Source organism: Anolis sagrei, chromosome 2 (genome assembly GCF_037176765.1).
Source record: "Anolis sagrei isolate rAnoSag1 chromosome 2, rAnoSag1.mat, whole genome shotgun sequence".
Taxonomy (NCBI): domain Eukaryota; kingdom Metazoa; phylum Chordata; class Lepidosauria; order Squamata; family Dactyloidae; genus Anolis; species Anolis sagrei.
This window is the reverse complement of record NC_090022.1, coordinates 283385124-283457212: the sequence shown is the minus strand read 5'-3', so window position 1 is coordinate 283457212 and position 72089 is coordinate 283385124.

The window sequence follows — 72089 nt, the reverse complement described above, 5'->3', positions numbered from 1 at the left end:
TGGGATTTGTAGTTTGGAAAGGGAGCTAGAATTGTCTGCCTAAAGTTAAAATGCTGCAGTTCAAGAGAATGTGAAAGAATTCATCACTAAACTGCAACATCAAATGGGTGGTGCCATTTTTGCGGGATGAAAGCAGTACTTGCATCCGGACTCTGGAAATACGTATATAGGGAATGATGGATAACCTTAGCAGTTTCAAATGCTGAGATCCTCGTATAAAGCTTCCATTTGGTGATTTAAAAAATGACCTGCCAAATCCTTTCCATGTTGTTTTCTCTCAGGTTTTTTTTAAATGTCAAATATAAGAAGCACCCTGGAATGCATCAGATACTTCCTACTGAGTGAACTGATGTGTGACACTTCGCTGAGAAGAATCAGGTGCATGTCTGATATTTGGATGTGGCATTCTTGCTCCAAATATCCACTCAGCCCTAATTGTTATGAATGACTTAATTAGCTTATTTTCTCTTGGAAGCACAATATACATGGCCAGTTGGGGGATGCTATCCTGCTACATCTTCCATCACATTTTTGGATCCCCCACTAATACTAAGTAAAAGCAACATGGGGCTTACATCCCATTGGTCAGTCCCAAACAGAGCAAACAATACCATTAATTGTATTGTCGAAGGCTTTCATGGCTGGAATCACTTTCATGGCTGGAATCTTTCAACTGACCACCTTGATTAGCATACAATGGGCTGACTGTGCCTGGAAGAAGAAGAGTTTGCTCCAGGCACAGTCAGTCCATTGTATGCTAATCAAGGTGGTCAGTTGAAAGATTCACACCTAGCCCAACTTACAAAAGCCCTTTGTCTCACCCTGGTCATTCCACAGATATATAAACCCCTTTTTCCCCAGTTCCAGCAGACTTCACCTCTGAGGATGCTTGCCATAGATGCAGGCGAAACGTCAGGAGAAATGCCTCTAGAACATGGCCATATAGCCCGAAAAAAACCACAAGAACTGAATACCATTAATTGTTGAATGTTGAATCGACACGTAGGTACATCCAATTGATTTGGTGGGTCTACTCTTTTTGGAAGTGACTTAGCAAATAAGCTATAATGTGACAACCTTGTTCAGCATTTCTATGAAAATTCATTGCCAGTAAAGGTTGTCAGAAAGCACCAGGAAGGAAGCATACTTTGTGTTTTGTGACCCACTAAATAGCAAAGTTGCACAACTGAATATACAGCTTAATGCACAACAGAAAGTGTACTGTAGCTAATTTCATCAAACATATTCAAAGAAAGGATACAAGCCCATAACCCTATAAAGATGAATTTTAAAAATAGCATTGCACACTCTAAGGGCCCTTCTACATTATCCTAAAACTTGGAAGGAACTGGGTTATTTTAACCCAGTTTCTCCCGGGCTGCTGTCCTCACCCCAGTATAAACCCTGGGATTTCCCTTGGGGATGGCTAGATACCATCCCAGGTTGACCTGGAAGGCATCCATTCCCCACCCCCTTATCCAAGGGGCCTACCGAAAACTTACCCAAGGGGCTTGCTGAAAATGATGCATCAGGAGGTTGGGGGGGGGGGGGGGGAGGGAAATCCCTCCCACACTTAGCCTAATAAGGTCCTGATCTTTCCAGGTGTTTTATAAATCTGGAGCAAACTGGGAATTTTTTTCCAGACTGATTCAGTTTTACCTGAGGCATCATTTAGACACCTTGGGTAAAACTGAGGCAGGTCCCACATTTTGGGCCTGTCTGAAAGTGAAATATGCAAGTGAAATATGCAAGAAAGTGAAATATGCATTTTACAAATATTAACGGAGGATGCCATTTTGCTAGCATTGGAACATACTGGGTGTTTGATCTTGCAGGGCATTTTTCTGCTGCTATTTCTTCTTTTGGCATTCTTTGTATGTGCCACTTTTGCATTTTAGTTTTCTGGTGGTGCAAGTGTTGTTTCCTGTTAAGACTGTGTCTTGGAAACAATTTCAAGGCATTCCTGTGGGACAATAACATGGATGGTGAATTTCCACAACTGACATTATGAAATAAATGCTGCACACCCTGCAGGCTGATCTTCATTTTGTTTTGCAGTAACACTGCCTAGGAATCTGACTGCCTACAGAAAATGTAAACCGCTAGATAGGGCTTTTTATAATTAAAGTTTCTTTCATCATGCAGTTCTGTATTTTCCTCCGCATACATGCCTTTCTGTTTATCTTTCAGCACAATGTATATGCTAACAGCAACAGCTCCTTTGTTGCTGCCTTTATTTTTAAAGAAACATTCTGCAATTAATATATATTAATTAACACACTTCCAATTAATTAAATAATTGATTCTTGTACTCCTAAAGAATCCACCACATAATATTCTCTGGGTGGTAAAAACCAAAGGCAATAACAAAACCAATTTTAAAAAGTGGAATACAAAGGCAGGAGCTGTGAATAAAACATTTTGGCCTTCTTCTGTGCCTTCAAGTCATTTTTTGACTTATGCTGACCCTAAAATTAACCTATCACACAGTTTTCTTGGCAATATTTGTTCAGAGGGTGTTTATCTTTGACTCCCTCTGAGACTAAAAAAGTGTGACTCATCCAAAGTCACTCAGTGGGTTTCCATGCCTGAATGAGGGATTTGAATCCTAGTCTCCATTGCATTGTAGTCCAATGCTGAAACCAAACAATTAAAAGCACCAGTAGGATAAAACTACAGTTTTCAAAATGCTTCAGAGAGTAGAAAAGGGATCTAGTTGGATTTTTCCTACTTCCTGGATATAAAGACAAAACTTGGCTGTCCAATGATCTCAATTTCAAGGGATCTGTGGCTGCATCTGGCTACAAGTTGTCTGTTGATTTATGGTGACCCCATGAATTTAATGAATTGTCTTATTAAGGAATACCCAGAGGTGATTTTGCTAATTTCTTTCCCTCAAATATAACCTACAACAGCTGGTGGTCTCTCATCCAAGTACTAACCAGAGCTGAACCTACTTCACTTCCAAGATCAGATGAGATTGTGGTATTTAAACCCCAATTAATTGCTTGTTGTTGCTTTTCCTCAACTGCATTGAAAATGTCCCAGTTACTCTCTCCTCCTCCTACTTTCCCCTTTTGTCCTTGGCTTATTCAATTTCTGAAAACTGAGCTCAAAATACAAATATATTTTGCTGTCAATTAACCCGGGAGGAGGAAGAGGAGAGAAGGTGATGGAATCTTGTCCTTCCTAAAGTCAGTATATACCGTAAGTGCTATGTTTTGTTGCTTGAAGTAATTGTTTTATGTGTTCTTCTTCCTTTGTGGACTGACCACACCCTTTTGACCACACACTGAGATGCCTTGACCATGTCAGAGCAAATGCAAACTCCTAGCCCACAAGCTCAGGACTCATCAACTTGGTTTACTTTCAAGGTTGGTTCAGAATCAACTTCAGGAGAAGACCCAAGTGTTCTGGTGTTCTTGGAGAAACCTTGTGGCTTGAGGACATCACTAAAAACAAACCAAAGGGATCCAAACTACAGTGAGCTAATTTCCACATCTGGAGATCAGCTCTTTGTTGCCAAGAAGGTGTATTTTCCAGTGGTCACTGAGGAGTTTCATTGCATTCTCATAAAGGAACTAAAAACATCTCCAGCTTGAGTCTTTGACCAGAGAGGGTTGGTTTTTTACACCACCTTTGTCACTTTGATTGCACATCTTACATTTTCTCAAATGTTTTCAACATAAACCCATCCAATTTTTTTGGTAAAGCAACCGTGAATATTCTTCACTTTCGGTTTCCAGGGTTCTTGTGGGACAGAAATATTTCCTGAAAAACACTTCCTGTGAATAATAACCTTTTTGAATTCTGCAAGGTGCTGTCATTTTCCTTCTGCTGGTGGCTCCACACTGACACATTTTTTGAAAAAAAGAAACTTCCTTACACAGAGTCAGAGATGTAGATTCTGACCAGCTGCAGTCTCCCTCCAAGACCACAACTTCCCTACTTCACACTGGTAACTTAGTTTTGAAACTTCTGAATTCCAAGAATGTCTTTGTAAAGGGGTAGAATTCAAAGACATAGTACATTTTCCCACCAGCGTTATAGAATGGAGGTTTTCATATGCCAATTGTTCGAGTTGCTCCTGCAGAATTCTGGGAAATGTAATTCAGGGAAGAGCCTTTGGACTTCTCAGCTAGAGAGGTCCTCAGCTTCCTAAAACTATATTTACCAGAATACTGCAGGAGCAGATCAAACAATTGGCTTCCGCTCTATAATGTTAGTGGGAAAATGTCCCTTGCCGTGTTTTTTTGGAATGTCAGTGTGGAAAGGGATCTTAAAGCACATTTGAGACTAAAAGAAATAAGTTGTAGCACAAGCTTTTGTATACAAAGTATGAAAGGGGTTCTACAGCCTGGGAGCAGCCACAGAGAAAGCTCTCTCCTGAGCCATGAGCAACTTCACCTTCAAGGGTGGTGGCACTGAGAGAAAGCCCTACTTTGTGGATCTTAAAATTCACACTGGCTTGTACAAGAATTATTATTATTAATAATAATAATAATAATAATAATAATAATAATAATAATAATTAGACCACCCTCTCTCCCTGAGGGGACTACTCGGAGTGATTTACATACAAAAAAGGCAAACATTCAATGTCGAAGTTGAATATGCTATAAGATACGTTCTTTCAGATAGTCTGTATGTATGTCATCCAAATAATCAACCGTTTTATAAATACAGTACCTCATCCAAAGTACTGGAGATCAAGGCACTAGAAGATGACATCTTCAGCATTTGCCTGGTCACAGAGACCCCTCAGTTTCCTGTCACTGAAGAGACCCCTCAGTTTCCTGTCACAGCTGCTTCTCCCAAGGTACACAATCAACAGGGAGAGTGCTGGAGGTATAATTTCCCAGTGTCCTGATCTTCAGTACCAAAGAAACCCTTTGGCTGGGGTGCTTTCTGTCTGAAAAAAAAAAAGTGTCTTTAGGGACATGTTCGGTAATTAGCATCCATAAACATAATCCCAAACAATCAAAAACTTGTACAGTTACACATATACTAGTCACATATTATGAGGCCAGTTTGGAGTATTATGCTCCAGACTAGCTCCTGAGCAGCATGATGGCAGCCAGCTGCACCAGGACAAATGCATTGCAGCACCACAGTGGTGTGCAAATGGTTGAGAGGGTCCAAGCACCACTGGGACATCACCTTTCCCTCCCATAGAGTAACCCTCTCCCTCTTGCTGATCATGTGGGCACCCCATTCTGATATCAGCAGGTGCTCACAGCAAGGTGTGCATTTCACAGGAAGTGGCAATGGAAATATGCAGACATCCATCTCCTGTTGGCAGTGCCCATACAGACAGTGGATCAAGACAGATCAAACCCGATTCAGCTGCCCAAACTTCCATAATGCCCAGGGATACTCTGGTGTTTCCAGCAAACTCCAGAGTATCCCTTGACTTTGCTCAAAGAAAAGCAGAGCAGAGCAAAGTTGGATTAAGGGCAGAAAACCCGGGATACTCACCAGAAGTTGCTATTATCATGAAGACATGAAGTGCTGAATTCAAGGTGAGTCCATTTTTTGTCTGTGTAGATAAGCACTGAGTCTAGCTGATTGTCTCATAATTACCGAATAGAATATCAACCATAGTTTTTAGCCTTTCGTATTGGTAGGATTATCTTAATATAGTCTGGAAGCTTCAAATGGTCCAATGAATGGCAGCCAGATTGCTAACAGGAGCGGCTATCGGGGAGCGTACAACCCCTCTGTTGCGCCAGCTCCACTGGCTGCCAATCTGCTACCGGGCACAATGCAAAGTGCTGGCTTTAGTCTATAAAGCCCTAAATGATTCTGGCCCAACTTACATGTCCAAACGCATCTCCCCTTATGAACCATCTAGGACCTTAAGATCGTCTGGGGAGGCTCTGCTCTCATTACCACATTTGTCACAAGTACGTTTGGCGGAGACAAGAGACAGGGCCTTCTGAGTGGTGACCCCTCAGCTATGGAACACCCTCCCTATAGATATCAGATCGGCCACCTCCATTTTAACATTCTGGAAAAAAAGTCAAGATGTGGCTTTTTGAACAAGCGTTTGCAAATGCAGAGTAACTGACATAGGAAAATGGAACGACTAGGCAATGAGTCCGGACAACATTTGTAACAAGGATACACTATGAATGTATATTTTACTGATTTGTTTAGTTTTTATTATATGTTATGTTTTTAATTGTATTTATGACAATGTAAGCATTGAATTTTGCCCTGTTAACTGCCTTGAGTCGCTTACGGGCTGAGAAAGGCGGTATACAAATACAGTAAATAAATAAATAAATAAATAAATAAATAAATAACAACCATCATGCGGTTAACCTTCACATAATGAAAGGACAAAAGTGAGGGTGAATGCAACTTCATAATCTTTTAAAAATGCATTCATAGAATTGTTTCGGAAGTTGTACTGCACAAAAGAGGAAGACACTTCTACGAGGATTTCTGCTGCTGTCTGAATGTTCAGACTGCTGCAGTCTGGCATCAAACTGGCCCCAAATTGTCAGGGCAACTTTGCTCTCTGCTGAAATTGCCTCCCTCATCAAAGCGTGGTGCTTTAGAATTGCTGGAGAAAAAACCTGTTATCTCAGGAAAATGCTAGTACCTCAAATGGAGAGGTTCCTCTGTGCTTCACTATGTGCAGTCAGCTGAGATGAGAACAAGTCAAGGCCAGGCAAGAAGAAAGGCAAAATCACAGGAGAAGAAAGCCCACATTGTCAAACATATTCATGGGAAACAAACAGCCACTTCCATTTAGCTTTAGTTTCCAGCTGTCATGGTTGCAAACAGCTAATTAAAAATTGCGACTGCAGCCATGGCACAGTCTGTATTGGGATACAACCTTCAACAAAACACAAATAAAAGGACGTCTCTCTCTGTGTGTGAGAGAGTACGTGTGCCTTCAAGTCTGGCTCTCCATATTTTGAAGCATCCTGGGTTTTGATCAGTCACAGACTGGCAGGCCTGAGAAAGATGAGGTAGTTGATAACACAAACTGCAGTATACTATCAGAAGCTGTCGCTGTCTTTGCAGTGAGAAGAGATTGGGCTGTCTGTGCCGCAAATGAAGAAGGGAATTGCTTGGAAGTTTTGCTTTGTAGCTGAGATGGCAGTGTGCGCTCACACCCCGAACAAGGGAACGGAGTGTCTTGTCTCTCTTTTGTGCTGTGTGGGCTGAACAAGCCATGCTGTGGTTGGAAAGCTTGCTAGTCTTAGATACTCACATCTACTGCAAGGCTTGCAGTTAGATCAGGGAAGATGCAGAATTGAGGGGTTGCTGTTCCTGCCTACTGGTATTATATGTATTATAAGTACTGGTATCGTATTTTTTTGCAGGACAGAAGACTTATAATATTAATCTAGCAGCACTCTTCCATTGTGCAAAATGAGCAGAGGATCATTTGGGATAAAGAGGTGTTTGGCGTAGCAGGTTGATAGCCAGTGCTGATGATTAATGGGCTCTGATGGTTACTTGATATTCCGAGAATTTGAAATGTAGGTCACTTCCTGGTAGGAGGGTAGAATTCTAGCTCAGATGGCATGTCTCAAAAGAGTTTTTAAAGGAAGCACTTTTGAATCAGGATAACTAGAGAAAAAGAGTCAGAGATTTTGAAGCCAGATTGCAGCTTCTTCTGGGACTCGTGAGGAGGTGATACTGCTTTGGAAACAGATGCTACTAAAAGCACTGCGGGTTTCCCCCCTCTACCACTGGTGGGCAAGATAGAATCCTGGAGCCAAATCCAGCACACAGAGTTCAAATCTGACTCTTTGGAGTACCTTAGACTACCCCTTCTTAAACTGCGGGTCCCAACCTCAAATGAGGTCCACTGAACTCAGTGCTGGGGATCTGAAAAGTTTTGCAACATTTTCTGAATGTCAGCTAGTGACTGTTTGAGACATTTAACATGAATCTGTTGTGAAGTGTTTACAGCCAACTCTACAGAAGATGCTTCAACTGTACTTCACAAAAATGAAAATCAGCCTGTTTAGCAATGCTTACTCCCACAGCCAAGTCTTAAGTGTCTTGTGAAAAATCAGGAGGGAGGGAGCAGATCTAACCTCTTTAGTGAGGGAGTTCCACAGCCAAGGGGCCACCACGGAGAAGGCCCTGTCTCTCATCCCGACCAAACGTGACTACAATGGTAGTGGAACCAAGAGCAAGGCCTCCCCTGTCTAAATAACTGAAAGGCTCCAGATCTCATCTGATCTTAAAAGCTAAGGACCTGATCACACTAGAGCAGTGGTAGAGCAGATGACAAACCAATCCTGAATATTCCTTACCTATGAAAACCCTATAAAACCCTAGGGTTTTCATAGGTAAGGAATATTCAGAATTGGTTTGTCATTGTCTTCCTCTGAAATATAGTCTGCAGTATTTAGTATTCCTAAATGGTTCTCTAAACCAGTGTTTCTCAAACTGTGCTCCTCCAGGTGTTTTGGATTTCAGCTCTTACCAGTTGTTAGGAATTGTGGGAATCGAACATCTGGAGGAGCACCATTTGAGAAACTCTGCACTAGAGCATACATATACACTCACCAGGTTTACTTGCCAACTATAGTGATTTTAAGCTAAACTTTGATGGTATTTCAGGTGCCACCCTTTTGTGTTTGGGTCTGTCTACATTTGGTCACCAAGAATTTATTTGTGAGCTCTCCAAAAATTAAATTTGGTCTTCAGATGAAAGAAGCTCATATTTCACTATGCATTATTTGGATATTTGCAGGTGACAAAATAAAGATAAACAAATCAATCAGATTTATTTTCTCCAACCTTTAATCTTTGTCACACTTACATTACATCCCAGTTATGAAGAAATCTAAGAATTTTATGAAGTTTTTTAAAGAAGCAAAATAACATTCTCAACTAGCCCTAGAACAGATATTCTGAAGAAACACAAGTCTTTAGTACTCTTGTTTCACTAGGATGTGGATCCAGTTCAAATACTAAGTTTTTAAAAACCTCCTAAGAATCCTGACTTGAACTATCAAGTTATATGTGCTGGTCTTTGGCAAATGCTTCCAACAGATGCTTTGAACAACAATCTGGAAATGGCTACGGCTGCTGTTTTCTTCTCCTGCTCTCTGTCTATCTTGCTCTATCTCAGCTTCCCAATTCATATTTGAATGTTACATCTGCACTAGGGTTGCCAGATCTCTGGGCTTGGACCTGAGTCTCCAGTTTTCAAGGGTCATCTACAGATGTAAGATATGGATATGAATTCTCCCATTTTGGTGGATGCAGCTCCAGGCAAGAGGAAATTACCATGTCAAAATATCCATCTCAGTTTGTCAACTAACAGCTTCCTACAATTTGCAAGATTTAATTGATTTGTTGCTGCAACTTGTAAAGACTCTGTAAGGTCTTTACTTGGCTTTCTGCTTTCTTCCCATGACTCACGCTCTGCTCTGCATCCACTGGTAGGCAATTCTCCTTTATAAATCTGTAATGTGAAAAGGACTCAGGAAAAAAGAAACACTTCTAGCCAATGGGCATAAGTATGGCACTGATTTCTTGGACATTAAAAATGCATATGTTGTGGAGCAGACACCCTGAGAAGCACTGCTTCAGTGGACCAACCCCCAGGGTTTTGTTCTCATTTTTTGATGTGCGTTTTAGATAAAAATGGCATATATCATAGAGATGCCTCTAAGGGAAAAAAAACATATAATTTCAAGATAGGCACAGGAGTTAAGGAGTCATGCTAAATGAAAACTGATTTCAATTGCCTGTTCCTGGGTTTTGCTCAACTGACAGTACCAAAGTCATAGAAAAGTTAAAGCCTGATAAGGTTGCCAAATGAAAACTGAAGATTGCTTCTCTGCCACTCCGAGTTCCTTGTTCAGAAATGGGGTATAAAGTATGATTATTTGAAATACAACAAGATGAGTCCACAGCAAACAGCAAACAAGAGCACTCTGCTGGCTGTTGTATTGGATCACATGTTGGACACTTCCCAAGTGCCTAGGACTGTGTGATGTATTGGCGAATAATGCCTGCAGATCCCAGTAAGGTGGCCTTTTGCAGCTGAAGGTTGGTAATTTTGTCAACACTGACTGTGTTTAAGTGCAGGCCAAGGTCTTTAGGCACTGCACCCAGTGTGCCGATCACCACTGGGACCACCTTGACTGAGTTGTGACAGAGTCTGCAGTCGATCTGTAAATCCTTGTATCTTGTCAGCTTTTCCAGTTGTTTCTCTTCAATCCTGCTGTTGCCTGGGATTGCAACACTGATGACCCCTACTTTGTTTTTTAAAACGATCATGAGGCCAGGAGTATTGTGCTCCAAAACTCTGTCAGTCTGAATTCAGAAGTCCCCAAGTAGTTTGATATGTTCATTTTCTGTAACTTTCAGGCTTGTGATCCCACCAATTCTTTGTCACAGGCAGATTGTATCTGTGGCACAAGTTCCAATGAATCATCTGAGCAATGGTGTTAGGCCTCTGCTTGTAGTCTGTCTGTGCGATCTTCTTGCAGCAGCTGAGGATGTGATCTATTGTTTCATCTGCTTCCTTGCAGAGTCTACACTTGGGATCTGTCATCAACTTTTCAATTCTGGCTTTGATGTCATTTGTTCTAATGACTTGTTCTTGGGCTGACAGAATCTTATTATTATTATTTAGAAGGGAAAAATTCAACAGGCATTTTTGTGATGCAGGTGTGTGTGTGTGTGTGTGTGCGTGCCTTCAAATTGCCTGTTGACTTATGGTGATCCCATGGACTTCACAGAGTTTTCTAAGGCTGGAATACTCACGGGCTAGTTTGCCGGTGGTTTTCTCCTCTTTGTTTTCTCCTTTCACTTACTATTTGTGGGAATTCACATTTCCTAACCAGGTTTATTAGACAGCCCATTGTGGTATTTCCCCGGCAATTCATCCATTGCAAGAAATTGACATATTGAAACTATTAGTCCCAGAAAATTAACATCACTTTGCTAACTGTCTCTTGCACATGAGTCACATGCATTACCTTCTTCAATCCATGCACTTTCTCCTGATCATTGAAGCTTTCCATGTAACACAGCTCAATTGTGTGTTTGTCTTGTTGACTAAGCAATTCACCCATCTTGCTCTTCTCTTGTGGACCGGATAATGTGAACTAATTAAGGAAGGAGCCTGCAAGCATGGATAAAATCATTTAATTCTATGCTTAAAACATGCTGTAAGGATTTACAGAGAGAGTGAAGGATTTTTCTGCCTCAATAAAAACTCTACCAGAAAAGGGATAGATTATTTTAGCCACCTATACATGTTGAGCAGCTTGGTAGCTAGGAGTTGCCCAAAATAGGTGGAGGCAGGACTTTGCTACAAGTCTATAGTTGAAAATTAAAGATGTATAAAAGAAACATTGGCCAAGATCCTACATCAAGGAAACAGAGTGCAACTTTAAACCCATGGAGGCAAATGACAATTGTTTGCTGCACGCCTTCAGGTTGTTTACTATTAATGGCAACTATTTCATGGGGGTTTATTGGATATATTTCAAAGGCTTCCTCTGAGACCTAGGGCGCTTCCACACAGCCCTTTACCCCAGGAGCATCCACGTTTTAAAAATTGTGGATATTCCTGGGTCCCTATCCACACAGACTCCAGAAAGTGCATGCTTTCTGGGGTGGGTGTCTGGATTTTCTCCTGGAACTTTCCTGGAGAACACCCGGACACTCTAACCCCCCCCCCCCCAAATGCCCACAAAGCACTGTAAAAAACAAAAGACCTTACCCATTTTCCATTAGAGGATTGTTGGAGCTCTCCTGGTGTGTAGAAATGATGCACCAGGAGAAAGGGGGGCCAGGAGCGATTCCCCCCCCCTTTTCCTGGCGCATCATTTCTACATGCAAGGACAGCTCTGGGAGCCCTCTAATGGAGGCTGGGTAAGTTCTTTTGTTTTTTACAGTGCTTTTGGGGGCTTTTCAGAAGGGGATTGGTGTTCTCACAGTTTTCTGGGCTAATTTAGCCCAGAAAACTGTGGAACAATTGTCTGGACTGCAGTCCTGACCATGGAAGTAGTGGGTTTATTCTGCACCTTCCAAGAAGGCGCAGAATAAACCCACTAATAAATTAATTTGCCACAAACCAGAATCTTCTGCAGCAGAGCCTGTGATTACTTAATGAAATATAAGTCATGTGAACATTACTTTGACTATATTGTATTAGTTATGTATTGATTTAATGTTAACATAACAATAGGGGTGCAATAGCTTATCTATTTTATGTATGTTGTTGTTCTTTTCATACATGTAATTGTAGTGCCAGAGACTTGTCTCCTGTTGAAATATTAAGAAGAATTCATTACCTGAAACAAGGAACAGTACCCGGGATACTTTTTTGTAACCTGGTCGCCGTGTAGAACTCTTCTCTGGCACAACCTTGGATGCCACAAATAGTCCTTTGAAATACCTACAAGGGGCTCTTTAAATCATCAGACAGATTGGACTATTATCTACACCAATATGGACGTTTATCCATGATAACTTGATAATACTTTGTGTATTTTATCCTGCACCTACCAAGAAGGTGCAGAATAAAGCCACTAATAAATTAATTTGCCACAAACCAGGGTTTTTCTGGTTTGTGGTGAATTAATTCGGGTTTGTCCAGGATGCCACCTGGACAGTCCCCTTTTTATTGTGGTAACTCCTGCATTAAAGGGGCTGTCTGGATGCGCCCTGAGAGAGTTTAATTTGCCCAAGGTTGCCCAATGTGTTTCCATGGCCCAGTGAGGGATTTCAACCTTGGTCTCCAGAGTTGTAATTCAATCATCAATTATATCATACATTATTATATTATATAGCATAAATGAGTATATTATTGCACACTTGAATGTAAAAATAAATATGGAATGCATGACTGCAATGTGCAATGCAGATTGTGTTAGGGCATCGCATATTCAAAAGCATTGCACATACAACTTCTGCTTCAGTCCACATTAGAAAAAAAAAGTCAAACAAGGAAAATGTATATATATGTAAATCATTAAAAGAACACCAACTCCAATCTTTACCACTTCAGTTGTTGACACTAGGCTTGACATTGTGGTTTGATTTTATTTATTTTTTTGTATCAGCAGCACACATCTCCCTCTTGGTGCCTCATGATTCCCGTGTTTTTTGGGATAGGAGAGATTTCTCATGGAAAGGTTTTTAAAATATGCTATTTGACTAATTTTATGAAGAGCAAACCAACAGCAAAGGAAACAGCCCAACTGACAACTGCCTCAATATCTTTACAGAACAAGTAACTGAGAGGTAAACATACTATGCTCTGTTTACAGGAATTCGTCGCAGGGACATTCAATCTTTCTTCGTAAGATTTGCTTTCCAGCATTTGGACCATCTTTGCTACTTCTTTTAGAGCTCTTTCCACGCTTCTTAAATGCTCCTGCTAGAAACATGAGCTAGGAAATATTGCAAAAAAAAAAAAAAAGTAGCATTTGTGGGTGCATGTACTCTGTGGGTTAGGATACTCTTCATTTAGTACCCAGATCCCCAATTAGAGTGCTCCACAATTTATTGCAGGCTCCATGATGCTTCCACTCCCAAAACTATGGCCCTCAGCTATTGTAGTGTAGTCAGACATCATAGAGTCTTAGGATAGTAGCATGAGACCATCTAATCCAACCCTCTTGAAGTTCTAGAATGCACAATTAAAGCACTCTGGAAAGATGGTCATGTTTAAAGACCTCCAAAGAACAAGAGTATGCCACCCTTTGAGGAAGTCCATTCCTATGTCAAACAATACATTTTCCCCATGTTTAAGTGGGATTTCTTTTCATTAAACCCATGGTTCATGTTCTAGTCTCTGTACCAGCAGAAAACAACCCCACTTCATCTTTCCTATGATATGTCATCACTTCTTCAAAGATAGCTACTATGTCATCTCTCAGACTTCAATGTGATTCTTCACCTTCCTTGAAAAAACCCTCTTTATCCCCATTTCATCTTTGCCACTAGTGGCAGCCAATGTCTCCTATGTTAGTGCAGTGATCAATTTACTCTAGGTTTTAATCTAAACTTTAAAGTCAAAGGGAAGAACCAATCTGAAAATAGCAACCTCATTTAAAGTTCAGACTAAAACTCAGCTTGGATTCATTGACATGGAAGCCACCAGCCTCTACTACTTATCACATAGTGATGCCAGGACAGAAGTAGGTGTTAATAGTGAAAGCTAGAGAATATTTTCCTGCAGAGAACAAAGTCTGATCTGAAAAACCACAAGAACAATGAATTGGAACCTCTCCAAGGACGATCATGGTTCTGCCAGGGGGCAGAGATAAGACATGTGGCCAAATCTTCATCCTTCATCTTCTCATCTGCTCTTCCCCCTTCTCCCTCTGTCGCTCTCTTTCTCCATTTCTCCTCCAGCCTACTTCATGACTTTGTTCTCTGTCAAAAGGCACAGTGTCGAGGAGAAGCTGCCGCTCTTTTGTGCCCGAGATTTGAATTTGACCCCCTGCAACCTTAAAAAACAAATCAATACTCTCAGGGAGAAGCAGTGGGCGCTGCTTTCCAAGGCTCGCTCACAGCAGCAGAACAGGGCTTTTAGACAGATGTTATCTGGTTCGGAGACTTCTGAATACTTGAGTGAGGTTGGGTTTGTTCATTTGGGGCCGTCTGTTTCCCTTTTCTTCTTTCTTGAGTCTTTCTTTCTTCCCCAGCAAAGTGCTCTCAGTGTATACTGTCCCTGTTTTCTTTAGGCAGCTCTAGAGAATCACCGTACCTTTAAATAAATAGTCCTGCTTCAGAAAATACATCAAATAAATACAGTGGCCTCCAAAGCCAGGCAGAAGGCTGGCAGGAGGGTTGGTGGAAACAGACTGCATTTACATTTAGAGAAGCATTGGTGTGTGACAGAGGTCATCAGCTGATGGTACAGACCCTCAGTCAGAATGAAAAATATATGAAGCAGAGCCGCATGGCTTGGGGGTGGGAAGAGAAGTGGAAAGCAAGGAAAGCATTAATGATACCCCTTTGGATTTGGGCCTCTTTCCTCGCTTACTCCATTGAGACACAGCCACCAAGGGTCAGTCCTAAATAATCCTGTTATCTTGCTTTCTTCAGCTTCTTTTAAAATGTCCCAGTTTCTTTCTCCTTCTCCCACTTTCCTCTCTTTGTCCTCAGCTTTTTTCAGTGGCTGAACACCGAATTTGAAGTACAGAAATGGTTTACACTAAATTAACTCATCACACAAAGAGGAGAGGAGGGTGCACATGTTTACTCTTTCCAGAAGATCCAGGCAAAGCAAATGGCTGCAGTTGCTCCTAGCTTTTGTGTTCTTCTTCATCAATACCTTCTGTCATTTTGATCACACTCTGATGTTGTTTGTCTGCACAAGTTTTAATTTTCAGTTGTGAAATGCTAACAACTGCTTGTTTCTTTCCAGGGAAACATTCCTTATTTATGACCTTGGATTATTTCGCACCTCAGGCCTTCTTCTCAAAAGCAAAGAACTAGAGACAACTATGGGTGCATCTACACTGTAAAAGAAATACAATTTGGCATCACTTTAACTGCCATGGATCAATGCTATGAAATCCTGATAACTGTAATCTGGTCAGGCACCAGGAGTCTTTGGCAGAGAAGGTGAAAGACCTTGCAAAATTACAACTCCCAGGATGCCATAGCATTGAGCCATGGCAATTAAATTGCATTAATTGGAGGAAAAGATATTAGAGGCAAAGATGAAGTACTTTGGCCACATAATGAGAAGACAGGAAAGCTTGAAGAAGACAATGATGTTGGGGAAAATGGAAGGAAAAAAGGAAGAGGGGCCAACCAAGGGTAAGATGGATGGATGGTATCCTTCAAGTGGCTGGCTTGACTCTGAAGGAGCTGGGGGTGGTGACGGCTGACAGGGAGCTCTGGTGTGGGCTGGTCCATGAGGTTACGAAGAATTGGAAGCAACTGAATGAATAAACAACAACAATTTTTCATGCAAATAACAATAGAAATTCTTCATATAAAGAAAACCAAATTCCTATGTGAAAGATTGTGGTCTAGCCTAGTCCTGACCTGATAGCTTTCAATGTGTCAGGAATTTGGGGTGGATAGATGGTGGAAGGTAGGGCATACATTCCCTAAGGGCACCAGATCCTATCTGATATTTGAAGCTAAGCACAGTTTTTGGATGGATCCCAACAACAAATGCCAGGTTCTGTAGGCTGTATTTCAGATGAAGGAATTGGCAAGATGACCTCTGTATTCCTTGCGCAATGAACTCCATGGGGCCATATAGGTCAGCAGGTGGCTTGAGGGCACATACACACAGGTTGGTGGAAGAGCGTTGCTGCTCATGAGCTCCAATCTGCAGTCTGGAGTGGTCCAATCCAGTCCTAGATTTGCTATGTCACCTGCCATTTTCAAGAAGTAGCCTCAGACTCAATGCTTTAATTTTTAATGAGTGGTTTTCATTGCTGAAGAAAAGATCCATAACAATTTAGGTATTCTCAAGGCTCATCATACTGGTCTGCTGAACATTCAGTGGCCAGAAGCAGGTGCAAGCTTCAAAGCGATCCAATTGTAGCAAAAACCAGTGACTCCAAAATAGGTCAAGCAGAGGATTATCTCCTGGCCAGAGAATATGAATAAGTAATTCCAATTCCAAGCAGTATGTACCTTTGTTCCCCTTTGCTATTGTTGTGTGCCTTCAAGCCAACTCTGACTTCTGCTATTGAATGGTTTTCTTGGAAAGATTTATTGCCTTCCTCTTGGACTGAGAAACGGTGACTTCCTCAAGTGGCTTTCCATGGCTGAGTGGGATTTGAACCCATCCTTCAAACCACTACACTGGTTCCCAAAAGCACTTTGAAAACATGACAAAATATCAAGGGCCGTTGTTCCCTGAAATGTTGTTAATTTCAGATGTGATATGCTTACCTATGGCATCAATGATGAAAACTACCCAAACATACAAACACTGTAAATTTGGAGTTTGGAAAAGCTACATTTGTGGGCCTGATCCTTACAGATAAATAGAGTAGTAGACCTAGGGAATTAATTGTTTTGTGTTTGTGTGTGTGTGAGCAACTTGAGAAACTGCAAGTCACTTCTGGTGTGAGAGAATTGGCTGTCTGCAATGATGTTGCCCAGGGGACATCTGGATGTTTCATGTTTTACCATCCTTGTGGGAAGCTTCTCTCATGTCCCCGCATGGGGAGCTGGAGCTGACAGAGGGAGCTCAACCAGCTGTCCCCGGACTTGAACCACTGACCTGTCAGTCAGCAGTCCTGCCTACACATTGCACCACCGGGGGCTTTAACACATATATACAGTACGTCTAACTGATTGCATACATCTCTTCTATTTGGAATTCCCAAGAGCATTCAGGTCATACTAGATGGAGGAGTTCAGGAATTGCCAAACAGATGTAATTCTAAGCATGGCAGACTAAATATACATGGACTGGTGTATATTCAGTCTGTTCATGATCACTACTCACATGATTTCAGAAAAGGAACTCCTCCTAAACCTCAATTTATAAGTTTATTTGCATCATTTGGGCAATGCTGCATTACCAATGTCATCTAGGGTCTTTTGTATCTCATAGAACCCTGATGAGGATAAGATAGGAGTGAGAGAAAGGCTGACATGCTACACTGGAATCGTGTAGTTGAGCACCCTTCATCTAGAATTCCAATATCTAAAATAGTTGAAAAAGAATGACTGAGATATAGTAATACTTTTGTTTTCTGGTGGCTCAATATACAGAACATTCAAAAAATTTGTTTCATGTACAAAATCTTTTAAAATATCTATATATATAAAAAAATGCTCTGTGCATAATGAGTATCTTACAAACAAAAGAACCAATGAACGAAATCACACCAAATTTGGCAACAAAACATCTCACTACACAAGGAGTGACCATCACTCAAAAAATTATGATTTTGTCATTTAGGAGTTGTAGTTGCTGGGATTTATAGTTCACCTACAACAAAAAGCATTCTGAACTCCATCAACGATGTAATTGAACCAAACTTGGCACACAGAACTTCCATGACCAACAGAAAACATTGGAAGGGTTTGGTGGGCATTGACCTTGAATTTGAGAGTTGTAGTTCACCTACATCCAGAGAGCACTGTGGACTCAAACAATGATGGATCTGGACCAAACTTGGCACAAGCACTCAATATGCCCAAATATGAACAAAGATGGAGTTTGGGGGAAATAGACCTTGACATTTGGGATTTATAGTTCACCTAAAATCAAAGAGCATTCTGAACCCCACGAACGACAGAATCGGGGCAAACTTCCCACACAGAACCCCCATGACCAACAGAAAATACTTCAAGCCACCCAATCCAACTCCCTTCATCAGGGCAAGAAAACGTAATCAAAGTCCTCCTGACAAAGAGTCATCCAGCCATAGATATAGATAGATAGATAGATAGATATGATTCACACACAGAGAGATATAGTATCATAGATTTGAAAGGGACCCTTAAAGAAGGACAATGGTATGTTGCATGATCCAGGGTGAGCAAACCAGACACTCTCCATATCAACACTGACAAAGAAACAGCAAGAAATACTGTTTACCCACAAGCAGAAAGACATTACATATATTAGAAACCAACATTTTCTCATTACTTTATTTTCCAGATCAACAGACTGGGCCACAGCAGCACGTGGCAGGGGACAGCTAGTATGATTACACAAATACAGTGTATTTGAAGTATAAATGAACATCTTGATTAGATGTGACTCCCATCTCCAAATCCAAGTTTTCCAAAATACTCCCAAAATCTGATATCCATACACTTTTGGTACCGAGCATTTTAGATTAGAGATCCCTAACATGTACATATCACCACATGTCCCATGCAATCCTTGAGCTTACTGACAACTTTGTACAACTGAATGGACAAGGCGATGTGCAATGCAATGCACAAGTTCACCACACGTGCAGCTCTACCATCACAACCTTGAACAAAATATAAACATTCTATATTGGAAAAAAAATGTGTGACTTCTTCCTCAGGAGAACTCAGAAGGAGTCTGATATGCATAAGAAACCAACACGAGTGTGTCCTTGACCATTGTGAAGAAATGGTCACAGCCCCAATTTGCTGGCATTAGAGCTATGGGATCCTCAGAAAATGGGGAAATGGACAGAACCCACCCATCCTCTACATTTTACCCAAGAGATCGCTTTCTAGGAATCTCTAAGTCCTCCAGCATAACTATGGGCAACTTCTGAAAGAATGACTTAAAGATTCATACAGGAAACTATTGGCCCAATCTGTGAATAATCAAATCTACAAAAATCAAACCCACAAATCTGGAGGGCAGACTGGATTTCCAAGAACCTTTGCTTTTTCTCAAATTGTCTTGCCCTTGTTTTAATCTCAGAAAATTTAGTAGCCGTGTCATATCCCTTGTTGTTTTTTTGGCCTTTTTCTCCCACCTCATCAATCTTAGTAGCAATGTCTCAGGGGGCATCCAGACAGATTAAAAAGACCAGAAAGTCTCAGATGTTCTTCCGGTTCTTTTCTATTTTATTTTGGTAATCCACATACATTTTAAATCCCAAAATGTTTTCTGTCAGCTCCAGGTATATTCAGAGACTTTTTATACCAGTTCTCCAGTATGGTTTATTTAAACTTAACAAAACCTGGGACTTTTCAATCAATTTGGATGTAGCCTCAATAAATCATTTTTCTTTGTTCCTTTTCTTCCTTTTCTTCCTTTTCTTCCTTTTCTTCCTTTTTTTCCTCCCCCCCCCCCTTTTTTTTCCTTTCTTCCTTTCCTCCTTTCCTCCTTTCCTCCTTCCTTCCTTCCTTCCTTCCTTTGTAAAAATATTTATTTTGCAATGACTTAAGGTTGGTTCCTCTCCTTTTGCTTCTTAGAAGACTCCTGTCTGAAATTTGGCTTGTGAAATGCTCCATCAGATTTTGAAGCATATAACATGTTTTTCAGAAGATGTGTGGATGGTCCTCTGCTTATTTCCGGTGAGTTTCCCCAATTTGAAATTTCAGCTTCAAGCCAATCACTGCAATTTTGACAACAAAATATTCAGATATTCAACATTGACAGAATAAGAGCATTTACATCTAACACAATCCTTTTGATGACCTGGGATTGACACAGACAAACATGTAGATCATTTACAATCCTTTGAGTGTTGTCAATTAGGAGAAATGTGCTCTGCACTGGCTGGGTGCATAGCAAGAATAGCCAAGATCGATCCTTTGCCATCCCACCTTTTCAGCTGCTTTTAAAATGTCCCAGTTTCTGTCTCTTCTTCCCACTTCCCCATCTTCAGCATTCTTCCACTGTTGTAAACTGACTTGAGTTTGTACTCAAGGCTTTCATGGCCAGAATCACTGAGTTGCTGTGCGTTTTCTGGGCTGTATGGCCATGTTCCAGAAGCATTCTTTCCTGACATGTTGCCTACATCTATGGTAGGCATCGTCAGAGGTTGTGAGGTTTGTTGGAAAAAATTTTTTGTCATGTCAGGAGTGACTTGAGAAACTGCAAGTCGCTTCTGGTGTGAGAGAATTGGCTGTCTGCAAGGACGTTGCCCAGGGGACGCCCGGATGATTTTAATGTTTTTATCATCCTTGTGGGAGGCTTCTCTCATGTCCCCGCATGAGGAGCTGGAGCTGATAGAGGGAGCTCATCCACCTCTCCCCGGATTCAAACCTGCGACCTTCAAGTCTTCAGTATTGCCGGCACAGGGGTTTAACCTACTGCGCCACTGGGGGCTCATGTTGGTAATTAGGCAAGTGAGGTTTATATGTCTGTGGAATGTCCAGGATGAGAGAAAGAACTCTTGTCTGTTGGAGGCAGGTGTGAATGTTGCAGTTGGCCCACTTGATTAGCATTGGATAGCATTGCAGTTTCAAAATTTGGCTGCTTCCTGCCTGGGGGAATCCTTTGTTGGAAGGTGTTAGCTGGCCCTGAGTGTTTCCTGTCTGGATTTCCCCTGTTTTCTGAGTGTTGTTCTTTATTTCCTGTCCTGATATTAAAGTTTTTGTTCATCCTATTTGTTGAAATTGTCCACATGCTTGTGGATTTCAATGACTGCTCTGTGTGGTCTGACATGGGCCAGCTTTCCCATTTGCCTCCAACAATTCTTTCTCCAACAATTCTTTCTCCCACCCTGGACATTATTCCACAGATATATAAACCTCACTTGACTAGTTTCCAATTGACCTCACAACCTCTGAGGATGCCTGCCATCGATGTGGGTGAAATGTCAGGAGAGAATGTTTCTGGAGCATGGCCATACAGCCTGGAAAACTCACAGCAACCCAGTTTGAGAGGAGAGGAGTGGGGAGAAATCTTTATTTTTCCAGTAGGCTCAGACAAAAGCAAACCGTTGCAGCCTCTTCTAGCTTGTGTTTCTTTTCTCTTCAATAATGTTTACCATCTTGACTGTGGACTAATATTGCTTGGCCACAGATGTCCTAGCTTTCACCTGTGAAATGTTGGAGGGTATGTGTTAGCAAGAAACAATTAGGCGGAAGTCTATAGCTATGGCGTAGAGCCTAGCCCTTTGCTACAGTTCTGAGGACGCATCTATTCAGAACGATTCCGGCCAGTGAGATTAATCATTATAAGTACTTCCCCCTCTTGTAATGCTTTTAGGTCCTGAAAGTTGCTAGGAGTCCAAGGACAAAGGTTACCGGGAGGTTGGAAGATAAAGTACAAAGATATGTTTACCATCCCGCAGGGTTTTGGTGACAAAGCAGATGGGCTAATAGGAACAAAGATAAGACTAATAAAAGTATTAATGAAACCTAAGGGACTGTGGACATTTAATTTGGGTCTGACCATGTGTTTCTTTTTTAAAAAATGAACCCATTTGACTTGATTGGTTGTAACACTCAAACAGAAGGGGGACGCTGAACTCACTGTGTTCCGGCATTCATCCTTTCTGAAGCAGGATCCAAAAGCTTGTGCATTCAGGCAAATTGCAGTAAAATGAAAGATACATTCAGCTGACTATTTTCTCAGCTGAAAGCATGGTTAATGTCAATACTACTAATGAAGTTTGTATAATTCTCAATTATATTTAGCTTATTTCCAGCATTTAATTAGGTATAGTACCTCACATCACTATATGGGAAGCTTTGACACAGCCTCTTTTCTATCCTATTGTGCACCAGTCACCACTTTGCCAGTTGTCATATTAGGATTGATGCACATTTTCTAATAAGATTTACCGTGTAAAATAGAACTTTCCAAATATTTCATGTTGGTGACACTTTTTAGACATGCATCATTTCACAACACAGAAATTCAGTTTTACCAGCAAACCAAGGATAAACCAATGCCTTATAAGAGATAGGTAAAGGTTTTCCCCTGACATTGAGTCTAGTCATGTTCAACTCTGGGAGTTGGTGCTCATCTCCATTTCTAAGCTGAAGAGCTGGCATTGTCTGTAGACACCTCCAAGGTCATATGGCTGGCATGACTGCATGGAGTGCAATTACCTTATTATTATTATTTATTATTATTATTATTATTATTATTATTATTATTATTTACTTTGCTTATATACCGCTGTTCTCAGCCCAGGGGCAACTCACAGCGGTGTACAACATAGGAAGAACAAGGTTCAAAATTCAAGACATAATATAAAATAATCCACAATCCAGCATTAAACAAAAAAACATCATCATCAAAAAACATCTTCATTACTACGAAAGCCATTCTGCATCGTCTCATCGTCCAAACCACAATCCAGTATCATTTTCCATTGTTCCATTCCTATAGTCATTACCAATCATTGCACTTCTTGTTCGAACACCTTCTTGAACAACCAAGTCTTTAATTTCCTGCGGAATATCATCAGGGAAGGAGCCAGTCTGATGTCCACGGGAAGGGTGTTCCACAGCCGAGGAGCCACCACCGAGAAGGCCCTATCTCTCGTCCCCACCAGCCATGCCTGTGAAGCAGGCGGGATCGAGAGCAGGGCCTCCCTGGAAGATCTCAAAGTCCTGGTGGGCTCATAGGTCGAGATGCGGTCGGATAGGTATCTTGGGCCTCTTGGACCTTTCCACCAGAGTGGTACCAATTGATTAGCTTCTGCCAATCTAGCAGTTCGAATACATGCAAATGTGAGTACACATTTGCATGTTTTTGAACTGCTAGATTGGCAGAAGCTGGGGCTAACAGTGGGAGTTCACACCACTTCCTGGATTCAAACCCGCGACCTTTCGGTCAGCAAGTTCAGCAGTTTAGTGGTTTAACCTACTGCACCACCGGGGGCTCCCTTATAAGAGATACAGATATATAAATAAATTGTAATAACAAAACATATGGGGACACAATGTATCTTATGAAAACCTTTCATCTATATTTTTAATATATTTGATTTGTAAGTTACTAACATACATTTTCAAGATTTTTCTCATTTCTCATTACATTGGTGAGACCTACCTACACATTGCAGCTGACACACTAATGTGTTATGATGCATATTTTTGAAAACTCTGATATAAAATGTTCAAATCTACAGTATTTTCAGTCAGGTTCGAGGCATTGCCTTTACTTTTCCATTGTCTTTGCTCTAATTCTGTGACAACAGAGCACATTCAGTACTGACCGGATTGGTTACAAAGAGCAGGAGTGTATTATTCTAAAGCTTTTTTCCCTAAATATTTTTTCACTTCTCCAGATCTTGTAGAACTCCAGTATCTCTGATCTCCTCCCTCTTGTATGAGAGTAAGGCCATCTTGGCTATGGCTACATAAGAAGCAGCATTTGAAGAACTGAGATGGCTATCTGTAAATCTGATAATAATATGATGATGCTTTTTTGTAACATTGTCCCTTTTTTCATGTCTTTTAATATACAGCTAGGCCTTCACATTTACTGTGGTTCAGGGCACAAGACCCCCATGAAAGGGAAAAACTGCAGATAAAGGAATTGCTAAAAAAAATTACACAAAGAACAACTCTCTGGGAATTTCTCGGTATTCCAGCATAAGTGCAAATTGGCTACAGAATTGGATTGGAGAACCTAGAGATTCCTAAAATTGGGTTGTTCTAAGTTTTTTGGACTGTATGGCCATGTTTCAGAAGCATTCTCTCCTGACGTTTCACCTGCATCTATGGCAGGCATCATCAGAGGTTGAAAGGTCTGTTGGAAACTAGGAAAACCTCAGATATATAAACCCCATTTTCCAAGTTTCCAACAGACCTCACAACTGGGTTGTTGTAGGTTTTTTCAGGCTATATGGCTTTGTTCTAGAGGCATTCTCTCCTGACTTTTCGCCTGCATCTGTGGCAAGCATCCTCAGATGTATGCTCACTACCTCTGAAGATGCTTGCCATAGATGCAGGCGAAACGTCAGGAGAGAATGCCTCTAGAACACGGCCATATAGCCTGAAAAAACCTACAACAACCCAGGCCATGAAAGCCTTCGACAAGACCTCACAACCTCTGAGGATGCTTGCCATAGATGCAGGTAAAACATCAGGAGAGAATGCTTCTGGAACATAGCCATACAGTCCAAAAAACTTACAACAGTCCAGTTATTCCAGCCATGAAAGCCTTCGACAATACATTCCTAAAATTGTGTTTTCTCTAGGTTTTTCAGCATGACTGGAGAAAGTTTATCAAAGAGTCCACTTTTCAGCCCATTATTGGCTCCCATACTAATCCAACACAAAGATTCAATATATTTATTACAAACTACCAGTGTGTGTCAGTCTCATGGCTGTGGTATCCTTGACTAAATCAATCCATCAGTTAGGCAGTCCCCTTCTTTTTGCCACCTTCAACTTTGCCAAGCATCTTTTCAAATGAGCCCTACTGTCTCATGACCCTTTTCAAAAAAAAAGGGGGAAAGAACAGACTGCAGAAACTATTGAGGTATCTCTCTTCTAAACTGTGCTGGGAAAATCCTCGCAAGAATCCTTGCAAATCACCTTCTATCTCAGAAGTGCCACAGTGAATCACAGGGCTCTCTGGACCATCCTCCAAAAAATCAGGTGCCCTGACAAATTTGTGAACATCCTGCGGCTCCTCCACAATGACATGATGGCAACAGTCTTGGACATCAATTGCTCCCAAATTGACCCATTTAAGGTGGAATCAGGTGTCAAACAGGGATGTGTTATTGTCCCAAACTGATTTTCCATCTTCATTGCTATGATACTTCACCTTGTTGACGGGAAGCTTCCCACCAGAGTGGAAATCATCTATCAGACAGATGACAAGCTGTTTAACCTTAGCAGACTGAAAACCAAAATCAAGGTCACAACAACATGTTATAGAACTCCAATATGCTGATGACAATGTCATCTGTGCGCATTCAAAAGAAGACCTACAAGCCACTCTAAAGACCTTCACAGAAGCATACAAGAAGCTTGATCTCTCATTGAACAAAGAGAAACCAAAGTGTTCTTCCAGTAGTCACCACCCAATCCCTCTCCAATGCCAGAAATACAGCTTAATGGTGTAACATTAGAAAATGTTGATCATTTCCACTACCTTGGCAGCCACCTCTCCACAAAAGTTAACATTGACACTGAAATACAACACCTCCTGAGCTCTGTGAGTGCAGCATTCTTCCGAATGAAGCAGAGAGTGTTTGAGAACCAGGACATCCGTAGGGAGACCAAGGTGCTTGTTTATAAAGCCATTGTCTGCCCAACACTGCTATACCTCTGCGAAACGTGGACTGTCTACAGACATCATATGCAACTCCTGGAATGATTCCATCAGCGCTGCCTCTGAAAAATCCTGCAAATCTCTTGAGAAGACAGGCGGACAAATGTCAGCATGTTGGAAGAAGCAAAGACCACCAGAACTGAAACAATGCTCCTCCGCCATCAACTCTGCTGGACTGGCCACATTATCCGAATGCCTGATCACCATCTCCCAAAGAACAGAAACTGAATGTTGGTGGAGAGGAAAAGAGATTTAAAGATGGGCTGAAAGCCAACCTCAAAAACGGTGGCAGACACCGAGAACTGGGAAGCCCTGGCACTTGAGCGCTCCAGCTGGAGGTCAGCTGTGACCAGCAGTGCTGCAGAATTCAAAGAGGCATGAATGGAGGGTGAAAGGGAGAAATATGCCAAGAGGAAGGTGCATCAAGCCAACCATGACCGGAACCACCTTCCGTCTGCAAACCAATGTCTTGACTGCAGGAGAACATAAGGATCAAGAATAGGGCTCCACATCCACCTACGGACCCACTACCAAGACACCACATCTGGAAGACAATCATCCTTGAGCTATGAGGGGTTGCCTAACCACTGTCTCATGAAATGTCCTAAGTATGACCACCTCACTTTACTCATTAGGGAATCACTCCCAAGGAAACATGCAGAAAAATCAGCAAAAAAGGAGCACATTATGACCAATTTACAGAACTATTTCTCCACATATTACAAGGTGAATTTCAAGTGTTGGATCAAACCACTGTCTCTTCACTTCTAGGCAGCCTGCTATAGACTGGGCTGCATGGACATCAAGAGACATTTATCTCCCCATCTCTTTACAAATGAGACTCTCCATCGGCATGCTAATACCACTGGCAAGTTTTTTTATGTTTTGAAAAATAATTTTTTTGGACTCGAATGCCCAGAATTCTTGGGCCAGGTAATTTGGACAATTCTGGGAATTGTAGTCCTAAAAATTAAATTTCCTGAGCCCCATTTCAGGGCCATGATAACCATCCTTCTCTTTGTTTCCGAGAGGCAATATCAGTGCAGTAGTTCTGCCATAATTTCAGTGTCTGGTATATCATGAAAACCGTAAGTGTTTGGAAAGTCTCTGATGGCAAAGGCCCATTAAAGAACCGTTTTAGATTCCTGGAATTAGTGATAGTTAGATTAAGAAATGCAGCTCTGGAATTAGCAGAAATGTCTAACTATGCCAAGGTAAGGGACAAAATATCACAGTAATTATTCCCTGGGGGATCAAGAAAAAACAAGACAGAGGAAATGACTAAGCGTCTGCATGCCATTAAAACAAGAGCATGGAACTGCTTGGATTAATTGTGAGCACTCTAATGTCGAGGCAAGCTTTTAAATGGGAGAGGATTCTGTCTTCCAGAGGGCATACTGATGAGAATCAGTTGAACGCAACCAGAGATTTTCTGTTCAAAGACAAAAAAAACCCCAAGTGGTAGGTGAGCTGGAAACTGAAAAACTCATTGGGGGAAAGCCCATGTCATTTTGCTCCCTGAGGCAAAAGGAAAAATGGAGCACAAATGGAACTCTTTCCCATGGGTCAATAACTTTCACTACACCTTAGGATGGCAATTTAACCTCAGCAGACTGAAAACCAAAACCAAGATCACAACGTCTGTTATAGAACTCCAATATGCCAATGATAACATAGTCTCTGCACATTTAGAAGAAGACCTACAAGCCACTCTTAACACCTTTGCAGAAGCATATGAGAAGCTTTGCCTCTCATTGAATATTGAGAAAACCAAAGTGCTCTTCCAATAGGCACCAGCCAATCCATCTGCAATGCCAGAGATACAGCTTAATAGTGTAACATTAGAAAATGTTGACTATTTCTCTGACTTTGGCAGCCATCTCTCCACAAAAGTCAACATTGACACTGAAATACAACCCCGCCTGAGCTCTGCGAGTGCAGCATTTTTCTAAATGAAGCAGAGAGTGTTTGTGGATCGGGACATATGTAGAAAGACCAAGGGGCTTGTTTTTAAGTTATTGTCCTCTCAACCCTGCTATATGCCTGTGAAATGTGGTCTACAGACGTAACACTCAACTCCTGGAACAATTCCATCAGTGCTGCCTCCGAAAAATCCTGCAAATCTCTTGGGAAGACAGGTGGACAAATGTCAGTGTGCTGGAAGAAGCAAAGACCACCAGCAATGAAGCGATGCTCTTCTGCCATCAACTCCACTGGACTGGCCACGTTGTCCGAATGCCCAATCACTGTCTCCCAAAGCAGTTACTATACTCCAAGCTCAAGAATGGGAAATGTAATGTTGCTGGACAGGAGAAGAGATTTAAAGATCGGCTTAAAGCCAACCTTAAAAACTGTGGCATAGACACCAAGAACTGGGAAGCCCTGGCCCTTGAGTGCTCTAATTGGAGGTCAGCTGTGACCAGCAGTGCTGCAGAATTAAAGAGGCACAAATGGTGGACAAAAGGGAGAAATAAGAGGAAGGTGCATCAAGCCAACCCTGACCAGGACTGCCTTACACCTGGAAATCAAAGTCCTCACTGTGGGAGAATATGAGGATCAAGAATAGGGCTCCACAACTACCTATAGACCCACCACCAAGACACCACATCCAGAAGACCATCATCTTCAAGCTACAAGGGATTGCCTAAGTAAGTAAGTAAGTAAGTAAGTAAGTAAATAAGGACAGCAAGTTGTCTTGTGGGGGAACTCAGTCCCTGGAATTGAATTTAGCTTTCTTTGGATAACCAGCTCTACAGGCTTCCCTAGATGTCCACATCCCTTACCCCCAAGATACTATAGAACCATAAAGTTGAAAATACCACCTAGTCCAACCATTCAATCCAACTCCCAGCCATGCAGGAGCACATAAAGCACTTCCAATAGATGACCATCCAGCCTCTATTTCAAAACTTCCAGAGAAGGTAATTCCAACACATGAACAGCTCTTACCATCAAGATCTTCTTAATAGCAATGGTTCTCAACGTGTGGGTCCCCAGATGTTTTGGACTTCAACTCCCAGAAATCCTAACAGCTGGTAAACTGGCTGGGATTTTTGGGAGTTGTAGGCCAAAACACCTGGGGACCCACAGGCTGAGAACTACTGAGACAGAACCTCTTCTCCTGAAGTTTGATTCCATTGCTCCTTGTCTGTAGTCTCTCTTTAGAGGAGCAGAGAACAAGCCTGGTCCATCTGCAATACAACACTTTCTTATAGTTCCCAAGTTTACATATAAGCTTGGGAACTTTTATCCTTGCTGGAATGAAAGCTCCTTATTGGATTGCAGAAGGGCAACAGTGAGCAAGTCAACTTAGCCTCACTTAGAAGGGAATCTCAATTTCACAACCTGAGTGAAACCACCAAGAAGGCTTTCTCTCTGGCCTAAATATGCCTTGGGGAGATGCAGGAGAATGAGAGCAGTCACCTCTGAACATCCTAAAACTTAAGACAGATTCACATATGAAAATGTGGTCCTTTAATTATCATGTACCACACCCAGAGGGCTTCATAGGTTGTATCCAGCATTTTAAGTTGTTCTTAGAAATCCACTGGCAGCCAATGAAATTGTTCTGTCAAGCAGCTTGGATTTCTTCCCTGAAATTGGCCTTGGTGAAGAGTCCACTTGTGTCCAACTCGGGATTGGTGCTCATCTCTGTTTCTAAGCCAAAAAGCCGGTGTTGTCCATAGACACCACCAAGTTCATGTAGCCGGCATGACTGCATGGAACACCATTACCTTGCTGCTGGAGTGGTACCTATTGATTAACTCACATTTGCATGTTTTTGAATTGCTAGGTTGGCAGAAGCTGGGGCTAACAGCAGGAGCTCATGCTGCTCTCCAGATTCCAACCTGCGACCTTTCAGTTAGCAAGTTCAGCAAGTTTGTTAGTGAACTTAACAAACTACAAATTCCAGAATTCCATAGGATGGAACCACAGCCGTCCAAGTGGAATCATAGTACAGTACTTCATTGGTGTAGTGCTCATGGTCCCTCCTTGAAAGTTTTGGATATTTTCTAGAAGCAGCCTCATATAGATCACAACTTTCATCTGTATTGTGTTCCAAGATTTTGGCTAACTCTGTTTTTATAGCTGATTTTATTGCTGATTGCTCTGAAGACTGCTTCTTTCATCGCCTTTTTCTTAAGACAGTCTTCATTGTGATTACTTTTCTGTGTTTTTTTTTTACTGAATTTTATTATATTGCTTAGTTATTGTTGTCATTGCTTTATCTCTTCTGCCACCCAGAGAGGGTTGTGCTTTTAAAGATGTTCAAGAATAATTTAAAATCAAAGATTAGTGTTCGAAATGATAATTTATCATGATTTTATAAGCATCAAAGAGAGGGAGGAAGGGAAGGGAGGGAGGAAGAATGATTTGATGTTGCATGCCTTCAAGTTATTTCTTAGTTTTGGCGACCCTCAGGCAAGCTTAACATGACATTTTTGGCACTATTTGTATAGAGTATTTGCTTTCCTCTGGAGCTGAGAGAGTGTGATTTGCCTAAGATCATCCAATGGGTTTCCATGGTGACTGGGGATTAAAACCCTGGTTTCCCAGAATCCTAGTGTGCATCAACATGAGAATTAATGCAGCTTGACACAGTTATGGCTCAGTGTTTTGGAATAATGGGAGTTGTAGTTTTTCAAGGTCTTCTGCCTTATCTACTAAAGAGTGTTGCTGTCTCATCAAACTAGAAATCCCAAGATTTAATAGCATTGAGCCACAGCATTCAAAGTAGTGTCAGATTTGCATTAATTCTATCGTTTAGATTAATGATTCTCAACCTGGGGAACAGGACCCCTGGGGGGGGGAAGGGTTGTGAGGGTGCCTCAGAGGGGTTTCTTGTGGAAAGTTTGGCCCAATTCTATTGTTGGTAGGGTTCAGAATGCTCTTTGACTGTAGGTGAACTATAATTCCCAGCAACTACAAGTCCCAAATGTCAAGGTCTATTTTCCCAAAACTCCACCCATGTTCACATTTGGGCATATTGAATATTCATTCCAACTCCCAAATGACAAAATCAATCCTGTCCAACTCCAATAGTATTCAAATTAGGGCATATCGGATATTTGTGTCAAATTTAGTCCAACAAATTTTATTTATTTATTCAACTTGTATACCGCTACTCCCAATTTGGCTCAGAGCGGTTTACAGAAACAGATTAAAACAATACAATTAGCTTTAGAAATAACCATAACAATAACAATAGGCAGCAAGAACAGGCATAGCCCGGATTGTTCACCCATCAAAAGCTTGCCGGAAAAGAAAAGTTTTACAGGCTTTCCGAAAAGCAAATAGGTCTCAGATGGTTCGAATTTCAACCGGCAAGGCATTCCATAAATAAGGGGCCACGATCGAGAAGGCTCTATGCTTAGTAGATGACAAATGATAGGTCCGGATGTTAGGGACTGCAAGCAGTTTTTGGTCTTCAAACCGGAGTAATCTCGGGTGGTGGTAGGGGGATAAGCAGGTGCTTAGGTACGCCGGCCCCAGACCATATAAGGCCTTAAAGGTTAGTACCAGCACCTAGAAAGTGAATTGGTACTCAATTGGTAGCCAATGCAGCTGTTTGAGAATTGGGGTAATACGACACCTCGCTGGCACCCCGGTGAGAAGACGAGCTGCCGCATTTTGCACCAGCTTCAGTTTCCGGATCACTGACAAAGGAAGGCCAATGTAGAGGGCGTTACAGTAGTCAAGCCTCGAGATGACCGTTGCCTGGATCACATCCTGCATATCCGTTATTTACATTACAATTCATAGCAGTAGCAAAATTACAGTTATGAAGTAGCAAAGAAAATAACTTTATGGTTGGGAGTCACCACAACATAAGGAACTATATTTAGAGGTCATGGCACTAGGAAGGTTAAGAAACACTGGGTTAGATGTACCTCTGGTCCAGCACTTGAATCACTAAACCACGGAGGCTCCTAGGAGGAGAAATATTTCAAATACTGTTAAAAACAGCAATATATTTTTCCTTTCATTGTGTGGGAGCTCTAAGTGGGATGGGATTGTCCTCTGAAAATGGGGTCGTGCACATTTTAAATAATAAGGCATGACAACAGAGTTATTCATTTTTTGATCCCATTGCTGTTCCGCGAGGACATGTTGTAAATCTGGGGTACTGAACCATGTCTACACATTTACCAGATAGTCATTGATCAAAGATTTATTTATTAGCCTAGGCATGATTGATTTATTTGAGTTTTGTTTGAGCAAGTTAATTACGGACGATAACTTGCAAAGTATGCTTTGCAGCAGAGCAACGAAGCTACTTACCCATCCCTTTACTGTTTGGGGGCAGTGATAACGTCACCATGTTGATAACATGCCGACTAGTGTCTGGATCAACATTTGGATCCCTTACCAGGGAAAGATTAAATGGTCAGGTCATTAATAATCTACTCGCTAAGGAGCCAGTGGTTTCAGCTGTATCAGGTGGGAAGAGATATTTCACTTCATGGGAAAGTCTAATATTTAAACTGGTGTTTAAATAGGGAAAAGAGGAGGAATGAAGGAGCCTGGATCCCAGGGGGGGGGAAATTCCCACTATATGTGATAAGAGTTCTGCAATTTCAAACTTTCAGGTTGATTTCTTTTTACTCAAATGCAAATATCAAGTGCTTAAGGTTGCAAGGAGAAAATAATTTGTCACACAGCACAGAAAAATGTTCAGATGGGTCCCCTTTCTTTCCTGCTTCTGCACAAGTGATAGTTTTATTTCTTGCTTGAGACTATTTATTTATTTACTTACTACATTTTTATACCGCTCTTCTCAGCCCTCAGGGTGACTTGGAGCGGTTCACAACCACAATGCAATACATAAAACATGATAAAAACAGTTAAGAAGCATTTAAAAGGATAACACTTATAACAATCAATAAGCATCAAACCTTTCATATCATCTCATAGTTAAAATCAAGATCCAGTCTCGGCATCCAATTGTTCCATATTTCTATATTAGTTACACTAATATTCAAATGCCTGCTCAAACAACCAGGTCTTCAATTTCCTCCAAAATGCTAACAGGGAGAGGGCCGATCTAATTTCTGTAGGAAGGGTGTTCCACAGCCGAGGGGCCACCACTGAGAAGGCCCTGTCTCTCGTCCCTGTCAACCGTACTTGTGATGCAGGTGGGACCAAGAGCAGGGCCTCCCCAGACGATCTTAACATTCTAGCTGGTTCATAGGAGGAGATCCGTTCGGACAGGTAAGTTGGGCCAGAACCGTTTAGAACCTGCTTGTCACGATTATATCCTTGATTTCTTTTCATGTCAGGCGTGGCTTGAGAAACTGCAAGTAGCTTCTGGTGTGAGAGAATTGGCTGTCTGCAAGTCCTTGCCCAGGGGACGCCTGGATGTTTGATATTTTACCATCCTTGTGGGAGTCTTCTCTCATGTATCTGCATGGGGAGCTGGAGCTGGCATGGGGAGCTGGAGCTGACAGAGGGAGCTCAACCTGCTCTCCTCGGATTCAAACCACTGACCTGTTGGTCAGCAGCCCTGCTGGCACAAGGGTTAAGGTTAGGGTTAGGAGCTGCTGTTATACTTGATGGAAGTTAGAGATAATAATAATGCTGTAGGACCACAATAGTATTCGTTTCATTGTTCTCTGTATATAGATCTATCCACCTGCACAGTGGATCAGTGGAAATCAGTAGCTAGAGAGGAGAGATTTTCCTTCCCATTGATCCTCCTCCTCCTCTGATCTTGCTTGGCCAGACATTTCCAGATTGTCAGCTGTGGAATGTTGGAAGGTGTGTGTGTGTGTGTATTAAGTTTGCAGTCTAAAAGGCGCAATGTTTCCAAGCAATAATTTACAGTCACACCCCTCACATTCACCAGTGTTTGGGGAACAGGACACCAATGAAATAGTGAAACCATGAATTTAAAAATGCAACTTTTTTCAATCAAGAGAGCACTCATCTAGGTGTTGCAACACAATTCTGTAATTGATTCCTTCTGGAAAATGACCATTGAATCACATTTGACGATCTAGAGAATCCTGGAAAAATGTTGAATCAAGAAACAGTCTTCCAGCATGACCAGAGGAATATGATCATAAAGTCACACTGGAGGAGCTAGAGGTTCCTACAGATAACATTTTAATCAGTAAATAAATCCACAAAAGTCAGAACCACCAATGTGGTGATACAACTTCATATTCTTTGTAGTGGAGGAGGTTATAAGCATCTAAATTGATTAACTTGGAAATAGTGCTTGGGTTGTTTGATCACACAAGGAAATAAATCCATTTCCAAAGAACATGGCTGTCGCAGGCCTGGCTCCCATTTAAATTAGTCAAGAGGATGGCGTGGAGATGCCTGAGGTTCCCTTTGAAACCTCCAGCCTTGTTAGGCAAAGATTTCACGACAACACAACACCAAGAGGCACAGCGGTGCTCGACTAATTACCGCTAAGAAGCAACTTCTCGTACAGCCGCACACGGAGGCTTTTCTTCTGGCTGACAGACAACTGTCAGCCAGGCAAGAGCTACTAATTAGTAATTGATAAATATAAGTGCGCTGTCTTCCCGGAGTAGAGTACCACTTGATGATAGTAATTAATTGTTCATTGATTCCCATAGGCTGGCGCGAGGCCGGTTCTGGAGCTTGCGTGCCTTTCGTGTGAGCAGAATAGAGGTGAACACGTCTGGCGAGAGCAAGTGGCAAAGAGATTCCCCAAAGCAGGAGGGGGAGGCATGGAAGGAGAACCTGTCTGGGAAATGATCACAAATGGATTATAATTAAATCAAATACAGGAAACATCTTTGGTGTTGAGCATCCGGAGGAAGGGAGGGGAGGACTGAAGCCGCTTGCAGCAGTAAGGAAAAAGAGCATAAGAAGAAGAAGAAAAATAACAGAAAAGGGGTGATAAATGTTGGTTTCTTATAATGATGCTATGAGCTAAGATCAGGTTTGGGTAATGTACATCTCTGCGTGCCGAGGTGCACATTGATTGCAGTTTTCAGCTTTTGTATAGAATGGCATTGTGGCACAATGGAGGCTAGCACAAAGTGTGCAAGAAAAGTGTTCAGAATACAACTATGCATAATGTACACTCACAATTAGGGTTGCCAGATTGAAAACTGGAGAAGTTTCCTGTACATTTAATAATTGCAGACATTGCCAGTTGCATAGGTAGCAAACAACATCTGAAACAGATCTCTTCTCAACCCAAATATTAAAGGTACAGGGCCCTACTCTAGTTTTTATTTATTTATTTATTTATTTATTTACTGCGCTTATATACTGCAATTCTCAGGCCTTTAAGGTTTTTAGTGTGCCAAATCTATCCAAAAGCTATTCAGGTGTAAATGCAGAATTCATTAAGAAATATTGAGCTTAATGTTGATGTTTGCACTGAACAAAGTTGCCTATGCATTTTCGTAGGAGAACATATGCGTGTTTGTGATCAACAGGAATCTATGCATATCTTTATTTCTAGATCAGTGTTTCTCAACCTTCCTAAAGCCACGACCCCTTAATACATTTCCGCATGTTGTGGTGACCCACAACCATAACATTATTTTGCTACATCATAACTGTAATTGTGCTATTGTTATGAATCGTAATGCAATTATCTGATAAGCAGGATGTATTTTCATTCACTGGACCAAATTTGGCACAAATACACAATATGCCCAAATTTGAATAATGGTAGGGTTGGGAGGGGGGTTGATTGATTTTGTCATTTGGGAGTTGGAATTGCTGGGATTTATAGCTCATCTAAAGTCAAAGAGCATGCTGAACTCCACCAACAATGGAATTGAACCAAACTTCACACACAAAACTACCATGGCTAACAGAAAACACTGGAAGGGTTTGGTGGGCATTGACCTTGAGTTTTGGAGTTGTAGTTCACCTACATCCAGAGAGCACCGTGGACTCACACAATGATGGATCTGGACCAAATTTGGCACGAATACTCAATATGCCCAAATGTGAACACTGGTGGGGTTTGGGGAAAATAGACCTTGACATTTGGGAGTTGTAGTTACTGGGATGTATAGTTCACATACAATCAAAGAGCATTCTGAACTCCACCAGTAATAGAATTGGGCCAGATTTCCCAAATAGAACCGTAATGATGAACAGAAAATACTGTGTTTCCTGATGGTCTTTGGCGACCCCCCTGACACTCCCTGGCTACCCCCGCAGGGGTCCCGACCCCCAGGTTGAGAACCAGTGTTCTAGATCAAATATAAGCTAATAGGTATGGTAAAAAGATATAGAACTAACATGAAATTAGCCACTCTTCTAAATGTCTCGAGAAGAAGGTAGTCAGGTATGGAAGCAGCCAGTTTGCAAGACATCCCAAACTAAACCAAAGCTTAGGCCTTCAGAATATGCAGAAACATCTAAATGTATAGGCTCCAACACTTCCCAGATTAAAACAGGGACATATGTGATTGAGCAACATCAGAGTGTAGTCAAGATGTCAAAAGGTATTGACAGATGAACCAGGGAGTTACAGCTCTTTGCTTTTGCATCAGTCTACTGGGAAGAGTTTCTTTCTCTCTTTTTCCTTCTGTTTATTGAGCACAAACTAATTTTGTACTCTGAACTCAGTAGTAATAGAAATAATCTGAGGACCGAGAGGAAAGAAGTATTAAAGGCAGCTGAAATTTGTTGCTGCCAAATCTAAACAGTTGAAGGGTAAACTAAATGGGGGGGGGGGGGGGGCATTGCAAATTTCAAATTATTTAGAGCTGAGATGTTATAGAGACTTGATATTTCTTAGAGCAAGGGTGAGAATCATGTAGTCCTTCCAATTATTTTGACTTCATTGCCTAACATTAGTCACCCCTGATCTTATGGAGGAACTTGTAATTCTCCTTCCTTAAAATTATAGTGTGTCTTGATCCAGCCCTGAACACAAACTGAAACCATTTGGGGCTTCAGAGGCAACATGCTGGCTGAAATAATTTCCAAATAGGTTAAATATAGGACTCAAAATTAAATACACTTTCCCAAATATAATGTTTTATTGTTTCTATCTCATGGTGAAGTTAAACAGTAACAACATTGAATGGTTTGAGTAAGATGGAAGGCACTTTTTTATAACCACAGGCCTAGTGCATATTTTCAAGGAGACTGCCAATCTCTTTTCCCTTAAAAATTAAATTTGCTTCCAAAAGGTTCCTGAGGGCACATTCCAGCATGTCCATTAAGCTATTACTGATAGTTTTCACTGCATAAACCTAAAATAGAGAACATCTGTTATTGGAAAAAAATCAAAATGTTATGGAAAAATTGAATCAGAGTGAAGTAGGGTGTATAAAGTACCATAAAACAACAAAACTGACCTGGGAAGAAAAGATGTTCACCCTGAACCAAACCAAGCAGTTGACTATTTGAGAGGACTATCACACAGAAGAATGGAAAATAAGGCAAATTACCAATGTTACAAAATTTTACATTTGTTTATATTCATACTAGAGACCCTTTTTACATTAACACAATAAAAGGGGTAAAGGTTTTCCTCTGACATTAAGTCCAGTCATGTCCAACTCTGGGGGTTGGTGCTCATCTTCATTTCTAAGCCAAAGAGCCAGCGTTGTCCGTAGACACCTCCAAGGTCATGTGGCCAGCATGACTGCACGGAGCGCCCTTACCTTAACGCTGGAGTATTGATCTTCTCACATTTCCAGGTTTTCAAACTGTTAGTTTGACAGAAGCTGGGGCTACCAGCGGGAGCTCACACCGCTCCCCAGATTTGAACTTGTGATCTTTCAGTCAACAAGTTCAGCAGCTCAGCGGTTTAACCCACTGTACCACTGAGGGCCCCATTATACACAGTTATACACATTGACACAATTATAGCACCAAGATTCCACTTCAACTATCATGGTTACATCCCATAGAATCATGAGATTTATAGTTTTGTTGAAGCATAAAAGATCTCTCACTAACAATTCTCATTGTCTTTCCCTATGCTGCAAATCCAAGGATTCTCTAGGATGTGGTGTTGGCATTTATAGTTGAATCATAAAATTATAATTATGTGGTATGAAAGAGCTCTAAGGCAAAACTGAAAAATGCCTTTGACAGACTGAACCTATCATGGAGCTTTCAGAGGCTAAGGATTTGTGACTTGTCCAAAATCATGCAGCTGGTCTTCATAGCTGAGTGAGGATTTGGTCCCTGTGCTCCAGAATCATAGAACAATGTTCAACCATGTTGATTTCTTTTGTACTGATTAATAAAAACAACCACATAAAAGGTCTAATTGCATGGCAAAAGGAGTTAAACTATTTCTCATTATGCCTGACATGGAATTATATCTTTGCTGTTGGGGAAAGTTATTAGCTACAAGAAACTTATGATTAGAAGACCAGTGTGATACAATGGTTTTGGTATCCTATCCTATCCAATTTGTCATTGATCCAATCCTTTGGGCTTCATGCAAATCTACCATTTGCCAAAATACATGATCCTGTGCTTTTCTTTTCCATTTCTGGCCAAATAGCTTAACTATTGGTTTGTCCCACCGAACACGAGGTCTGCCCATAGGCTGCTTGTGGTCTCTTGGTATCCAGTTCATTAGTCGACATGTCCATCAGCTATCTTTTGTCTGTGCAGACTAGATAACTATGCCACTGGATGGCAAGCCAGCATGTTGAACTATAACCCCAAAGACCAATGTTCTGATCCCTTCTCAGTCACGGAAACTCACTGGATGACCTTGGCCAAGTCACAGATTTTCAGCCACAGAGGAAGGCAAAGGCGAACATTCTCCGTACAAATCCTGCCAAGAAAAACCCATAATAGGTTCACCATAGAATTGAGATAAGTCAGAAATGATGTGAAAGCATACAACAACAAAAAAAAACTACTTGTAAGTTATACACCACCAGTGACTTCTGTGCTCTGGTACAAGAATGTCACAAATACCTCCACGGGCTTGATTCTTCTCCTCCAGAGGCCAGAGACTCCTCCTCTGCTGTTGCTGTTGTTGTGCCTTCAAGTTGTTTTTGACTTATGGTAACCTTTGAACAAGCCTATCATGGGATTTTCTAAGGCTGAGAGTATGTGATTCATCCAAGGCTATCCATTCAGGTTCCACTGCTGAGTGGGAATCAATTTCTGGTCCCCAAAGCTGTAGTCCTACACTCAAACCAGTTGTACCATAATAAGTTTAGTGAGCCTTTAAAAAACCACATAGGTCTGTACTGGTTTTCCTGCAACAAAATAATCTCTGACAACTCCTGGTTGTTATTTCAAAAGGGGCATCACTTACACATTTAAGAGTATTTTGCATTTTTTCATTACACTCTGCTACCAGGAAATTTAACAGGATCGGAGACAGCAGGGGAGAAGATTGCAATCCTCCACTTATTCGCCATGCTAGGAAGGCAGACATGGAACTATTTGCAAGAATCCTTTGAATACGGTTTCCAACTAGTTATGCACCGACCCTACAGTGGCAAAATCTGCCACACATTTCCTTTCCCTGTATTGGAGTAAGTCATGTGAAACAGTATCAAAGGCCTTACTCTGTCAATTTCATAAAGTCAATTTATGACGCCTATAAATTTTCTCACCAGCTGGGAGAGGGAAGGAATCTAAAATCAGAATGGATGATGCTAAAACTATAGAAGAGGGATAAAACTATCGCTTGGTAAGACCAGCATCTCTTTTTTGCCTCAACAGAATGCATATCTTATGTGGCTTGGCCAGTTGATTTTGTGGGAACATGCAACTACTCTCATATTTAGGATCAAGGAGTTTTTTGCATTACACACTGAAAGATTTTGTTTTAATGTTTACTGATATATGAAACAAATTTCATTCCAAATATGGAGACATTTGCACTTAGATATCATATACCTGTGAGCCAGTATGAATACAAACTGTGCACGATAGCTAGGTAATCACAAGCCCAAACCCTATGAATTGTCTCACCTATGAATGCAAGGTGTTGCTTATTGTAGCGTTTGCTTTCTAGGCAATTCTCTGCTGAAGCATTCTCAGACATTCACATCACATGATAGGCTTTCCCTATCCTGCTGCAGAAATGTCAGCTATAATAGGAAAGAAAAGGATAATAAGAAAGAAAGTTGGCTGAAGCCACCGATATGGACCTCATTCTCCTAGTCTCTTCAGGACGTTCCAGTTCATTAAGTCAGCTTCAATGCGAAGGGCACAACCTCTGCTTCTGCTATTCTGCCACTGTCCCTGGGGTACTTTCCATCAAAAGAATACCTCTGAGAGCACAATGCTCTGTCAGGCCCCAGTGAGGAAATCAACCTCCTTCCAGTTTGGCAGTTCGGTTGTCTTCCCATCCCCATCCCTGCTTCAAAGATTTGGAACTGCAGCCCTTGCTTATTATCGAAAGACTAAACTGGAGAGTGTGCAATATTTATTTGGAAAGATCACAATGGTGAGGATGAGCAAAAATTAGTACACACAATTAGTCTTTCAGGAACACAAATCCCTGGCATCCATTTTTGTTACTATCTTGCACATTGCTGTTTTCTAATTAATTGATTAATGGGTGTACATGACTTTTACATAACATGGTTTTATTTCAGATTGCATGCCACCTTGACAATGAAGTGGTAAGAAAAAGACTGTATTGTCGAAGGCTTTCATGGCCGGAATCACTGGGTTGTTGTAGGTTTTTTCAGGCTATATGGCCATGGTCTAGAGGCATTCTCTCCTGATGTTTCGCCTGCATCTATGGCAAGCATCCTCAGAAGTATGCTCACTACCTCTGAGGATGCTTGCCATTGATGCAGGTGAAACGTCAGGAGAGAATGCCTCTAGACCATGGCCATATAGCCCGAAAAAAACCTACAATAACCCAGAGAAAAAGACTGTTCATTATTTTTTGTTGCATTTATGTTCTACTTTTTCAGTTCCCAAACTGCCTTTGTAACATTCTATTCCATCATAAAATCCTGATATACACCAGCTGAAAATAACTAGTTCCATAAGGAAGGTAATGGGGTGTGAGGCAAAAGGGGCAAAAGATTTATAAAAAAAAAACCAAATCAAATTTTGGACATAAAATATGAAATACATATCAAATCAATTAAATAGATACAGTCAGACTTCCTTATCCATTGATACAACCATCCATGTCTTGCAAAGCTTTTTTTAAAAATCCAAAAACAAACTTTGAATATATATTTTTTGCCATTTTATATAACAGGCACCATTTTATTATACACTTTGGGTCCAACCTTATCTTCAAAACCGCATCTCTTTCTATGAACCAGCATGAGCATTGAGATCTGCCAAGGAGGCCTTTCTCTCATCCAACCACCAGCTCAAGTATGGTTGGTGGGGATGAAAGAGAGGGCCTTCTAGGTGGTGGCTCCCTCTTGGAGATGGCATGCGGCTTCCCCCACTTGGAGTTGGCATGGATCTGGCAACATGGGAAGCCTCTTGTGTTGCAAGCTCAATTGGAGGGTGAAAGCTATGTGCACTATATACACTCCTTTCTTCCCTCTATGTGATTGTCCTGCTGTCTGGCAAGGCAAGGGCTCTGTGCCTCATCCTAAAGAGGAGTGCCACTGCTGGCCAGCGGTGGCCATGTGACAAGGTCCTTATACCCCACCGCTGATGCTCTTTGCCTACTGGGGTCTACGGGTCCTATTACATGACACAAGATCCACTTTGTCAGACACTCATAGGCATTCACAGGCAAAGAGTTTGCCACAAGTACTTTTTGAAAAACAGAAACAACTTTAATGGCTTTTAATTTCTCTTTGTGTATCAGAAGCACATTTGTGTGTTTGATGGGTATATCTGTCTGCAGCTTGTCTTCTGTGCCAGTAATGTGTCTTTCAGGGTGTGTTTTGGGGGTGGTCTTTTCATCTGACTCAATTCACTTTGCCAAAATGGCCAGCAGTATATTTCTGGCAATAGTCAAAGAAAAACCACAAGTAAATCCATAAATGTTTTCTGCTTCCTCATTATTGTTTCCTTAAAAATATATTAAATTTTGGAAGTGTGCAGCTTTGTAGGACCAAAAAGATGTGTTCATGTTTCTCCATCAAGACAGAAGCCACAAACTTGCATGATTGCATAAGATCTGCCAAAAAAAGTAATAATAAAAAAGAAGACAGTGATGTAGGGGAATATGACATGGACCGGGAAGAGTAATCTCTCAGCTATGTGATAAGCCTGACTTGCATTATTTCATTAGACATAGAAAGTAAGCAAGCATGTGAGATGGGGTGAGCAGGGGGTATCCAGTTCTCATTTAGCATTTTCTGAAAACTGTATGACAGGATCTTTGATGGGTCTGCTCTAATTGAGACTACCAAATTGTGAATGGATGTGAATGAGACATTTTAGAGATAGTAGCAACCTGATCACATTCATTTTTCTTTTGGAAATGAGAGAGCGAACTGGATCTCACAATCATAATAATGGCATTGGCAAGGCAGAAGGTAAACAACAACTAGTGCAATCCACACATGTACTCACTCAACCAACCAAATATACAAGCTCTAGCAGAGAAATAAATTCACCCAGTTCTTCTTTGGAAAAAAATATATTTCTACATAGTTATATATGGGGTATTATGGAGTACACAGGGAAGAGAAAAATGGCTGCAAATCGGAACAATGTAAGAAGAGAATGTGTATGAAAGAACAAACAAATAGGAAGTCAACTAGCGATTAGTGCAGGTGTGTAAAGGTTGGGCACTCTAGCATTTATCCCCATTCCTCAAGTAATACTCAAGTAATCGGATGTAAAGAGAAGCAAAGGGAATTCAGGAAGTAACTGAAGGAGAAAAGCAAGGCAGCTCCCTCTTTCCCCTTCAAGGCTGTGCTCCAAGATATTGAGAGCCTGGAGCAATTTCTCCGATTGAGCCATTCATAATCCAGCTGTGGATCGCTCCCCTGAACAAGTTGCACCCTTTTAGCCTCAAGCCACTCACGAGAAACATCACAGGAGTAAATCACCTCCATACATAGCATCTTTTTTCCATATAATTTTTATTGCAAATATATGAGGAATTGGGAAGGGTACAAGAGTGGATATAGAAGAGGGGCCATTTTTCACATCTTTCGTCTTTGTCTTCTTCCATTCTTCCTAATATAAAAAAGGTTTCTATGATGTCAAAAAAGAAAAGGAAGAAGAAAAAGAACACTTCTTTTCTAATCTAAAACAGAAGGATAAAAAAGCGGGTGTGCAGTGTTTTGAAACAAAGGAGAAAGAAAAGTTGAGAAACTGAAAATAGAAAGGCCTAATGCTTCCTACCCTGTCTCTGTTGTCTTCTTCATAATCAAAACATCTTTAAAATTGTCATAAAACTTCTCATCTCTAGTAGATTAACATTCCAAGATCCCTTGGATATCACTGGGGTTCCTCTTATTCTTGTCACTAACTTCTCTAATTTTACTTTTCTTGTTATTCCTACATCCCTGTACTACTAATTTTCTCTTAATGTTACAGAAAACCCAATATTTTCATATTCTTTTCTTCTTGTAAATAGTCAATAATGAAGGCTGCCACTCATCTTCAGATTTGGCATATACAGCATCCTGAATTTAACAAAGGATACCAATATAAACAATGATTTTATTTATTTATCATATCAGGAGTGAACCAAACAGGTGTATTATATTTTAAAAACCCCAAATAAATAAACAAACAAAAAAGAAAAAGAAAAACAAAACCCAACCCTCCCCCCAAAAAAGTTTGCAAACTTGGCATTCTATTAAATGTCCTTTGACAAGTGGCTGTCCACTTGGAGTGCCTCTGGTGTTGCTATAAGTAGGTCCTCCATTGTGCATGTGGCAGATTGCATTGTAATAGGTGGCCTATGGTTTGCTCTTCACACTCGCATGTCGTGGACTCCACTTTGTAACACTATTTCTTAAGGTTGGCCCTGCATCTCGTGGTGCCAGAGCACAGTCTGTTCAGTGCCTTCCAAGTCACCCAGTTTTCTGTGTGCCCAGGAGGAAGTATCTCATTTGGTATCAGCCATTGATTGAAGTTCTGGGTTTTAGCCTGCCACTTTTGGACTCTCACTTGCTGAGGTGTTCCAGTGGGTGTCTCTGTAGATCTTAGAAAAAAAATTCTTGATTTAAGTCGCTGGTGTGCTGGCTGATATCCAAACAGGGGATGGGCCGGAGATATCACTGCCTTGGTCCTTTCACTATTGATTGCTACTTCACGGCAGATGTCACGTGGTGCAATACCAGTTAAACAGTGTAATTTCTCCAGTGGGGTAGGGCACAGACACTCCATGATAATGCAGCATGTCTCATTATGAGCCACATCCACTGTTTTAGTGTGGTGAGATGTGTTCCACACTGGGCATGCATACTCAGCAGCAGAGTAGCATAGTGCAAGGGCACATGTCTTCACTGTAGATGATTGTGATCCCCAGGTTGTGTGTGTGCGCATTGATATACAGTACTATATTATGTTAGTGCAAACCCGTGTTATAAAGGGCAAATGTCTTCTTTATTCTGAGAATGCATAGCTGTAGTGGAAATGGTATGTATATGAATGGTGTGCTCACAAAGTATGGGATAGCCCTGTCATTCAATTTTGGCCACATCACAGTAGCCCTTGGCCCTACCCACTGAAGGAGTGCAGAAACTATCAGACCAAAAACAGTTTCCCACTCCATCAGAAATGTTTAGTGTGATTCATAATTTCTGAGCTTGAATTCAACATCATACTAGATGGGTTTTTAAATCTATTTTAATCTACTGATTGTTTACTTGTGTCCTTTGCTTGGATGGTAATTGTGTCAATGTGGATTTTAAAATAATTTTATTAGATATATTATTTTTCTGATGTTACTGTTCATTTCCCCCCCGTATATTAAGTTTTTGCTTTCATATGTTGTTTGCTGCTTTGAGTGCCAACCTGGGAGAAAAGTGGGATAGACATAAATAAATAAATAAATAAATAAATAACGTATTGTTGAAGGCTTTCATGGCCTTACCACTGGGTTGTGGTAAGTTTTTTGGGCTGTATGACAATGTTCCAGAAGCATTCTCTCCTGACATTTCACCTGCATCTATGGCAGACATCCCCAGAGTTTGTGAGGTCTGTTGGAAACTAGGAAAATGGGGTTTATATATCTGTGGAATGTCCAGGATGGGAGAAAGAACTCTTGTCTGTTGGAAGTAGGTGTGAATGTTTCAGTTTGCCATCTTGATTACCATTTAGTGGCCTAACAGTTTCAAGTTGTGGCTTCTTCCTGCCAGGGGGAATCCTTTGTTGGGGTGAATAGCTGGCCCTGATTGTTTTTTGCCTGGAATTCCCTGTTTTTGGAAATTCCCCAATAAAGGACTCCCCCAGGCAGCAAAAAGGCACACCTTGAAACTTCTAGGCCAGTGGTTCTCAACCTGGGGTCCCCAGATGTTTTTGGCCTTCAACTCCCAGAAATCCTAACAGCTGGTAAACTGGCTGGGATTTCTGGGAGTTGTAAGCCAAAAACATCTGGGGACCCCAGGTTGAGAACTACTGTTCTAGGCCATTAAATGCTAACCAAGGTGACTAATTGAAACATTTACACCTATCTCAAAGAGATAAGAGTTCTTTCTGACACCCTGGACATTCCACAGATATATAAACCCCATTTTCCTAGTTTCCAACAGACCTCACAACCTTTGAGGATGCCTGCAAAATGTCAGGAGAGAATGCTTCTGGAACATGGCCATATAGCTCAAAAAACTCACAACAAACCAGTAAATAAAGTTGTTATTATTATTATTATTATTATTATTATTATTATTATTATTTCCTATGGCTAAGGGCAGGGAAACAAGGTGAATTGTACTGTTTCCCTGGGGTTGCAACAGTTCCACAACTGGAAACAGCTTGCTGTCTGCTGAACCTGGGTTTCCATCATCCAATGATGTACCTACTTCACTATACTGCCTTCCTAGGAGGCCAATGAGTGGGTGTTTGTGACATCTGGGGGCGAAGAGTTAGACTCAATGGCCCAACGGTCCCTTTCAAAGTCTGTTGTTCTAAGGCGGTGTGGTTTGGACATTCTCCAGGGAGCAGAGCCTTATGGTTTTAAGTCAAACACGGTGTCATTAATTCACTCACTCCCGCTGTAACTTTTGCTTTAAATTTCCTAAAGAATGTTAGAGAACTGGAGGGAGGGGGAGTCTTGCACAGATATATACAACCCACAATATCATCCTAGTGTCACTACAGTTTTTCATCAAGATATGCTCGGGGCAATATTGTATTTCACCAGATCAGCTGGAACAGGGTGGGGGATGGAGACGGAGTACCAATTTCATTTCTTTGTCATAGAAAATGAACATATTTCTTTCTTCCAGACTCTGCCTTCCCCATAAACACCTCCCCTTCCTTCTCTGCTCACCCATGTTGGTTTTTATCTTTCGAATACCAGAGGAAAATACGTTTGTGTGATTAAATTAGAGTTAATGGACAATCCCAAATATTTTTTAAGACTTTTTAAAAATGTGCATCCTTTCCCATAGCATTATCTCTGCACAAGTAATTAAGTTACGGAACGTATAACAAACTCAGATGAAAGCAGTCTTGTGGTAACTCAGGAGGCAGACTGTAGCTGAACTGCATTGTCATGGAAGTCACGGAAAGAGAGGTCTTAAACCATCTTCTATGATTGCTGTAGTTTCAGCAATCCTTGTGTCATTTTCTCCCTGCTTGGCAGCTGAAGGGGTTATAGGCAGGTGCAATAGCTGGAAAGACTGGGGAGGCACAAAGAATGTGAACCATCTTTTAGCAGACAGGCTGCTTGAAGGCTGCGTTCCCTCCCGCTGCTTAAATATTTGGAAACTCAACTTCTTACACTTTGAAGAAAGTACACAGGGAAATACATCCTTACCTTCCTTTATATGAAGCAGAGAATGGAAACCTACTTTTGCGATTGTGTTTTTAAGATTGTACTTCAGATTGATAAATGTGGATTGTACTATGCAACACTTAATTACACAACTGAATGCACAAGCAATTCTCAATGCAATGTCCATCTATGTGTGTGAAATGACTACATGTGCAGTTGAAACTAATGTGAAAGTTCTACACTGAAAACCAATGCTTCCTCTGGGAAACATACACATGTGTGACACAAGAACAGGAAGACATCCATAAGTGAATAGTGAAAAGATGATACTGTAGAACTAAGATAAAGAAGTAGTTCAGTGGTTTAGGGAAGTTCTACACAGACACTATAATGCAGTTCGAAGCAGGCTTGAGAGCAAGGTGCTATATGACTGCAAAACATGGACTGTCTACAGATGTCACACTCAACTCTTGGAATGATTTCATTAGCGTTACCTCAAAAAATATCCTGCAAATCTCTTGGGAAGACAGGTGGACAAATGTCAGCGTGCTGGAAGAAGCAAAGACTACCAGCATTGAAGCAATGCTCCTATGCCATCAACTCTGCTGGACTGGCCACGCTATCCAAATGCCCGATCACCTCCTCCCAAAGCAGTTACTATACTCCCAACTCAAGAATGGGAAATGTCATTGTTGGACAGGAAAAGAGATTTAAAGATGAGCTTAAAGCCAGCCTTAAAAACTGTGGCATAGACACAGAGAACTGGGAAGCCCTGGCCCTTGAGTGCTCTAACTAGAGGTCAGCTGTGACCAGCAGTGCTGCAGAATTCAAAGAGGCACGAATGGAAGGAAAAAGGGAGAAACTTGCCAAGTGGAAGGTGTGTCAAGCCAACCCTGACCGGCACCACCTTCCACCTGGAAACTGATGTCCTCACTGCAGGAGAACATGAAGATCAAGAATAGGGCTCGACAGCCACCTACGGAGCCACTGGAATATTTTCAAGCCATGGATAGTGGAGTCTGTGCATGCAGAATCCATGGGTATAGAGGGACATGTTGTGAACTACTTTGAGTCTCCCCGTGGATGAAAAAAGTGGCATATAAATAAATAAATAAATAAATAAATAAACCCCAGTGAATTCAATGTGACATATTAATTTTAAAAAAGTGTTGGTAATTTAGAGATTTAGGGCTACAGTGCCAACACTCCAGATCTATGCACGCATGCACACATTGGTCAAGATCCTACACTGCTTCAGCATAATATAAATATTTGTTAGTTATGTTGTGCAGTTCTACACTGAATACCAATGTATGTGGATAATGGCCAAAGTACATGAATGATGACAACCCATTGTGTAATTTCAACATACAATGCTTAAAGAAATGCATAGAGGCAATGCTGCTCTCTATCCGTTAATGTGCTAGTGCATGTGCCATGAGGCCAAATGCACAACCCTGTATGACACCATCAGCTCTATTGTGCACCACTCTGCAACATCTCTCAAATTTTACTGTGTATGCCACCAATTTATTTATTTATTTACTCTATTTTATAGTGTCTTGACGTATTGTTTATTGCTTGTTGTTTAATATTGCTTTAACTGTTTTTAATTTGCTTTAGGTGTTGTATTATTATGTTGTGTTTTGAGGCCTTGGCCTTTGTAAGCCGCATCGAGTCCTTCAGGAGATGCTAGCGGGGTACAAATAAAGATAATAATAATAATAATAATAATAATAATAATAATAATAATAATTGTATCCTGCCTTTCTCTACCCCAAAGGGGCTTCAAGGTGGCTTTACATATGGCAACTATTCAATGCTTTTGGACAACTAACAGTTAAAATACACTTAAGTTAAAAATTAAAATTAAAATTAAATGCACATTAAATATATAAAGCATTGCATTCACTTTTAAAACCATGCCATCCTCCATCATAATCCGGAGCTGTTCCAAAGAGCAATTGCAAATATTTCGAGGCTATTATTGCACTATAGATTAATCTCCAAAGGCTTGGATCCAGAGCCAGATTTTCACTTTCCTTCTTAAGGCCAGGAGGGAGGGAGCTGCTCTAATATCACCGGAGAGGGAGTTCCATAGCTGAGGGGCCACCACTGAGAAAGCCCTGTCCCTTGTTTTCACCAGACGCACCTGTGACGGAAGCGGGACTGAGATCAGGACCTCCCAATTAGTTACCAATTGGGCCCCAGTTACAGTAACCCAGTAATGGCCCAGTTGATTCATAGCTGGACTTTCCAACATGACTGAAGTGGGCTAGAAACTGAACCTGAACTAGGCAGAAGGAGGTCTTGTATAGAGTGTATGTGAGCAGTGCCTTCCTTCTAATCAAGAAAGTTAATTTGCTCTAGGTTTTAGTCTGAACTTTTAAAGGATCATCCCATGTGCTGATGTCTAGCTCCAAAATTAGTTCAGCACCTTGGGCAGCTCCTTTAAGTTCAAATTACTGGTAAAACCAAAAGAAAGCAATTGCTCTGCTAACGTTTAAGGAAGTTCACCAGATCTTGCATTTTTCATTTTAAGTCTCATGGCAATTACTGTCATCTGGAGATATATAGTGAGACTTGGGGCCTTCAGCCTCTTTTTAACAGTGTCCATTGCCCAATCTGTTGCTAGCTTTTCAGTGATTTCCAAAATCAATGTGAAATTCTTGGCTTTTTCTATTGATTAGAGTATGGCACCCAGTGTACATCAATACCAAGAGAAACTGGCATGGGTTGCAGCTGAAGGCATGTTGTGAATGAGCAATCTTGTCTATTTATTTTGGCCAGGAGATCAAATCCAAAAACCATGTTCTGTGCAAGAAATCACAAGGGCCATCCAGTCCAATCCTCTACCATGCGGGAAGAAAGAATCAAAACACACCTGTCAGAGGACATCCAAGCTCTGTTTATAAACCTCCAAAGAAGGAGACTCCGTCACACTCCAAGGGATTATAGTTCACTGTTGAACAGTTCTTACCCTCAGGAATGCCTTCCTAATGTTTAGGTGGAATCTCTTTTGCTATAGTTTCACTTTTATACAGAATTAATCCAGTTTGAAATCAGTTTCGCTATCATGACTTAATGCTACGGAATCTTGAAGTCTGTAGTTTGATAAGATGCCAGCACCCTTTGGCAGAGCTAGCTAAAACTACAACTCCTATGACTGGATAGCATTGAGTCAAAGGGGTGCTACAACTACAACTCCTGTGACTGCATAGCATCTGTCCTCCATCTTACCATATGCTGCTTGAAGTAACAATATCTCCCTGCACTGGAGAGAACCCAGTCTGCATAGCTTTCCTTGATACTTCTGTTACCATCAGCAACACTGGCAAGGAAGGAACCCAGTAATGTGTAATGAATGACTTTAGAAACTGCAAGTCACTTCCGGTATGAGAGAATTGGCCGTCTGCAAGGATGTTACCAGAGGGATGCCCGGATGTTTGATGTTTTACCATCCTTGTGGGAGGCTTCTTTCATGTCCCCACATGGGGAGCTGGAGCTGAAAGAGGGAGCTCAACCTCCTCTGCCCAGATTCAAACCACTGACCTGTTAGTCAACAGTCTTGCCAGCACAAGGGTTTAACCCATTGCGCCACTGGGGGCTCCAAATAATGTAGGTGACATCCAAGTACTTCCTCTAAATAGTCCAAAAATACAGAAAGTCATGCTAATCCAGTGGTTCTCAACCTTCCTAATGCCGTGACCCCTTAATACAGTCCCTCATGTTGTGGTGACCCCCAACCATAATATTGTTTTCGTTGCTACTTCATAACAGTCATTTTACTACTGTTATAAAACATAATGTAAATATCTGATATGCAGGATGCATTTTCATTCACTGGACCAAACTGGGCACAAATACCCAATACGCCCAAATGTGAATGCTAGTGGGGTTGGGGGAGGATTGATTTTGTAATTTAGGAGTTGTAGCTGCTGGGATTTATAGTTCACTTATAATCAAAGAGCATTCTGAACTCCACCAACAATGGATTTGAACCAAACTTGGCTCCCATGACCAATGGAAAACACTGGAAGGGTTTGATGGGCATTGACCTTGAGTTTGGGAGTTGTAGTTCACCTATATCCAGAGAGCACTGTGGACTCATGCAATGGTGGATCTGGACCAAACTTGGCACGAATACTCAGTATGCCCAAATGTGAACACTGGTGGAGTCTGGGGAAAATAGATCTTGACATTTGGGAGTTGTAGTTGCTGGGATGTATAGTTCATTATTATGAAAGAACATTCTGAACTCCACCAATGATAGAATTGGCTGTGTTTTCTTATAGTCTTTGGTGACCCCTCTGACACCCCCTTATGACCCCTTCAGGGGTCCCAACCCCCAGGTTGAGAAACACTGTGCTAATCTGTATCAGTGAAGCAGTGCCACCTGTTTTGTAAAGCTAATGTTTCTTAATGGCTTATCCAAGAATACACCTCCTATAATGTTATAGACTGACAGGGAGCTCTAGCGTGGATTGGTCCATGAGGTCACGAAGAGTGGAAAATGACTGAACGAATGAACAACAACAAAATGTTAGAAGAGGTAAGTCACTGGGGAAAAATCCATCTCTCCCAGTTCCTGGGATCAAATTCAGAAGGAACATGGAGTGGCACATGATGTTATTGTCCCTTCCTATGAAAAGTCTCAATACTCTGATCCTGCGAGCCCCTGTTGCACTTCTCCACTGAAGAAACCTTCAGGTAGACCCCTCCATGGGCTTCGGATGATACAGATCAATGAGGGAAAACACATCACAACAGTTCCCAGATTGCTAAAAGCGTTTTTTTTAAGTCTTAGGAGTTTGCAGCTGCAAAAGGAAATCTTTGTATAATTTAAAATGGTCTCTCTGAGGGTTTTCTTCCTCTCTTTTTTTTTGTTCCATTATACAGCCTTTATCTCTGATGGACTTTTCTTGTTCGGCAGATGAAGTTTTTAGTGTGGTGGGATGTAGGTCACATTTGACAAAGAGTTGTGCTGTGACCTGAATGCAGAAGCAGGAACTTCTAAAAGCGCGCCTGCTAATGTGCAAACTTGCGAGCTTAGTCATCAGTGGCATTTGCCAAAAGCCAGCAAAAGTCAAGACCCTATAAAAAAAAGACACACACATCACAACACAAAACTGACCCTGCTTCAGAAAATTGGACAACGGGCAACAAATAAAAATTAACCCTTTTGTTTCTGCATTTCCATTAGTGACTCTGAGATTTATGATGCCTTTTTGTTGAATGGTCAGTGGCAAAGGAAAGAACCTGATACTGTCTGGATGCTGCATTTTGTGTGTGCAAACATGTATGTGTCATCCTCTTTTCCTGATTTCTCTCTAGTGCATGATCTAAGACTGGGTGCAACTTCACTATAGGATGAATGCAGTTTGACACCATTTTAACTGCTGTGGAAGTCTGAGATTTGTAGTTTGGTGAGGCCCCATTCTTTTTGGAAATGAAGGCAAAAGACCTTGTAAATCTACAACACCCATGATTTCAGAGCATTGAGCCATGGTGTCAAACTTGTGTCAAACTGCTTTAATTTTACAGTGTAGATTTACCCACAGATCTCCCATTTTCAAGTGCTCAGCAGTCTAATTGTAACCAATTGAAAAAAAAATCTAATCTCGAAGTGTGCATTTTTACATTTGCATGTGACTTTGTTGAATACAAAGTGGATGGCGAGACACTACGTCTGTCATCTTCTGTAAAAAGCCTTGGGGTCTTATTGGACCCTCTGCTCACAATGGAGGCCCAGGTCTCTGCTGTGAGCAGATCTATGTTTTTCCATCTACGTCAGGCTAGGCAACTGTCTCCCTACCTATGTAGGAATGACCTGGCTACGGTGATCCAGGCGACAGTCATCAGTGGCTTGACTACTGTAATGCCCTCTACATTGGCCTTCCTTTGTTAGTGATCCAGAAACTGAAGCTGGTGCAAAATGCAGTGGCTCATCTTCTCGCTGGGGTGCCGGCGAGGTGTCGTATCACTCCAATTCTACAACAGCTGCACTGGCTTCCAATTGAGTACCGGATCACTTCCAAGGTGCTGGTACTAACCTTTAAGGCCTTATATGGTCTGGGGCCAGCATACCTGAGAGCCCACTTATCCCCCTACCAACCCCAGAGATTACTTCGGTCCGAAGACCAAAATTTGCTTGAAGTCCCCAACATCCGGACTTATCATCTGTCCTCTACTAGGCATAGAGCCTTATCGATTGTGGCCCCTTATTTATGGAATGCCTTGCCAGTTGAAACCCGAACCATCCGAGAGCTACTTACTTTTCAGAAAGCCTGTAAAACCTTTCTTTTCCGACAAGTTTTCGATGGGTGAATAACTCGGGACTATGTCTGTTCTCATTTTTATTGTATTTTAAAGTTGGTTGTATTCTTTTAATCTACTGCTGTAAACCACTCCGAGCCGAATTGGGAGTGGCGGTATACAAGTCAAATAAATAAATAAATAAATAAATAAATAAATAAATACCTATATCTGCTGCCGCAGAGGATGGTGCACTCTCCTTTTCTAGAAATATTTGAACAGAGGCTGGATGGCCATCTGTCAAGAATGCTTTGATTGTGGATTCCTGCAAGGTGGAGGGTTGAACTGGATGGCCTCTGTGGTCTCTTCCAACTCTATGATTCCAATTGAATCTATGATTCTATGATTCTGCTGTGCAATAAGCTTTGTTATCTTTAGCAAAAGAAGCATGATAGGTTCCATCATCCCCATGTAGCAAGTGGTAGAATCAGCCCCTGGACAATGATCTCTACCCCCATGACTGTCTTTAGGCACTACACTCCCAATTTTTACAGCTAGATAATGTCTCCCCCAGGCTAAGGCACAACCTCCCCCAGCAAACAAGGTCGCTGACCAATGGTTCCCCAAGGTCACATAGGGCAGAACCAAACAAAGGGAACTGCACTACACAAGGATAACCCCCACTCATCCCAACCTAAAAAAGGACAGGCCAAACAAGTTGCTGAAAAGAAATGTCACTCCCCCAGGCTGTCCCCAGCTGCTGGCCTTTTTCCAGCTTTGAACTTTCAAGTTAAAGTGAAACTATCTTGGAAGGGCTATTAAACATAAGATTGACCTTTCAGCTTACAGGACAGCTGTTAAATGTTTGACCATGAGGCTAGGATGGACTCCAGAACCCATCTGGCTGGTAGCAGGGACCACAGCCACTGCAGGGAAAAGGAATCCATTCCTCTTATCTGCCACTTCCCACACTCTTATCTGCCATTTCTCACAGTATTAACTGCCATTTACCACGCTCTTTAAATTTTGATCAGCTTGTATATATGCCTGGTTTTAAATATTTTAATGTGTTAGATAGTTTAGTGTGTTTTCAGAATCCAAATTATTTTCATATACACATTAAAGTGCTTAAATTGTTCTTCTAAATGTATAGTGCTCTGAGATCTTTTGCTGTAGGGCAAGATGTAAGTTATTTAACAGTCATTAATAATAATAGAACAGGAGAGCCAACAGTGTAGTAGTTTAAGTGTTGGATAAGGATACTGGGAAATCAGGGTTCCAATTCATGTTCAAGCACAGAATCATTCTGGGTGACTTTGGGAAAAGTCACTTTCTTAGAGAAAGCGAAGGTATCCCCTGAATAAATTCCACCAAGAAAACCTAGGGGTAGGTTTTCCTCATAAGTCAGAAATGACTTGAAGGCATACACCACCACCACCAAGTAGTAATATTAACAGAAGGGAAGGAGACTTGGTAATGTTTTGAAAGTTGTACCAGGACACTGAGAAACCAGGGAACAAAAGCCCACTGGATACCTACTGGGTGATCTTGGACACGTCATACTCTCTGATTCTCAGAGGAAGATCATAACCACTTCTGAACAAATCTAGCTTACAAAATCCCATTGCTTTAGGGTCACCATAAGTCAGAATGGACATGAAGATTTGTTGTTGCAGAATCCAAAACAGGAGCCTTCAAGTGGTCTGCTGACACTTAGAAACGAATGCAGTTGTTGCTAATAGTCAACATGGATTTATCAAAAACAAGTCATGCCAGACTAATCTGATCTCTCTTTTTTTTTTGGACAGTTACAAGTTGGGTAGATGTGGGGAGTGCCGTGGATATAGCGTATCTGGAATTCAGTAAGGCCTTTGACAAGGTCCCCCATGACCTTCTGGCAAACAAACTAGTTAAATGTGGGCTAGGCAAAACTATGGTGGATCTGTAATTGGTTAAGTGAATGAACCCAGAGGGTGATTCTCCCCAATGCTTCCTCTTCATTCTGGAAGGAAGTGACGAGCGGAGTGCCGCAGGGTTCGGTCCTGTTCAACATTTTTATTATTGGCTTACATGAGAGTTAGAAGGCATGATCATCAAGTGTGCAGATGACACCAAATTGGGAGGGATAGCCAATACTCCAGAAGACAGGAGCAGAATTCAAAATGATCTTAACAGATGAGAGAGATGGGCCAAAACTAAAAAAATGAAATTCAACAGGGACAAATGCAAGATACTCCACTTAGGCAGAAAAAGTAATGCAAAGATACAGAACAGGGGGACGGCTGGCTCAAGAGTAGTACATGTGAAAAAGATCTTGGAGTCCTTGTGGACATAAGCCAACAATGTCATGCGGCAGCAAAAAAAGCCAATGGGATTTTGACCTGCATCAATAGGAGTATAGTGTCTACTGTCTAGATTCAGGGAAGTTATGCTACCCCTCTATTCTGCTTTAGTCAGACCACACCTGGAATACTGTGTCCAATTCTGGGAACTACAATTGAAGGGAGGTGTCGACAAGCTGGAATGTGTCCAGAGGAGGGCAATGAACAAGATCAAGGGTCTGAAGAACAAGCCCACTGAGGAGCAGCTTAAAGAGCTGGGCATGTTTAGCCTGCAGAAGAGAAGACTGACAGAAGACATGATGTCCATGTATAAATAGGTGAAGTCACAGGGAGGAGGAAACAGGCTTGTTTTCTGCTGCCCTAGAGACTAGGACGTGGAACAATGGCTTCAAACTACAGGAAAGGAGTTTTCACCTGAACATTAGGAAGAACTTCCTGACTGTTTGGAGCTGTTCAGCAGTGGAATTCTGCCCCGGAGTGGTGGCTTCTTCTTTGAAGGCTTTTAAACAGAGGCTGGATGGCCGTCTGTCGGGGGTGCTATGAATGCAATTTTCCTGCTTCTTGGCAGGGGGTTGGACTGGATGGCCCATGAAGTCTCTTCTAACTCAATGATTCAATGATTCAAGTTGTTTACAACTTACGGTGACTCAGTCATGGGGTTTCCTGTGGCAGAGACTGTGTAACTCATCCAAAGTCACCAATGGTTCCATCATCCCAATGGGTTTCTATGGCTGAATGAAGAACTGAACCCTGTTACAAAGTAGTAATCCTCCATAGTAGTTATGGTTGTTTTCCTTCAAGAGAGATGAATGGGATGGATGATTACTGTTTTAAGCCTCAGGTATATGGGACTGAACTAAAGGCATGTTGGGGAAGAGAAGGGGGCTTTGGATCTGATGCAACCAAGGCTGCTCTTTGTGATAAACACCATGAATGCTCCTTCACTGTTTTTAACCAGAATTACCAGTTTCAGAAGAGGTTTTCTGGCTCTGCAGAACTTCCTCTGACTGCACAAGAGACTTCCAAGGGTGACTTCCTTCTCCTCTGTTAACAGAGCTTCCCTTCACCAAACCATCCTTTCACCTTTTGATGGAAGTTAAAGCTGCTCTGCCCTTTATATTTTTTGGCTGATTAATTGGATCTCTCTGTTGAAATATTTAATTTTTAAAAGTGTTTTCTTTTATTATTTTGCCTAATAAATTTGATTGGGAAATAGATGTGGTCTATTATGTATTAATCCATACTGTGTCATTGCCTCACATGCTTTTAAAGCTGATTCTGGAACTACACCCTTATACTGTTCTCTTGCTATATATCTGAATTTGTGATTGATTAATTAATCGTTTTATGTTTCAGTTGAGTTGTGTCATTTTTATATGTATATTTTATATTTTATATCGGTTTGGATAATGACAAGCGGAGGACTTTTGGCAGGATAGAAACGCAAAGAATCCATAAATGATCTGTACATTATATCAGCTTCACGTAATCTGGAGTCTGTAGACAGTTTTTCAGGGAGGCAAATTCATATTGTGTTGACTGGTGTAAGGGAAGGGTGAATTACACTGTAGAATTAATACAGTTCGGCACCACTTTAAGTGCCATGGCTCAATGCAATGGAATCATGGAAGCTGTAGTTTCACAAGGCCTTTAGTGATGTTGCTTCACTAAACTATAAATCCCAGAATCCTATAGCATTGAGCTATGGCTGTTAAAGTGATGTCAAATTGCAGTAATCATGTAGTGTAGATGTAGTGTAGATGCCACAGGATACCACAGATTGCAACCTGTATACCCAATTTGTCAAATTAATTCATTCATAAAAGGATTTTAGCACAATCCCAACTTTTACAAAGTTAGTTATTTATATGCTAGAATTTCTTTCTGATACATCATCACAGAAGCTCCTTCTATACTGCCCTATATCCCAGATTATCTGTCTTGAACTGGATTATATGAGTCTTCACTGTCATGTAATCCAGTTCAAAACAGATAATCTGGATTTTATATGGCAGTGTAGAAGGGGCTGGAGAGGAGTTATCCCGTGCTTTTTGGTAGAGACAGGATGCACAGAAGCAGAGGGGGGGAGATCAATGAACAATACATCTATCAATGACTGGCTACTAACCTTGACAGCTAAACAGAATCTAGGTTCCATCCCAAAACATTTTGCATCCCTCCAACTGTCCTAATTTAGCAGAGGCAATCCCATTGCCAGGACACCGTTGCCCTTTCCTCTTTCCAGCCAGATATATTATATTGGCCCAAGAGGCAGAAAATGCCACTAGCAGCTAAAATAAAATACTGTATTTACTTGATTCTAATGCTTACAAAATTACCTTCCTAAAATTAGAGTGCACAATCGAGTTGCATAATACGGTAAATACTTTTTGGGGTTTCAGGGTTTTGAAAACTGAGGTGTGCATAGAATCAATGGTCCATTAGACTTGAGTAAATATGGTAACAAAACATTCAATTAATTATTTGGTTCCCTTTCATGATACCCAGTATTTCATGGAGAGCTAGAATGGTGTAATGTTTCAAGCAGACACTTGAAGACCAGAGTCTGAATCCTTGCTCTGCTGTGAAAGCCCACTGTTAGACCTTGGAAAAGTCACTCTCTCTTAGCCTAAGAAGAAGGCAAGGGCAAGTCACCTCTGAACAAATTCTGCCAGGTAAACGATGTGGTATTTATTTCAAATTTATTTATTTTGAACATTTGTATCTCGTCCTTCTCAACCTCAGAGGGGAGACTCAGGGTGGCTTACATCTGGCAGCAATTCGATTCCAATATATACAACAAAACAATATAACACAAATGGACATTAATTAAAACAATAAATTATAAAATATCCAATTAAAACATTTCTAACAGCAATCTAACCACATCCAAGTCCATTTGAGCTTCTTCCTAAAGGAAAGGATAGATGGAGCTGACCTAATTTCACTGAGGAGTGTGTTCCACAGATGGGAGGCCACCACTGAGAAGGCCCTGTCTCTTGTCCCTGCCAATCGCGCTTGTGAAGGAGGCGGGATCGAGAGCAGGGCTTCCCCAGATGATCTTAGACTCCGAGGCGGATCATAGAGGGAGATACGTTTGGACAAGTAAACTGGGCCAGAATCATATAGGGCTTTATAGGCCAAGACCAGCACTTTGAATTGTGCTCAGAACTGGACCAGCAGCCAGTGGAGCTGGCATAACGGGGGGGGGGGGGGGGGGGTATGTTCCCTGTATGCCACTCCAGTGATTAATCTGGTAGGTTTGGTTTAGGGTCATCATAAGTCAGAAATGACTTAAAAGCACATATCTTCTACTTGATGCCTCTGCAATGGTAGGGTTCGTTAAGGGTTGGAAGTAATATGTCAATGAACAGTGACTTGAGGAGGAGATCACATTGAAGCAGGTGTATTTATGCCAGTATGGAACAGCTGAAAGGTGCACTAGGAATGCAAGTCCTAATTTTATATCATCCTCTTGTGATAAACAAGAGCTGTACTTTTTTTTCTCTTTGAGATGAACTACTTCAAAATGGCAAGCTTTTTTCCCTCCCTCCCTTCTTTTCTTCCTACCTTTTCTTTTCAGCTGGCCACAGAACAAAATTACACATTTTCATGAGTGGTTTTTGCACATTTTTGTAAAATGCACAATACTGGAAAATGCGATAACTGTCCTTTTTTATTGAATTGTGGTAGCATTGATTGTGTTGTTTTGCATCTTCATGAACGATCAGCATGCCTTGTTGTGCTTGTCATGTTCCTGCGCTTTGCTTCACGAAGAAAGAAAAAAACACTTGTTTTGTTCAGAGAAAAGGGCTTTACATGAAGCATATTTTGTACAAATTGCAGAAACCATCATTGAGAACAATCCACCATTTGATATCCGAGACTCACAGGAGATATGCAATCTTTTGAGATGGGTAGAAATTCCTTGAGGTTATATATCTCACTATGTTAAATCTCAGCTAAAATAATCTGAGTGATAAAATCATTTATAGTTACTTCTTCTGGAACTTTTGGTGCCATGTAGTCAGATGCTTCAAAGATGAGCTAATGTGGTTGCTATGACTTTATCTCCATCTCTGCAATTCAGTAGCAGAGGCTGGTGGGGTACTGACTCCTCTCTGTATTTTAGGGTGCGTTTACTCTGTAAAATTAATGTAATTTGACATCACTTTAACTGCCATTGCTCAAGGCAGTGGAAACATGGGAGTTGTAGTTTTAAAAAGCCTTTAGTCTTCTCTGTCTGTGTTGTAACTCACCAAACTACTAATCCCAGAATTCCACAGCATTGAGCCATGGCAGTTAAAGTGGGGTGAAACTGCATTTATTCTACAGTGTAGATACTCTGTCAAAATTTTAAAAGAGCAGTTCCAGGTACTATATTTTCCACTCCAAAGATTGGGTAGGGCCTTGGACCTTTAAAGTTTGGGTTGTTACTAGGTTGCACCATTTGCAGGAGATGAAGGCAATAGGGAGGTATGCTGCAGCCACCTAAAATTGTTCATATTACCAACATACCATATATACTTGAGTGTAAGCTGACCCGAATAAAAGCCGAGGCACCTAATTTGACCTCAAAAAACTGGGGAAACATATTGACGAGTATAAGCCGAAGGTGGGAAATGCAGCAGCTACTGGTAAATTTCAAAATAAAAATAGATACCAATAAAATTACATTAATAGAGGCATCAGTAGGTTAAATGTTTTTGAATGTTTACATAAAACTGTAATTTAAGATAAGACTGTCCAACTCTGATTAAATCATTATTCTAACCTTCTTCAATGTAAATGTAAATGTGCTTATGTATCCTTCCAATAATCACCATAGTTTATTTTAACTATATATTTTGGGGGAAAATGCTGTGTATATATGAATAAGGAAAAGTGGGAAAGACTGGCACCGAGAGAGGAGGGGAGGAAGGGGTGCACTGCGCTGAGAGAGGAGGACAGGAAGGAGAGCTGGTTGCTCTTCGGGGAGTGGGGGCCCTGGCAAGAAAGCGTGGGGTGGAAAGAAGCCCTTGTATTGTCGAAGGCTTTCATGGCCGGAATCACTGGGTTGTTGTAGGTTTTTTGGGCTATATGGCCATGTTCTAGAGGCATTCTCTCCTGACATTTCGCCTGCATCTATGGCAAGCATCCTCAGAGGTAGTGAGGTCTGTTGGAACTAGGAAAATGGGTTTATATCTGTGGAAAGACCAGGGTGGGACAAAGGACTCTTGTCTGCTGGAGCTAGGTGTGAATGTTTCAACTGACCACCTTCATTAGCATTTGATAGCCTGGAAGCACCTAGAGCAATCTTTTGTTGATAGGTGATTAGATGTCCCTGATTGTTTTCCTTCTGCTGTTTTGCTGTTTTAATTTTAGAGTTTTTTTTAATACTGGTAGCCAGATTTTGTTTACTTTCATGGTTTCCTCCTTTCTGTTGAAATTGTCCACATGCTTGTGTATTTCAATGGCTTCTCTGTGTAGTCTGACATGGTGGTTGTGAGAGTGGTCCAGCATTTCTGTGTTCTCAAATAATATGCTGTGTCCAGGTTGGTTCATCAGGTGCTCTGCTATGGCTGACTTCTCTGGTTGAAGTAGTCTGCAGTGCCTTTCATGTTCCTTGATTCATGTTTGGGCGCTGCGTTTGGTGGTCCCTATGTAGACTTGTCCACAGCTGCATGGTATATGGTAGACTCCTGCAGAGGTGAGAGTATTAAAAAACTCTAAAATTAAAACAACAAAACAGCAGAGGGAAAACAATCAGGGACATCTAACCACTTCTCAACAAAAGATTGCTACAGGCACTTCCAGGCTATCAAATGCTAATCAGGGTGGTCAGTTGAAACATTCACAACTAGCTCCAGCAGAGAAGACTCCTTTGTCCCATCCTGATCTTTCCACAGATATATAAAACCATTTTCCTAGTTCCAACAGACTACCTCTGAGTATGCTTGCGATAGATGCAGGCGAAACGTCAGGAGAGAATGCCTCTAGAACATGGCCATATAGCCCGAAAAAACCTACAACAACCCAAAGAAGCCCTTGTTTCAGCCTCACACCTTCACTCCAGGACCCTCACCCAAGTATAAGTCGAGAGGGGCTTTTTCAGCCTTAAGAAAAGGCTGAAAAACCAGGCTTATACTCAAGTATATACAGCATCCATTCTACTCACATTGTATTTATAATGTTTTACTGTTCTATTTTTTAACAAAAAAACCCTTTGCTGATAATGACTAGCTAGACCTGACTAATTTTCAATGAAAGCAGCAGCAGTATAAATAATTTATAGATGGTCTATTAAAATTTCTTTGTTTTAAGTTCACGGAGTGAAAGTCTTCATTTTGAGCTGTATAAAAATAGCCTGATCAATTCACTGTCTGGAACAATATAGGCTTCTCTGGGTTTTTTGGAGTTTTTTAAAATTCAGCAATGGTTTTCATATAAAAATATCTCCTCATTATTATGTCCAAGTTAGTGGATATTCAAGTAATTCATTATCATTATCATAATTAATGTTTGTGCTGAATCCAATATTTCCTCTTCTGCCTCTCCTTTTTGGTTCACCTAGTCTTTGCAGAGGCTGTAAACTCTGTAAAAAATGGCTCTTCTGTTGCGTTGAAAAGGAATTTACTCATCTTGATATATTTTAAAGGCTAAGAGAACCAGCATGGTGTTGCGGTTTGAGCATTGGATTATGACTCTGAAGAACAGGATTTGGATCCATGCTTGGCCATGAAAACCCACTGAGTGACCTTGGGCAAATCAAAAACTCTTCACCCCAGGAAATCACATGAAAGGTCACCATAGCTTGGAAACAGCTTGAAGGCTCAACAACAGATGGAGCACAAGATGTTCGTAAGAGAAGTCCAAACTTAGCTTCCCCGCACATATGTTATTTCTTTCTTTAAAATCTTTTGGAGGGAGCTTTTTTTGAAGGAGGACTCCATCTTGGAAATCCTTATGAAGCATCTAAATTGATACAATCAGGTCAGGGAGAAGTAGAGCTGTCTTTGTCATGTGTGCTTCTGGATGAACGCATTTTTAACCAGGATGAGATAAGAGGTCTCATCACACTAGAGAGAGAAAAATAACTTAAAATCCAGTTTCTGCCTCCTGCAGAATTCTGGGGTTTGTAGTTTAGTGAGGCTGTTAAAGGCTCATCCCTAAACTACATACCCCAGAATTCTGCAGAAGGCAGAAACTGGATTTTAAGTGGATTTTTTTCTCTAGTGTGATGAGGTCCAGTGAGATCCAGTAAGGATTCTCATACCTAGCCCTGTTCTTGCTACATCTCTTTCAGGAAGCAAAATTCAGGGGGGTATTTTGCAATTTAGGGAAAGAGGAGAAAACTAACCAAGGCAAAAGGTGATAGTTCTTCCAACCATCACCAACTGGTGATGGCCATTTTTATCCTTACAGTAGCCCACAAAGGATGCTTGATAACCATAAATGCTTTTCTTGTAATACTTCTATTAAAGAAAGGGAGGGACGTGGAGTGTCCAGATATATAACTCAAATTTTTCACCTTCACCTTCAATTATAATCAAATGTATGCTTTTGAGAAGTTTGGGTTCAACTCTTTTTCACCAGTGCTACTAATCATTTATGTGCTTAGATGTTGTTGTTTATGCATTCAGTCACTTCTGACTCTTTGTGACCTCATGGACCAGCCCACGCCAGAGTTCCCTGTCGGCGGTGACCACCCCCAGCTCCTTCAAAGTCAAGCCAGTCACTTCAAGGATACCATCCATCCATCTTGCCCTTGGTCGGCCCCTCTTCCTTTTTCCTTCCATTATCTTCTCCAAGTTTTTACGTCTTTTCATTATGTGGCCAAAGTACTTCATCTTTACCTCTAATATCCTTCCCTCCAGTGAGCAGTGTGCTTAGATATTCATGTGTTCAATGATTCTAGGCAGTTTCCCCCTTAATCGAGGAATTCATTCTCACTGCAAAATTATAGCTCAATGATTCCACTTAAATTGTCATGGTTCCATTGTATGGATTTCTGGGGTTTGTAGCTTGTTAATTATTATTATGATGATTTTTAATAATAAACCAACTTTTCTTTCTTAAAAGAGACTCACAGTGATTAAGATACAAGTGCTCTGGGTGAGAATTAGAAATTCTCCTCCCTAAACAGGACACTATTGTAAAACTATTAGTTTGGCATCCTGGTTGCATTTTACATACCCAGGGGCGGGAAAATTTGGGGGACCTTTGGGGTGTTTTGTGCCCCTCATGGGTCCTACATTTTTTCCAACCCCCCTTAAATGGTCTCTAGAGGTCATGGAGAACATTTCCACCGCATGTGTAGGCCTTTTGCCACTCTCCCCATGGCAGGCCCGTAGCCAGGATTTTGATTTGAAGGGGGGGGGGCTGGGTTTGATTCGGGGGGGGGGGGAGGGCTGAGTCTGAGTGAAAGAGGGTCTATCTGTAGTAAAGACACAAGGACTATTCCACACATGTGAAGATTTTTTTTTTCATCTTTCAAGAACAGAACAAATTATTTGTTTTAAATGTGAATATAACAATGGGAACCCGCGGTGGTGCAGTGGGTTAAAGCGCTGAGCTGCTGAGCTTGCTGACTGAAAGGTCGCAGGTTTGATTCCGGGGAGTGGCATGAGCTTCCGCTGTCAGCCCTAGCTTCTGCCAACCTAGCAGTTCGAAAACATGCAAATGTGAGAAGATCAATAGGTACCACTCCGGCGGGAAGGTAATGGTGCTCCATGCAGCCATGTCAGCCACATGACCTTGGAGGTGTCTATGGACAACACTGGCTCTTTGGTTTAGAAATGGAGATAAGCACCACACCCCAGAGTCAGACATGACTAGACTTAATGTCAGGGGACAACCTTTACCTTTTTATAACAATCCTATGTTTTATTGACATTTGTATTTGTATATATACATTGAGTTTCTATGTGTTTAGATACATTTGCATTTGTATTGTCGAAGGCTTTCATGGCCGGAATCACTGGGTTGTTGTAGATTTTTTTGGGCTGTATGGCCATGGTCTAGAGGCATTCTCTCCTGACATGTTGCCTGCATCTACGGCAAGCATCCTCAGAGGTAGTGAGGTCATTTGCATTACTGCAATTGGTGGATACTGGTTCCTTTATACCTACACATGCACACATCCAAAAGAGCACCAGAAAAAAATCAATCAAACTAAAGCTAAAGTTGTAAAAAATACATTTGTGGTGGTTGTTTTTTAAGTGAGCATTCAAGCATGGGCCTCCTGCACCAGGAGGTACAATCCAAGAAATGAACTTCTCAAAGCTTTGTTCTGAGGCATTCTGGAGGGAAATAAGATGAGCTTTCCCCATTAACCATTGCTGAACATTTGTAGCAACACTAATGGGAGGAATCTGCTGTCAGGATGTGCCTTTTGTCTGCTAAAAGCAGGAAAGTGATGAAAGAAGAAGCTATTGGGGTGAGCCGATGGCGAGAAAGGACTCCAGAGCTTGCCATTCTCCCTTGTATTTACACTGCCTGCTACGGAACAAGGTGGTTAACTCTCGCTGTGCCTGTTTCTGCTTCCTCATTCCAGATCTCCAAGCAGAGATATTCCACCCCTCCCCCTTTTAATTAATTGATGTTCTATTTTTATCCTCGTTTGGGTCAGACGCCTAAGTGTCTATCAGTTTGATAGCACCCGAGGGAGTCTTTTGTTCCAAAGAGGTGAAAAATTGTACCCACAAAAAGAGTTTCCTCATCCGATCAATTCGCTCTAACAACTTTATTGATTAGCTGCAGCAACATTTTTCATTTATTAATTATGAAGAAGATGTTCCGGGGGGTTTCTTTAAGTTAACTATTCTGATACTCCTCAACCCTGCTGCCCCACCCTCCTCCGTCTGTATTAGCCACAACAGGCAGAAACTCCGATTCCAGAGGAAGTTACAATTAGTAATTTATAGGAAGTCTATTAAAGTTTCACTGGCTTAAATTTGGGCAGCAGGATACTCTTCCCACAGAGGTGCATTAAAAAATATATAGCCTGATTAATTGACTGCCTGGGAAAATGTACAGTTGAGGGTAATACCCCCCCCCTTCTCTGGTTACACTGTTAATGAATTCTACGTAGAAATATCATCTAATATTCTCATGATGACATAAATTTCCGTGCTATATGCTGAGGTGCACAAGAGTGCCGTGATTAATTTGTTCATTAATTGCATCTGTGAGCTCAAAGCCCACCACCCACAAAAGAGCCTCCCCACTGCCTCCCTGTGTGTTACTACTTTGAGTTTCCTCTTTCCAACTGCCCACTATTTGTGGCAAAATGTCCTGCTACATAGATCCCTACTGAGTGCAATGGAGGGAGAGGGCTACAGAAATGCCTAATCTCCTTCCTGCATGCTATGACAAAGAGACCGAGGGTAAAGCTAAGAAGAAGTAGCTAAGAAGGAGAAAAAGCTCACAGTGGTGGCCCCACAGTCTGTGGAAGGCTCTCCTCTGAGAAAGTCACTTGACTTCTTCATTATGGTGTTTGTAGAACCATAATAAGGAACTGCGGTGGCACAGCAGAATTTGCTGAGCAGAAGGTTGGTGGTTCGAATCCATGGGACAGGATTTGCTCCCATTGTTAGTCCCAAATGTGAGTCAATCAATAGGTACTACTTTGGCGGGAAGGTAACGGCACTCCATGCAGTCATGCCAACCACAAGTGTCTATGGACAACACTGGCTCTTATTTATTTGCATTATTTCTACCCCACTCATATCAGCCCGAAGGCGACTCAGAGCGGTGTACACAATCGGCACAATTTGATGCCATAAAAATAGATACATTGATAAACAAAAAGAGCCATTATAGTGCAATTAGACATAAGACAGTGCATAATAAAAATATTAAAAACTAAAAGCTATATCCTCTCATTCAAGTCCTCATCCGTTCCATCGACTTTGCCCTTCCTGGGTCATTTTCCAATTCAAGTTTGTCTATTTATTCGGAGGTTCCAAATGTTTTTACTCTTTTCCGAAAGGTCAGGAGGGAGGGGGCTAATCTAATATCCCTAAGCAGGGAGTTCCATAGCCGAGGGGCCACCACAGAGAAGGCCCTGTCTCTCATCCCCGCCAGATGGCTCTTTGGCTTAGAAATTGAGATGAGCTCCACCCCCTAGAGATGGACTCAAATAGACTTAATGTCAAGGGGAAACTTTGACCTTTACCTTTTAGAACCATGCGAAGAAGTGATGTAAATAACTTGGATTATGAAAAAAGAAGGCAAGAGTAATCACATTTGAAGATGACGTCATATTGGAGGAGGAGTTGTGAATACCCCAGAGGGCAGGAACCGGAATTTAAAATGATCTTGATAGACTGGAGAGCTTGGCCAAATCTAACCAAATTAATTTCAGTAGAGATATATGCTAGGTACTACATCTAGACAGGAAAAAGGAAATGCTACCCCTCTATTCTGCCTTGGTAAGACCACACCTGGAATATTGTGTCCAATTCTGGGCACCACAATTGAAGAGAGATATTGACAAGCTGGAATGTGTCCAGAGGAGGGTGACTAAAATGATCAAGGGTCTGGAGAACAAGCCCTATAAGGAGCGGCTTAAAGAGCTGGACATGTTTAGCCTGCAGAAGAGAAGACTGAGAGGAGACATGATGGCCATGTATAAATATGTGAGAGGAAGTCATAGGGAGGAGGGAGCAAGCTTATTTTCTGCTGCCCTGAAGACTAGGACACAGAACAATGGCTTCAAACTACAAGAAAGGAGATTCCATCTGAACATTAAGAAGAACTTCCTAACTGTGAGAGCCATTCAGCAGTGGAACTCTCTGCCCCGGAGTGTGGTGGAGGTTCCTTCTTTGGAAGCTTTTAAACAGAGGCTGGATGGTCATCTGTCAGGGGTGCTTTGAACGCAATTTTCCTGCTTCTTGGCAGGGGGTGGGACTGGATGGCCCATGAAGTCTCTTCCAACTCTTACGATTCTATGACTTTGTGATTCTATGAATTATAGAATTGGAGACATTTGGCATGAAAGAAGTACACATGAAAAGGATCTAGGAATATCATCATCATCATCATCATCATCATGTATATAATGCTGTCACTGTACATGGCAGTTTTATAAGTAAAAGAAGAAGAAAACAGTTCCCTGCCCCAGGCTTACAATCTAATTATGACATAAAACGAGCCCCCAGTTGTGCAATGGGTTAAACCTTTGTGCCGGCAGGACTGAAGACTGACAGGTCGGAAGTTCGAATCCGGGGAAAGCGTGGATGAGCTCCCTCTGTCAGCTTCAGCTCTCCATGCGGGGACATGAGAGAAGCCTCTCACAAGGATGGTAAAACATCAAAACATCCGGGCATCCCCTGGGCAACATCTTTGCAGACGGCCAATTCTCTCACAACAGAAGTGACTTGCAGTTTCTCAAGTTCCTCGTGACACAAAAAAAAGACATGAAACAAAAAGGGGATGGCATTATATAGGGGGTAAAATCCAGCTGATAAGGCCTCTTCTTTTCTCCTTCCAAGATTAGGGCAGTGGCAATTGGCATGGAGGAAGGACCTGGTGTGCTCATTTCTCCCCTGGTATGCTTCTTTCAATGATGAGCGAGTGTTGGGGAAAAAGAAGTATCTCATTTGGCAAATTTCTAGTATTGCCAGGAATGTGACAATGAAAGCCATTCATACCCAGAACTCCTACGTTTGCTGTGCTTGCATTCCCTTGCTAACTTTGCTTACCCCTTTTATTTGGATGCCTAAACTCCATTTCTAAGTACTCAGCTGAAATTCTAAGTTACCACAGCACTAGAAATTTGCAGAGGGAAGGAAACTTTCATTTGGGAAGGATCGTAATTCCTATCAGGGAGACAATGTCCTTACTCTCACTCCCCATCTGTACTCCTGAGTTGCTGTCTGCACTCACTTGCCTTTAACAAACAAAAAGCAATCCATAAATAACAAAAACAACAATAAAGGCAACCAGATGGAAATATTCTTGAACCTCAAAGAAAAGGTTCAATTTGGGGCTCAGTTTGCTTTTGTTCGGTTTGGTTGTTCGAAGGATCAGGTTGGCATGTATTTAACCCAAACTAGTTTGCTCATCCCTGGGGTAAATACAGATGCACACAGAGATAAATATATGGGCCCTGCCCCTAGATAAATATATAGTCCCAGCCCCTGCTCCCTGCAGAGTTGATAACAAAACTCCCACTCATTTCGGCCTCATTATAGGCTTATCTTTTTTTCTTCTTCTTACAGTATAAATCTAAGTCATGCTAAGAGAGCAATAGCAAACCTTGTGGGAGATGACAGGCTTCTAAGCTGGGCTTATCATTTTATTATTTGGCTATAATACTGTAACACTGTCATTATATTGTAAGGAGAAGGTGTGACATTTTATACTTTCTTTCTCCATCCTGAACAACAAAACCACTTGTTGTCCCTTTGTTTACCACTCTCCATGCCTTCCAAATAAATTGGCTATTTCTTGTGCAGAAGGTTTTCTGGCACGTCTGTGTTTTGGCAAGGCATTTCCCATGGGCCAGGCTGGAAGAGACAATTTCTCCATGAAACAGGAACAAAAAAGATTGGTGACAATAATGCAAGTCCCCCCCCCCCCCCTCTCTTTCCTTTCCCAGGATTGCTGGTCTTCCTCTTCTTTGTAAGGGCAATTCTGTGCCTGGGGCTTTGAGGTGTGTAACAACAAAGTGAAACACTCCTTTTTGGTAAGCAAGGAAGCCAAAGAGGTGCCAAGGGAAATGAGGGAACGAAAACCACATACAGTTTAGCCAATGTGAAGCCAGCAAGTATTCTGATGAGTTAGATATTGCAGTTTAATGCTAAGCCAGCATGCCATGGAGAGAGATGTATGAAGCTCTGGGTGACTGAAGGCTATTAATTTTAAAAGTGTATTACAATTACGGGAACACCTGTGCTACAGAACTTCGAACTGAGCCACCGAGAAACTCCACAGTTCATAATGGCCCTCGAAATATCTAATTTCATGGTCGCAGTAGGTTGCCCACTGCCTACAACTTGAACAGTGGAAGAGAAGTAAAAAATACAAGCCCTTCATTTGCTTCTGGGCTCCGAAAGGGGTCTGCGTGTGGATGTGTGTCTGTATTTGGCAAGGAAGCTTTTTCAACTCTATTTTATGTGAGTTTTAAAAAGCTGTTCATTATACCTTGGAAATTGAATGAATTGCTTTCCAGTGGCTGCTCTCATGTCAGTAGGGCTGTGAATCCATTCTTGGATTTAACCTGAATTTTGCAGAAGCTAATAAACGTTGAAACTTAGCCCATAGATTCACCACTGTTGATGGCTCCTTGAAAATACATCGGGTGGGAACACAGGATAGGCCCTCCTCAGTAGCCAGATGCTGGCTACCCCCAGCATCTGGAAATCCCTTGTCAGAGAAGATGATTATTATAATAATATTGATGATAATAATAATAATATGCAGAGCATAACACCATTGCTCAGATGATTCATTGGAACTTGTGCCACAAATACCATCGGCCTGCAAAAAGAACTGGTGGGATCACAAGCCTGAAAAAGTTATAGAAAATGAACATGTCAAACTACTCTGGGACTTCTGAATTCAGACTGACAGAGTTTTGAAGCAAAATACTCCTGACCTCACAATCATGTTAAAAAACCAAGTATGAATCGTCGATGTTGCAATCCCAGGCGACAGCAAGATTGAAGAGAAACAACTGGAAAAGCTGACACAATATGAGGATTTAAAGATCGAACTGCAAAGACTCTGGCATAAGCCAGTCAAGGTGGTCTCAGTGGTGATCGGCACACTGGGTGCAGTGCCTAAAGACCTTGGCCTGCACTTAAAAACAATTGATGCTGACAGAATTACCATCTGCCAGCTGCAAAAGGCTACCTTACTGGGAACTGCACGTATTATTTGCCAATGCATCACACGGTTCTAGATACTTGGGAAGTGTCCGACATGTGATCCAATAAAACAGCCAGCAGAGTGATTGTGTTTGCTGTGGACTCATCTTGTTGAGTTTCAAATAAACATAACTTTATTTTTGTATCCCACCACCATCTTCCTGAAAGGACTCAGGGCAGCTTACATAGGTACCAAGGCCAGTCAAACAGAGTTAAAATATAACACAATAAAATACATAATAACCATAAAATGCATATTACAAAACATCATAAAAACATAAACCGTCATTCAATAACCAGTAGCCGAGCACAGTGGATATGTTGAGAACTAAAGGAGGAGGCAAGGGCTTGTGCAATAGAACGCAAGAATGGGGCTGATAATAAAGTGCAAGAGCCAGATGATAAGTTAGAGCTAGAAGGGTCAAGTCAATTTGTGCAATACAACTGCAAGGGCAGAGCTAATAGTAAAGTGCAAGAGCCAGATATTAAATTATGGTTAAAAGGGCCAAATAATCTAGTAAACCGATTAATCAAAAGCACATTGGAACATCCAAGATTTTAGATCTTTACGAAAAGTGGACAGAGTGGTTGCTAATCTAATGTTCCTAGGAAGAGAGTTCCAGAGCTGGGGGGCCACCACCAAGAAGGCCCTCTCCCTCGTCCTCACCAACCGCACTTGTGACAGAGGTAGGAGCAAAAATTAATCTGGATCTTCCTTACTTTCTTTTTACAGACAAGATAAACTTTTCTGTTTCAATAGACTTTCAGTAAGTGATCGTATGAGACCCGTCTCATCTAGATAATGCTCTAGTTCTTGCTGATTGTTATGTGTTCATGCATGCATGTTTAAAGATGTATGCTTTCATTTTTTGTGATTGTTTAATCTTTTTTTTACTTCTGTATTTTGTGAATTTTAAGCAGATGCTTTTAATTTGTTGTAAGCCACTTAAAATCCCAAACTGGGGAAAAGGCAGTGTAGAAAAGAAGAAGGAGGAATAATAGAATAATAGAGTTTGAAGGGACCACAAGGGCCATCCAGCCCAACCTCCTGTCATGCAGGAACACACAAGTACCCCTGACAGATGGCCAATCTAGCCTCTGCTTTCAGAGAAGGAAACTTCACCACCCTACAAAGCAGCATATTCCATTGCCAAACAGCTCTTACTATCAGGAAGGTCTTCCTAATGTTTAGGTGGAATCAGGAAGAGGAGGAGGATGCTACTACTAAATCCCAGCATTTCTTTGTTGACATCGAAGACACCAGCTATTACTGGAACCTAAGAACATGTACCAGTAGTAAAACTAAAAGGGCTGGGTAAAATTGCAGGCCCATGATCTCTTTTGTACCTCTCCTAGACCTGCTTCTTGGTTTTCCTCCATAGCATAATGGGGTTGAACTAGATGGCCACTGGGGTTTCTGCTATTATTACAAAGGCTGGGTGACCATCTTATGGGGATGCTTTGATTGTGCTTTTCCTGCATGGGAGAATGGGCTTGGACTGGATAGCCCATGGGTGCCTTCCACTGAAATACTGTTAATACTGTTAAGCTTATGTTGGTTTAAATTGTTAGTCATTTTAAATATTGCATTGTTTTTTTTTCTTTTCCTTTTTTTAATGCACTGTGTGAATTAGTTCACACAAAGACTCTCCATCCATCTGCCACTGGCCTGGCCCCCATGTCTTTTTGAAGCAAACATTTCTCATAGAGCTCCAAGAAATGTGTATATATTGTAGATTATATTTTAAGAGGGACTTTGAGGTATTTTGACATGCTGGAGGACAGGCCACTGGAGGATTGCAAGTGAAGAGATTGGCAACTGGCAAATGATTGGCAATGGTTTTCCATGTGTATATGTATATACACACACACAGAGAGAGAGAAAGCCATTGCCAATCATTTGCTAGATGCCAGTCTCTTCATCCACGATCCTCCAGTGGCCTGTCCTAAAGCATGTCAAAATACCTCAAAGTCCCTCTTAAAACAGTGTCTGGAAGTGATGCTATGTAACCTTCTATTACCATTTTGAAAGGAAGTTCGAAGAAAATGAAGACATCCATGGAAATGAAAAAATTGAGTGTTATGCACATTTTTGCACTGTGTGGTTTTGCTTTCTAAGTAGTTTTCAAGTGGAAATTGTCAATAATTCAGTGTAGCATAGTAGTTTGGAACAAGGCCATTTAACACCCCCTGGACCTACCATTTGTGCCTGGAGGACTACAAGAGTGGGATTGCAGATGTGA